We start from the raw sequence: 72,089 nt of genomic DNA, 5'->3' as shown, positions 1-72,089 counted from the left end.
AAAAACACAATTCACTCCCTAAGGCCAGCAAAAGTATGAGACTGAAAGAAATAATATCCCTTTCTCATTCAAAGTGGATTTACAAGCATGTAACTATGGTTTCCAGAGCTCTAATTTTCATTCCAAAAGTATAAGTTTTGTTTCAGATTGTAATTTTATTTAGAAAAGAGAGATGTAATAATTTTATCTATTTATGTAATTTTATTTTTATCATATGTAATAAGTCATTATCCCTAGATGTTTACTCAAACTCTATTGCCAATATAATCTAAGTAAATTCAAAAGTAAATATTTCCAAAACTCCAGCATCATCTACATGCAAAGGAAAAAGTCAGAAAGGAAATTAGCAAAGAGGTCAAAAATGTGGAATGAAACATTAGAAGGTGGTTTTTAAATTTAAAAGATCAAATTCACTCAGCTATAAAGGACTTCTTGGCTTCAAACTCAACTTCATTTCCCTCTTACCACTGATTAAGCAAACCCCAAGAGACCCTTTTCACAGTATAGGGCAAAAATTAGCAGAACAGATTAGGCATTGTGCTTCTCTTCTTGCGCTACTTGTTTACCCAACATTGTGTGTTTCCTTAAGGCATTGCGCATTCCCTTAAGGCATTGCACGCTTTGCTGAGGCGCTTAGCACTTTGCATTGGCGTTGCATGTTTTTCCAAGAAGGCTACAGTCACCTCCTCAACTCCTCCAAAGTGCATTCAACCTCCAAACAAGTAAGTAGCAGCGAAAGAATGTGTTTTTCTTCCTCCTCAAGTCACTCCAAAAGTGTTTTAAGGGTTTAATTAAAGATTTGTCTTTATTCCATATCTAAACCCTATATTTCCCCCAAAAACTACTTTGCACTCTCAATCCCTTTTATACACTCCCCTACACCTTCCTTCCCTTTCCATAAACCTATTTATCCCAGATACCATCTAACCCTTTGTCCCAAAACCCTAAGTCCTAGGTGATACAACTACCTAGGCTCCCAAACCCCCTATATTGCAAACAATTTCCCCCATCCCCAAGCTATCATACTACTACCCTATATCCCCCTCCATTACATATATATCCCTTCACCCATCATCTTCATATTTACTCTTCCCCTTTTCCTATTTCCAAAAAACTACATTCCCACTACCTTATACCTCCCTAAGGTTTGATATTAAACACCATGGCTGATGAGGAATAAAAACCACACAGTGAGGAAGAGGAAACATATAGAGAAGAACCAGAGGTCAAGAAAATACACAAAGGGGGAAAAATGCATAGATTTGAGCCCATAGATCTCAGGGAACTCTTGGCATCTCCTATGACTATGACATCCTTCAAATGGCTAGGTTGTTATGATTTCTGTGAGAAAGTTCAGGTAGTCCAACACCATCCTGAGTTGACTAGGCTCTTCATAGCTAAACTTCAAGACAACCAAGTCACTCTAGTGGGTATTACTTTTACTCTATCTACTGCCATTATATTAGATACCACTGGAATCCTAGATGTTGGGGAGAAATGGTTTAAACAAGTTGATTTGGAGAGACATTATTATGACCCTTACATGAAACCAAGGTACCGAAATGAAAGAAGGGGTTATTTTCCTTTTTCAGGCCTACTTGAGAGATATGCCCCAATGATGAAGATTATTATGAAATATTTTTCATGTGAAGGTAGATTTTCTATCCTCTATTCAAATCACATCCAGCTTTTATTGCATTTCACTAGGGTAAAAATGCTCAATAAACCCTACTATTGTTTCCGGAGTGTTGAGAAGATGGCCTACATTTCCCAAAAGAGGGAGTATAAAGATCAAATTAAGAGTCTCTTTCATCATTCTATCATTAAAATCATAGTCCTTTATCATCTCAAGGAACTCAACATTTCATGGAGTACCTTCATAACTAATCCCATATTCACTCCTTCATCTATTCAGAATGTTCAAAGCATCCCTTCATCATCTCATCCTTCCACCTCCATTCCTCTATCTCAACCCATAGATCATTCATCCTCATCTGATGAGTCAGCCTTACCATCACTTCCATCATCGCCATTCCATGAGAATTTTCATTCACCTAACAGAGATGAAATCAGAGAGCAAGAACACATTGAACAAGGTTAGGCCAAAAAACCTAAATGGGCTGATTTGGGCCCTTTGACACATACTTATCAGAGGGGACATAGGCAGGTGTTTTCCCCATACATTGTTGGAGGGGCCTTGCCTTCTTCATCAGTAAAGCATGTAAGAAGGGCAAGGAAAAGATGATAGAGATAGAGATCCAGCAACAAGAGGAGGACCTCCATGAGATAGAGCAGGATTTTGACTTAGTTTACCTAAGTGAGCATGATGACAGTGAGAGCACAAACATTGTCATCAAAGAAAAGGATGCACTCATTGGGGAGCTCCGGGTCAACTTGCAGAGGGAAAAATACATCATCTCCTATTATGAGCAGGAAAACAAGCAGTTTGAGACCAAACATGAGCTCATGGAGATACAGCTCATCAAGGTAAAGAGGGAGGTTGAAAAGGATAAGGCTTTACTTGATGAATAATATGGAGAGTATAGTGACCAGCTAGAGGAACAGGTGCCTAGAATAAGGCCAAGTACCAGAGGCCTAAAAAGAGCATTGGAGCTAGAAAAATAGAAAGTGATTGAACTAGCTAATGAGCTCACCCTAAATGAGCAATTTGTCAAAATGATCAATGAGAACTGGGAGCATTGGCTTGAGAGGGTGAACAACCATATTGAAAAGCTCCTAGAAAAAGCCAAAAGAGACATTGAAATTTAGAGAAAGATGGCAAAGTAATATTGCTGAAGAAATCAAATAGCAAGGGCAAAGCTCAAGGCTGCTAGGGCAAGAATTGAAGCCCTAACTCACCAAGAAGATAAGAAGACGCTTGATATACTTGCATAGGATCTACTCCATGCCTAGCCACACCAAACATTAGCTTCTTGACCAATTTTGAAGACACTTGGTTCAAATTTTGTAATATTGTATTTCCTATCTTTTTTGAGGCAATTTCATATCAGCTATTTGGTCAAACGTGTAGCACCCTAGGCACTGCGCACTTTTTTGAGGCATTTTTTGGAGGAATGGAAGCCACCAATGGATTCATAAGGACCAACACATCTAGGAAAACCATGTTTTTAGCCCTGGAATGTAAAACTGGCTGGTGATAAAGGCAAAAAACCACTGAAAAATCATGTTTCTTCCTCATTTCTAGACCAGGTGCCACGTGTTTAAGTAGTCCTAGGAGAATGGAGTTTTGGAGAGTTAAATCAAGCCCATTTTTAAAACCAAGGGATTTTTTGGAAACTAGATAGGATACAATTTCCAATGAGATATCCTGGGATAAATTTGGGCATCAGGAAGGTAGGAAAAAGTGAGCTAGAATATGACACTGTGTGTTTGACACTGGCGCTGCGCATTTGACAGTTGGCCCGGTTATTAACTATTCTTCTAGAAAATTGATTTGTACCTATGGGAAATCATTATTTTACTGATTTAATTGATGTGGTTGATGTAATTGTTATGTTTTTACTATTACCTAGGGTAAGTACATTAGGTAAACGTCCTCCATGACTTGTAATGAATCAGTGTACTAAAGTTAGGGATGAGTGACTTTGACCACCCTACACTCTAACTATCAATTCAATTTTTGTTGTAACTGCTCCTCCTCTCATGGATTCAACCCCTGAGACTAGGACGAGTTGTTTTGAGCCCTATATCATGTAATTTCTTAGTCATCCTATAGGTTGGACTATATTGGATGTTGTACTAGTGTTTCAGACATTGGCATGGAATATATTGGATGAGTTGCAGCAATTTTTGTGGGATTCCTATGGCATGATATTTTGATATTGTTTCTTCTTAAGTTACATGTGTATGAATGTTTTGTAACTTTCATGATCCATTTGTTAGAAAATTATATATTACATAGCAATGGAACACATAAAATATTGCAGAAATATAAACACAGAAAACACATAAAACAAGAGAGACACAGATATATACATGGTTCACCCAGTTTGGGCTACTTCCATGGAGAAACAACCAGTCCTTATTTTATTATATTATCCAGCAAACTGAAGAGATACAACCTACAACAGATCCATTGTAACTCCCTCTTTTCTCTCAATCTCCTCTCTCTTCCTCATTCAAAATACAGATCTACATAGACGCAATACAATTCCCTCATATATAGTGAGGGGTTGCCTTCTAGGGAAAAAAACCCTAAATTAAACATAACTTCTACCGTCAGATCTCTGCCTAATGAATGGCCTAGATTGACTATGAAATTACAACATTTTACAAGACAATTTTACATCTATTCTTAGCTTCGGACCTGTGGACCCCCCCTGCAGCAAATATTTTACGGGCGGCGTTACTGCCCCATTTCGAACTAGGGTCCAATGCGGCGATACCTTTGAATACAGAAGATAATCAGGCTCCACACCCAACACCATTTCACTTTAAATATGTTTGATTTTCAAGGTGTGATAAGAAGAATTCATCTTCTATGCTCTGTTTTGGGAAAATCATCATAAATTGTTTCATTTCTCCAGTTTAAAATAATTCATGGCTTTCATGCTCTTTTTAGTACCTCACCAGTCTAAACCATTTCATCACTATACTACAAAGTGTTAAAGTAACTTACCTACCTTGCCCCATTTATGTTTACAATTCTGATTTTCTTTTGCCCTGACCTAATTCACTCATCTAGTGACTACCCTAATCAAATCAAATCAAACAAACCCTGAGCTACTATATCTAGCCTAAAACCCTAATCTATTCAGCCCTCTTGGCTGTGATTATTTGGAGAGATTCCTCTCCAACTTGGTAGGGCTAGCTACCAAGTCAAAAGATTGGTATGTGGTTACCTCAGCTAGACTCTTCCTCAGCCTTGGAGATCCGGAGGAGTGATAACATATTGGCGCCATTGCCGGGGAATGAAAGGTTCATTTTCCATGGGTGTACGACTAGTTCTCATTCGAGTTTGGTCCTCTGGATGATGGGACTAAGCTTCATAAAGGATGATTTTGTAATTGCAGTGTTGAGATTGTAGAGCTCGCCTCAAGGAGACAAACAAGAAAAAATTTCGCATCCTGATCCAACTGATTCATTTGAAGACAATCAAAGTGTATTCAAAAAGTGAAGAAGGTTACAAGTCACAAGTTTAATTAGACTTCATTCCTTTGGTAAGCTCTCATTCATTACCAATTTAACATTTCTCTATTAAAGACTTTCCTTTGAAAAGATATTTGTTCAGCTCAAAGTCTTAGGTCTTTTTCCTCATATAGTCTGTGACCCTATTAAAATACTGGCTCTGAAAAGATATACCAAGTCAAACCCTAACCCAAATCCTCCTTCTCTTGTTGATGATCCTAAAATATTGTCAAGAAAGCCTAAATTCCCTTTCCTCAAGACTGAAAGCACAAAATTTGAAAGGACCACTTCCTTGCCAGATCAGCTACTTAGTGTTGAGGATATTCTGTTTGACATTAAATTTGAGTTATCCCTATTTCGTTCGAGATCAAAATCTTGTCTTATAGAAGAAGTTTTTTTATCCCATAAAGTTTGACTCATACCTTCCCATCTCAATGACTTTGTTTAATCAACCTTCCGCTGCTTCTGAGTCTTCAAACCTTGAGCACGAGGTTTGGTCTAATTTTTAGAAACTTCGAAGCCTAGCTGATCAATTACAAATCACTACAGAAAAGACCTATATTCAATATCATCTTGAAAACTTATCTTCTACCATATTCCCTACCGCACCTCTGAAAACATCCATACCGCCACCTTCATCTTCATCCCAACCAACACAACCTATAGTAGTTCCCATTCATCATTCCCCGACAGTCATGGTGATATTTCCACCCTTAGTATTACCTAGTCAGTTGGTAGCTTTACCTCAGACCTATGGCCAGAGACTTCATCTTTTTAATGGTAGCCCAAGAGTCACTAGACAACAACATATTGATAAGATTGCTGATTTCATTGACTTAGAGGACGTTGATGAAGATGATGTTGAAATGAGACTAATGACCCAAAAAAAAATTGGAGATGTGAAAAAATGGTTCCGTGGTTTGGCAGTTGGCTCCATTGATACTCCTTAGAGGTTAAATGAGTTGTTCTTAGCCAAGTGGCAGGAAAAGAAGAATCCATTGCAGATCTTGGAGGAATACAATACATTGAAAAGGAATCCTAACGAGATGATTTAGGAGTTCACTATAAGGTTTAATTAGATCTACAATTCCATTCTAAATAACAGGAAACCTCCACCCAATTTAGCACTTCAACATTATCCTGATTATTTTGATCCAGAGATGGCTTATTAACTAAGGGAAAGAGATACTCCAACTATGGAAGAAATGCAGAATAATGCAGTAAGTGTGGAAGTGAACTTGATGATTAAAAAGTCTCAGTTGAAACATGAGAAACTGGAAAAGAGAGTAACCATCAAAGAAGAACCTTCTTCTTCCACCAATCTTAAACTAGATGCACTGATTAGAACCATGGAGAGAATGGACAACCGGATGATAAATTCAGAAAGACCTTTGGAGCCACAAGTTAGAAATCCAAACTTCAAAAACCAGCAGCAACCTCAGTACAGGATAAAACAGAGAGAGCAGAAAGCTTCTGAAGCATCGACATCTCAGTAGCCAATTCGGACACCCTTGTAGCAGAATTATGCTCAAGGAGAGTTTGATGATGAAATAGATCTAATTGTTGAGGAAAATCACTTCTTCAGGGAAGATTACCATCCCATTTTCTTGACTGAAAATGAGAAGTATGTCAAGGAGATGCAGGATCCTAAGGATGAAGACTACATACTGGAAAATGACAATGCATTGGAAACTCAATCCTATGATATCAAAGAGGATACTTAAATGCACTTAGCTCTCAGCAGAAGCAATATTCCTTGATAAATAGAGAATTCTCAATCACTCCCATTTAGAAAAGGACATCACAACAAAAGGATGCTCAACCAAAAATAAATCCTCAAGGAAATCAAAGCAAAGGTAAAGAGTTTGCAGCAGCTAACCAAAGAAAAGTAAATAAAGCGTCTACAATCAATCCAAACAAATACCATGACAATCAGAAGAAGGATTAGACACCAAGAGATCTGCTCGAGAAAAGAGACATCATTCAAAAAGAGGTAGACAAATCCAACTCATTCAATTTAGAAACTGAAATTTCAACCTTGAAAGTGTCAATACCTCTTATTGAACTTGTCAAAAATAGCTAGTACAAGTTTGATATAGTTAAAATGCTGAAAGTGGATCCTATGTCTGACATGGTTAATATTGAAGATGACTAGTTTGAATTAATTTTTGGTCGAGCCATAGATGGTCAGTCAGGAGATAGTGATGATCCTCCATTTTACCTGAGCTTAAGAATCCATTAGTTCATTCTTCATAACTCCATGCTTGACTCCGAAGCCTCTCATAATCTAATGGCCAAAGCCATCATGGAAAGGTTGGGTCTAGATATAACTCGTGATTATCATGACTTGTACTCTTTTGATTCTGGTAAGGTCTGTTGTCTTGGTCTAATCAAAGATTTGGTAGTATCCCTAGAGAAAATCCCGGCAAAGAATGTTTTAATGGATGTGGTGGTAGCTGACATACCACCACGGTTTGGGATGTTATTGTCAAGTTCCCAGGGAGAGAAACTAAGAGACACACTGCAGTTAGGCTTCTCCTATGCCACCATCCTGGTTTTCGGCCAATTGAGGAAGTTGTACCAAGAAACCAAAATGAAATTCATGATAACTAGCAAGGAGAAGCCCAATAATCATCCTATAAATGTTGTACATACAGATTTAGAGTCATTTACTTTATATAATGATAGTGGACTAAACGATGTAGATAGTCAGCTTATGAAAATTAAAGATGTACCAGAGATTTTCAATTGTATAAGGACAGTTTCAGATCAGGAAAGAGAAAGGCCGCCGATTTTATCAGAACATCCATTAGACAAGAATGATAAAGGCTTAGAACAACCATCAGAGAAGGTAATGGAAAATTCAGAACAGTCTGAAGGGAAAGTTCAGAAAATTGACCCAAAATAGAAACAAGATATACAACCCTTGGAAGAGGAACATGGTCGTTGGGCCATGGAATTTGATGGTACACTTGGGAAAGATGGAGCAGGTATTGGAATTTGGATTCGAAGTCCACATCATTAGCAAGGTAAGCTCCCTTAGAATGTTAGATTATGCTCATACAAGTTAGCTTTTGATTGCACTAACAATGAGGTGGAGTATGAAGCACTTATAACATGTTTAAAGATCTTGAAAAGGTTAGGTGCACGAAAATTACTATGTATGGTGATTCAAAACTTGTGATCAAGAAAGTTAAAGGTGAATAACAAGCTCACGATCTATGAATGAAACAATATAGAAATGTGGTTTTGGATATTCTTAGGATGTTTCATGAATATACACTTTTAGTTGTACCAAGGAGTCAGAATCTTATGGCAAATTCATTAGCTACAGTTGCAAGCAATTTCAAAATCCCCATTTTTTCAAACAAGAAATTTGAGATTCATGTGAAGCATTGAACCTGTGTTCCTGACAACTTGCGAGATTGGCAAGTATTCTAGGATGACAAACAGGTGAATAACTTTCTTCAGAGTGAAGGAGATTTGGAGAATTGTTCCATGGATGAAGTTTATGACAAGGATGATCAAGTCATCGAGGCAACCCAAGCTGATATATTACAGGTGAAGGACAACAATATTTTGAAAGGTCTTGTACCTTTGGAAGACTTGTTTGACCAAGATGATGTATCAAGGAAGCCTGCATTGGTTCCTACAGAGAAGGGTGTTGAAGACGTGAACACCGGAACAATAGACAAACCAAAACTGATCAAGCTGTCCAAATAATTATCTCCTGAGGTAAAAGAGAAATACATTCATTTAATGTCTTAATTTTCTGATGTTTTTGCTTGGGATTATGTAGACTTGAAGGAGTATGATAAGAAAATAATCCAACACACCATCCCAATTTAGTCTAATCAAAATCCCTTTAGACAAAAGTTAAGATGGATTAACCCAAGGTTGCTTCCATCCATAGAGAAAGAAATTAACAGACTTTTCAAGGTGGGTATCATTATTCCCATCAGATTTTCTGAATGGATATCAAATCTAGTCCCAATGAGAAAGAAGACCAGATAAATTAGGCTCTACGTAGAGTTCAGAAATTTAAACAAAGTGTCTTTGAAAGATAATTATCCACTTCCCAAAATGGACCATATCCTTCATAGAGTTGTTGGCACTTCCCAACTGTCACTTTTGGATGGCTACTCTAGTTACAATCAAGTTTTAGTGCATGAAGATGATTAGGACAAGACAACATTCACCACACCATGGGGCACATTCAAATATGAAAAAATGCCATTTGGTCTTAAAAATGCAGGGGCCACTTTTCAACGTGTCATGGACATAACCTTTTCAGATGAAAAAGATGTTTTCTTAGTTGTATACTTAGATGATGTAACTGTATTTTCACATTTAGATGATGAACATTTGCATCCTTTAAGAGTCATTTTTCATAAATTTAGAAAGTTCGGGATCTATATCAATCCAAAGAAAAGTTTGTTTGTTATGGAGGAAGGAAAAATTCACGGTCACATCATTTCGAAGGATGACATCTGGATTTACCCTTCATGAGTAGAAGCCTTTCAGCAAATTGACTTCCCTCGCAACAAGAAAAAAATCCAAGCATTCAATCGTAAGATGAATTTCTTACAAAGATTTATTCCTAATTTGGTTGAACATCTTAGAGAAATGACCAATATGTTAAAAAAGGATAATGAGGTGAAGTGGTCCAAAGAAGCCCACAAGTACTTTCATGCAATAAAGCTGGCCTTAACCACTTCCCATGTTTTAATCATTCCTGATTACTTCGATGATTTTATGATATTTTCATTTGCTTCTACGAATACCATGGAAGTAGTACTAATGCAAAAAAGGGATAAAACCGAGCTGTCAATATCATTTTTCAGTTGCAACATCAGGGATGCATCCCTTAAGTACAACATCATTGAGAAACAGGCCTTGGCTTTTGTTGGCTCACTAATATGTCTTTTTACAGGCAATCTCAATCCCTACATTAGTTTTCAACCCGAGTTAAGTCTTTTTATTGCAAGAGTGTCAGCATAGTATATGCAGTGAATCTAGAGGTTATCTAATGATGAATCGTTGCAATCACTAATGACTAATTCTTCAATTCACTTCACACAATTCTGGAAAGAACTATCTATGGAAGAAATACTCTTAACACACTCTACAATTCTATGCAACTTGTTCCGAAATCAATTGAAGCTGAATGAAAATGAGAATCACACTTGGAATTATTCAAATAGACTTAAGGCTAACTTACTCACTCAAGGAAAGAAACTATAATTATTGAACAACACTGTTAATCTATAGCAACCCAATTTAACTTGCAATTCTCAATTGAATAGAAACAGTAATTGAACAACAATTGGTAATTGAATAGCAAACAACAATTGAACGACAATCGGTAATTGAATAGCAAACAACAATTGAACGGAAAATAGCAATAAAGGAATTCTAAATAGAAAATTATCTATATTGCAATATGTGGAAATCTAGTAGAATTATCTCTAAGATCTATGCTAACATCAATTTAAATGAACAACAATTTTCTATTAACACTAATTCTCTCATTCCAATCAAAGTACTACTTAAGTATGTCATGCGGCTTCACTCTAAATCTAATTGAACAGCAGTATGAATCGATATCACAAATTGTTACGATAAATGAAGTAATCAATGATTGAACATTAAATGAATAGAAAAGACTAAATATAAAGACTAAAACACAAGGGAGCAGTAGAAATTCTCGTGACCGGGCCCAGAGTCACCAAAAGCCTCCACTTAATAAGAACTCAGAATATGAATATGTATCAAATGCAACCTTCTTTCGTTAATGCAAGTAACAACTTACAGAGTCGTTGAGATAACAGTGTATATGTTCTCAAAAGGAATAATTACAGATTATCCAAGTTTGAACTATCTCTAATTGCCTTTCAGCCCTATATATAACATAAAAGAGTAACTAGATAAAAGTGAATCCTCGGGATCAGGGGATCCTAAGGATTTCACAATACATAATCTGATCATGTGATAAAATAGCATTGTGCGAGCTGTTCTCCCACTTCCTTGTTTGCCCAAGACGCTGTAGCTTTTCCCTTTTATGGCCTCGTGTTGTTCTGTCAACTGAACGGATTTTTCCCAATCTTCATCTCTACACACAAAGATAACAAAAAATCAGTTTCTTGTGCTAGATTTGCCTATTTTGTCACCAAATGCTTTCATCCAACTTTCGCTGATATTTTCCTCATCTTAATCTATAAATAGAGATAATCGTATAAGGATGAATGGTAAATAAATAATTTTACTAAGAGAAATCATACCTTTTTCTTGACCCAACATACTCCCCAACTTACCTTGTTGCATGTCCACATGCAAGCAAGTAGTTTAGATGAAACTGAGTTAGGGAATAAGCAGGATATACCTCCTCCTTGTAATTCCTAAAACCATTTTTCTGCTTAAGGACAACGAAAGCCTAGGTTACCTCTTGATCCTTCAAGTTATAGTCACTGTGGTATTGATCAGGAGGATACCATATGATTGGGGGTCTGTAACGACATCCTATCCAATCAAGCCCCATCGTTAAAATCATATTATTATATTTATAGAAATGATAAGAGGTGGATTTGAAGTTTCAATATCCAAATGGCTCTCAGTTCCTCATAGTGTTACCGTAGACTTCCCACCTATATCTTGATGCAGACAAGGCTTCTTCCTTAATGTCCTAGAAATATTCCTTTCCGGCCTAAATGATATCGGTATGGAGTGGCCCCAATTTGCCTACAACACCGGCTCACTGCATAAACTATTTATGCCTGACAGATAGGAGTAATGGTTGTGTAGGCTCCCCTTTGACCCATAGGTCAATGCCATACTCATGTTTTCTAAAAGTGTTGTGAGCCTTGGCCCACTTGAGTTGGTTGGTAGAAAATGAGAGGAATGCTTGAAATTGGATGTCACCTATAAAAGGGCCAGGGTGGTTGTCCCTGTCATCTTCTAAAATGAAATTATGCATATAGAGTTCATAGAGGAGGCACTGAACCTTCTCATCGTGCTCTTTGAAGCATTTGATAAATTCCAGAGTGGTTTTGATCTCTACTAGTTTACCAGCCTTAGTAGCCTTTACTTTTAGTAGGAGGTATATTTCCATGAGAAATAAGGCATAATTTTTGGCAGGGGCTCGGCATGATAGGGTGTCTGGATAAAGAGAGTAGATGGTCTCCACATGTTCTCTAGCTTTTTGCAATTGACCCTTTAATCTTTCAACCTTATTTTACTCAGCCTTATACTAAGCAAAGGTCTCATCTTCAGTCACAGTAAGTGCTTAAAACTTCCTCCTCAACACTTGATGTTCATGTAGAGGGACCACCTTTTCTTTGTGCTGAGCCAGTTGTGGGAAATCCTCATCTACTACAGACTTCACACTTTAGGGGGCAATCTGTTACACAAAAATATCGTCACCATGATTATTTGCAGTCAGTATGGGTCCATCATCACTTGTACTGTCCTCCTAAGCAAGTCTCAGACCTCAGCTCTTCAAGTCAAGCTTTGAAAATGAGAGAAAGACATTGAAAATCAATAAAAGCTCTGGTTCTGCACTTTCTCTCATTGGTACTTGCAGTCCCGCACCTCCTGTTCATAAAAGTTGCGGACCTGCCCGCTCTGTCCCTAAAGGAGTAGGTGCGGACCCCTGTGAAAGTCAAAAAGGCACAAGTTTATTCTAAAAAACTCACTTTGGGTTAATTCTAGATGATTCTAGAAGGAATTTTGACGTGGATTTGCCGCTCTTAGGTGGTTCATGCATCCCAAAAGAGAAGGAGCTAATCCCTTGATGAGAGGAGCTATCCCTTTGAAGGAGGGCTTTATCCCTTTGAAGGAGGACCTAGTAACTTCCCTCCATTGCACTATAAATTCAGGCATTGGGCTGGTTGCTAGGGAGGTTAGAAGCTGAACATTTTTGAGGGTAAATGCTGGTGGAATTAGGACTTCTTAGTTAAGCTTGAGAGGAGAGATCACATACCTCTTGACTTCATTAGGAAGTGAGTGAAACTTGTCAAAGTAGAGGAGACTTCTTGCTGGACCCTGGGAGGAGCTTGTACAGCGTCAAGGCACAGGTTGTAAAGTTCTTCTTCTTTTGAATTAATACAATAAAACTCATTTTTCTCAACAAATTGTCTCATGTTATTTGTTTCATGAAGTCATTGACTTTCATGTTAAATATGTTTTATGATATTGGCTTTTCAGGTGCTATTTAATTTGTTTGCTTGTTTGTGTTTGCAGGTGTGCAACAAGGGAGCTCATTTGGATCAAAGGAGCAAGGCTTCCACAAACTAGCATTGGACCCAAGGTAGGCCTAAACACTTGATTGCCTTTGTTTATAAATGCATATTTAGAGAAAGATAGTTTTTGATTGGCTTGCTTGTCATTAGACATCCTTAGATTTCTAGGAAGGTCTATCTTGTCCGCAAGATCGACTCATTCCGTGTGACAAAATGGCGACTCCATTGGGGACTTGATTTTTTCCTTGTTTGTTACTTTGACTTGAGAAACAGTGTTTTTGTTTCTATTTTTGGCTTGTTGTGTGTGGAATTGGGTAGGTTTAGTAGTTTTTGAATTGTTTTTTTGTTTTTTCAAGTTTTTGAGAGAGGACCGAACCTGCTGTGTGTAGCACAGTGCGGGCATACCCGCACTGTTTCTGTTCTGCACAATGTGGTACCGCACCTATTTCTACCACGGGCCTGCGGACCCTGTCAAATTTTTGAAAAACTTAAAATATTTTCATTTAGTTCAGTTTAGTTTTTGTTTAGATGTTATTATCCCCTACCCAGACTTGCATATAACCTATCATAAGCTTTTATTAGGTTAATTCCACTGGCATTCTTGTTCTAAGCTTTTATCAATTGGGTGTTTTGAGTCTCTTTTTTTAGAAATTCTTAATTTGATTTCCTTTGGTCATTACTTGGAGGTTTGTCTCAGTCTTTTCACAATTTTGCATCTTTTTGCTTTTGTTTTTGCAAAAAAATTTCCCCCTCATTCGCCGCGGGGGTGGGGGGGGGCTAAATTGTGTATGAGTGTTAATCGCCTTTGAGTGTTTTTTATTTTTTGATCTTTGGATCTCTCACCCGATTTTCTTGACTTGCACTTGATTGGTTCTTAGATTACATTAGAATCATCTTGTGTTTGAGAATTCTCTTGCATAGATCACATTTGCATAATTAGAATTCTCATTTTCAGAATATGAATGAAAAACGTGCATAGATTACATTTGCATACTTTTCAAATGAATTGTGCATAGATTACAATTGCATAGTTTACATTCTGAAAAAACAATTGTAGATTTAGATCAGCTTTCTTTGATTTGAATTTACATATTTTTATTCTTGTTTTTAACACACACAAAAAAAAAAAAAAAAAAAAAAAAAAAAAAAACTTTTTGGAATTGATTTGCATTAGTTTTTCTTGATGAAATTAGTGCATTAGAGAATTTGTTATATTTTCTCTTAGTGATCAATTTCTTGCATTGTTGGAAGTGAATGGAAACTCTCTCCTTACTTTAGTTAGGATTCATCGAATTGAAAGGATTACATTATCATATTCGATTGCATTCAGTTTTGAGTCGGGTCATAACACCATTGGTTTCGTATCCATTTACCATTTTGAGTAATAACAGCCTAAATAACACAGCGCTTAATTAAAATTTATCTAGTAATTTTTACATTTTTAGGGCTCTTTCCACTAATCTAGCTTAGGCTAGTGTCTTGGAATAGGTTTTAGTTAACTCTCCAAGACAGTAAAACAAACAAGTAGTTGTATCTTGCGGTAGGAGAAAAATCCAATTGTTGCATTTATGCTCTGGGAAAGCTCCTCTTAAAGGAGAAGCACGAGATCGTGTCTGAACCAGTGTGGGAATCAATCCTTCCTCATTGGGAACGATGCCAGATATTCACGTATTAAAAACGGTAAACCTCGGATTAACCATTGTTGAGGAGCCTGGGGTCACTTGTTGGTAAACCTTGGATTATGTCAAGGAGCCTTCAAGGGGATTGAGCTTGTTACTCTGCCCTTGCGTGCGTATCAGATCGTAGACTGTTCCCCCAGGTATATTTGTTTCCGTTGGTAACCTTAGTGACCATATTATATAGGATTCTTCCTAAGGTGACAGTGGTGGGAAGATCCCACTGTACCTGGAGCAGACGTCGGCTAGACTCACTTGGATTTTCTGGGGGGTTCTCTTCACTCGAGACGGTTTAGTGGAGGAACTTGTGCCAGTCTATTCATTAAGCAGGTTGCCGGGGTAACTGTTCCAACCGCCATTTCTGTATTGAATTCTGCGACGTTGGATTTCATCACCAACTAGTGTTTTCGGTACGGAAAGTTACTGTTTGTATGTGGTTTGACTCCTAGATTTGATTACGCGTGTTAATTTGTTTGTTTTTACTTTTAGAGACCATAGGTGTGAATTGTGAATTTTAATTGTTAGGTGTGAATTGCAAATTGTTAATTTTAGTTTTAAATTGTTAATAAAATTCACTGAAGTTGAATATATGGCAAATGTTCCGGAATTCACCAACCAAGGAACCCCTCTTAACGAGGATCCTAGTACTTTTCCTTTCTTTGGAAATGTTGGTCCTCCTTATATGGCTAATTTGTCATTACCTGGATTTACAATAGGATTACCGATATGGTTATTTTCAACTTCGTTGGCCCCAAATACTCCAATTGTTCCACCTCAACCGAATGCTTCACCTCAACAGAGTTCACCATCTCAACAACACCAACCTTCTATTGACTCTTTACCTTCTTTGCCTAATTTTTCTTCCTCCATTTCTTCCTCTTCGCTTGGTAAAAGCCTTGATGCTAGTAACCAGGTGGCTAAGAAGAAGAAGAAAGGGAAGAAGAAGAAGAAGAAGAAGAATCAAGATAAGAAAGAAGTCAACCAACCAACCATCCCAGTAAGTGTTAGTTGTGTTGAGGAAACCTCCAACATGCATCGTAAACCCAAATACCCTTGCAGGCTTTGTAAGGGTGACCACTTCCTTGTCAATTGTCCTGGTATTCCAAAGGTTTTGGAAGTATGGTCAGAAAAATCTCATCAACTTTCCATTGATCCATCAACCAGCGATAGTCAGGTTCTTGGGAAAAAGGGTAAAGTTAGGTTTCCTTGTAAGTTATGCAAAGGGAGTCATCAAACTCACATTTTCCCTCACATGGATGAAGCCTCAAAATTGTTGGAAAGCCTTACTGTTCCACAGCAAGAATTTCCAACTGGTTACCGTAAACTTTCTCCCAACCTACCGTCAACTGACGAAGTGATTGATCTAATTTCAAGTACAGTCGATCCCACTCTTCCATTGGAGAGTGAAACTCATATCACTCAGGTTGATGATCCATTAGTTGATCAAGTGGTTGATTCAATTTCACATTCGGTCGATCACACTCTCCCTTTCAAGAGTGAATTTCATACCGCTCATGTTCTTCTTGTTACATCAGATTCTTCTATGCCGGGGGGCATTTCACCTGTTTCTAAAGAACCCCCTCCAAGTACTGAGGTCTTTTCCTTTGATTGGAATAGACTGACAGAACCTCGTCTTCCTTCCTCCATCCCTTTCCAAATCATGGTCAAGGTTGGTGGTAGGGACATGCATCGCACATAGGTAGATGAAGGTGCTTTTGTTAGTATTTTATCCTCAACTGCTTGGAAAGCTTTGGGTTCCCCTCAACTTGTGCCTATTACGCAGAATTTGAAAGCTTTTAACAGAACCATTAGTGAACCTTTAGGGATCCTTCCTAAGTTTGTTATTACCTTGGAAGGTAAAACTGTCTATATTGATCTTATGGTAGTTCGAGGTCCCTTGGATTTCAATTTACTCCTTGGGCAAGACTATCTTTATGCAATGAAAGTTGTCGTATCGACACTCTTTCGTGTGATGTCTTTCCCTCACAATGGAAATATTGTGACTGTAGACCAGCTTGCGTTCCCTAGTCTTGTTTCAACTACCAATAATATGACAGCCCTAAATGTTCCTGATTCTCAAGTGGTATCTACCCCGCCACGGGTTAATTATGTGGCAACTGGTCCCATGCTTTCAGTTACTGATGTAAGTGAGCCTCTCACTGTTCACTCATCTTCCTTTGATTTAGATCCGGTAATTGCATGGAAAACTCTATGGGATTACTTGAACGCGATGTTCTTATCCCTTTTGAGTCCCTTGACATGTGTTCCTTCCAGAGAACTATTCTTCCTTCTGATGAAGACCTCTTAGAAGCCATGATCAAGGTGTGTCCATTGACATGTCTTTCTTCCAGTTAGAAGCCATGATCAGTGAGCGCGAGGATAGTTTTTTCCTGTATCAACCTCGTTAAAAAATGAGACAGGCTGTCATGAGGACAGTTCTTTTCCTGTGTCAACCTCATTAAAAAATGAAACAAGGTGCTGCAAGGATAGTTTTTTCCTGTATCAACCTCGTTAAAAAATGAAACAGGATGTCGCGAGGATAGTTTTTTCCTGTATCAACCTCGTTAAAAAATGAAATAGGCTGTCATGAGGACAGTTCTTTTCCTGTGTCAACCTTGTTAAAAAATGAATCAGTTGGTTAGAGGATAGTTCCTGTTACTGAGTCAACCTCGTTAAAAAATGAATCAGGTGCGAGGACAGTTCTTTTCCTGTGTCAACCTCGTTAAAAATGAATCAATTAGTCTCGAGGAAAGTTCTTGTTATTGAGTCAACCTCGTTAAAAAATGAATCAGGTTCGAGGATAGTTCCTTGTCTTGTGTCAACCTCGTTAAAAAATGAAACAAGGATAGGTTATATAGGTAGATTGTAGAGAGTAGTTATGAGCATAGTTCCTTATCTTGTGTCAAGCTCGTTTAAAAAATGAAACAAGGGTTTTGAGGATAGTTCTTTTCCTGTGTCAACCTCACTAAAAAATGAAACAACTCCCACGAGTCTTTCCAAGATTTCGAAAGTAAACCTTCATTTCATCCACCTGGTTGAATGAAATGAAGCTGGGGGGCATGCGCTCTAGCAGTTATGCTTAGGGGGCATCAAGCACAGTTTTCTCTCTGTTTCAAGCTTGTGTAAAAATGAAACTACTTTGAAGCATAGTTTTTCTCTGTTTCAAGCTTTTGTAAAAATGAAACCTATCTCGAGTCAATTTCGGTTATTTTCAAGACTCGTTAAACTCATGAAAATCCCGAGATTATTTTTCTATCTTTCATTCTCGTAAAACAAATGAAAATGCCGAGTTCTTTCCGTCTTTTCCTGCTCGTAAATTACATTGAAAGTCAGCCATATGAGTACATTTTATCATTTTTTCGAACTCATTAAAACTTACGAAAAAGTGAAAAGAGTACATTTTTATCATTTTTTTCGAACTCGTTAAAACTTATGAAAAATTGAAACCTTGGAGTTCTCTTTTAAGCCCTTTTCAGACTCTCAAAATATGAAAAGATTGCTGAGTTTTTCTTTTTAAACATGTTAAAACAGAACTAAAAAGACGGTCCACTTAGAACTCTTTTCTGACCATAAAAGCATGAAAAGATTGCCGGATTTTTGTCGTTTCAAATTTGATATTGGTTATAAAACGACGTGTCGTTGATCACTTTTTTACTTTTTCGGATCAGAGGCACTAATTATGAAAAGTACTCCTTGGTCGTAATGATCAAGCGGTTCTCTCAAGTATTATTTTATACTTTTTCGGGCTTGGGAGACACAAATTTACGAAAAAGGTCAGCCCTGGAGTCTTCTTAAGTTTTTTCAGACTCTCTAAAATTGAAAAACGCCGAGTTTCTCCTATACTGGACTCGTTAAAATTTCATAGTAAAGGCCCTGTTCAATTACAAACAGGAATGAACCACTCCTTCTTAGGGTTCAAATTTAAACTAAGTCGGACTCATCCGAAGGATGAGCTTATAATCAAGCAAATGTTATCCTCCTCAAGTTTGTCAAAACTAAAGAGGTACTTGCCAGAAATGGTGGGGGAAAAGAGAGAAAAATGAGCCTGTTTGTCATACTTTGTAATCACTCTTGAAAACAACACTTTTATTCACCTGGGTTGGGAAATCCTTTGCCTAATAGTTTATCAAACCACATTGAAAGTCTTCAGCCAGTTTCTGGGTATTAACTTTGGGTCAATTGTCACCAAGCCATCTGTCGTGTCGTTATGTGTTCAAGAGGTCACTACCAATAAGCCATTCATCTGCAAAATATTTGTCATCCATCTTGACCATCCCTGAGTCAGTCCTTGCAACAAAATTTCTTCAACTTGATCTATGATTTCGTGTTGTGGGCTTGCCTGCGACGGATCGCTTTCTATCGACTTCAGCTCATTATCTAGAAAGATGATCTAGAAATCATCAGTACCTTGGGATCTACATGCCTCAATGGCAGGTTTCTCGCCTTTGACGACAGGTTGCATCATTGACCTTCGATCAAAGGATTCCGTGACATGTTTGACATCAGCACATCTATTCACATCTCATGGATTGTACTGGGTACTTTGAGAGCCATTGACATCACTGGTGGTTTCTCTCACACTTGTTAATAGTTTACATCATCGACTGGTAATCAAGTGGTTTCTACCATGTTCGACTCCAACACATTCATTCGCATGGATAGAATCGTACTGTTTTGGGAAGTAGAAATGAAGACCCTGGATCTAGTTTCCACAATCCAGGCTGCGAGGAATTTTGTATTCATTATATAATGGACTATTCATAAACAGATGGCTGCGTCCATACTGTGTCCACATGAGTCTATACTTGTGATGTTTTACAAGATCATTCCTGTATCATAGCAGTAGTTAGTTTTCTAAGTTAGTTTTGATCTGAGTATGGGAATGCCTACCTCAGCGATGATATGATCTCATATATATATCTTGCATTGAATGTTTTTACAGGTTCCAACCGGGCTCTCCACAAGATGATCCTCGAAATGATAAAGTACTTCACTCTTCCTAAATGATAAATGAAATCCTCATCTACTACAGACTTCGCACTTTAGGGGGCAATCTATTACACAAAAATATCGTCACCATGATTATTTGCAGTCAGTATGGGTCCATCATCACTTGTACTGTCCTCCTAAGCAAGTCTCAGACCTCAGCTCCTCAAGTCAAGCTTTGAAAATGAGAGAAAGACATTGAAAATCAATAAAAGCTCTGGTTCCGCACTTTCTCTCATTAGTACCTGCGGTCCCGCACCTCCTGTTCATAAAAGCTATGGACTTGCCCGCTCTGTCCCTAAAGGAGTAGGTGCGGACCCCTGTGAAAGTCAAAAAGGCGCAAGTTTATTCTAAAAAACTCACTTTGGGTTAATTCTAGATGATTCTAGAAGGAATTTTGACGTGGATTTGCCGCTCTTAGGTGGTTCATGCATCCCAAAAGAGAAGGAGCTAATCCCTTGATGAGAGTAGCTATCCCTTTGAAGGAGGGCTTTATCCCTTTGAAGGAGGAACTAGTAACTTCCCTCCATTTCACTATAAATTCAGGCATTGGGCTGGTTGCTAGGGAGGTTAGAAGTTGAACATTTTTTAGGGTAAATGCTGGTGGAATTAGGACTTCTTAGTTAAGTTTGAGAGGAGAGATCACATACCTCTTGACTTCATTAGGAAGTGAGTGAAACTTGTCAAAGTAGAGGAGACTTCTTGCTAGACCATGGGAGGAGCTTGTACAACGTCAAGGCACAGGTTGTAAAGTTCTTCTTCTTTTGAATTAATACAATCAAACTCATTTTTCTCAACAAATTGTCTCATGTTATTTGTTTCATGAACTCCTTGACTTTCATGTTAAATATGTTTTATGATATTGGCTTTTCAGGTGTTATTTAATTTGTTTGCTTGTTTGTGTTTGCAGGTGTGCAACAAGGGAGCTCATTTGGATCAAAGGAGCAAGGCTTCCACAAACTAGCATTGGACCTAAGGTAGGCCTAAACACTTGATTGCCTTTGTTTATAAATGCATATTTAGAGAAAGATAGTTTTTGATTGGCTTTCTTGTCATTAGACATCCTTAGATTTCTAGGAAGGTCTATCTTGTCCGCAAGATCGACTCATTCCGTGTGACAACAATGAAAAACAAAAGGAAGAAAAAGTGTTGTTCAATCAATTGAATGGAAGACGTTCAATTGTTTGAACAATGAAAAACAAAAAGAGGAAAATGTGATGTTCAATCAATTGAACGACAGATGTTCAATTGTTTGAACAACGAAAAACAAAAAGAAGAAAATGTGATGTTCAATCAATTGAACGACAGACGTTCAATTGTTTGAATAATGAAAAACAAAAAGAAGAAAATGTGTTGTTCAATCAATTGAATGACAGACATTCAATTGTTTGAACAACAAAAAAAAACTTCCAAACTTTGTGAAACTTCCTAAAAAATTCATATTTACATGGTAATGCCTAAAAAGGGTATGTAAATTATTTACAATTTCTCAAAAAATTTCATATTTTTGAAGGAAAAGTTGTTGGGTCCTTATTCCCTACAACTAGAATTTGCATGGAGGGATTCTCGCATACCTTCTCGTAGAAATACTGCTTGGTAAGTGGTTGACGATAAAGGCACACTCGATGCCCATTTACCTTAAATGAATGGCTGGATCCGTTGATGGTAGTCAAGGTAAGAGTACCAATATTATGCACATGTTGAATCTCATAAGGGCCGATCCATCTTGTTTGCAACTTCCCTGGGAAGTCCTGGAATTTGGAATCATACAGAAGTGCCCAATCCCCTATTTGGAACATTTTCTTCTTGATAAGGATGTCATGCCATTTTGCCCTTTGCTGCTGAATTATTGTAGTTCATTGAAAAGAAAATAGTCAAGCCTCATCTAGTTCGTTGATCTGCTGAAGACACTTGGTTTGGGCTTCTGTTCAATCTAGCCCCACTTCCTCGGCCGTTATTAGAGTCTTTATTTTGAATTCGATTAGAAAAATTGGTTCCTTACTGAACACAAGCTAGTATGGGGAGCATCGAGTAGTATTCCTCCAAGTCATATGATAGGCCCACAAGGCCTTTGGCAGTCTAGAAGCCCAATATCGCCAGTGTGTTGAGACTGTCTTGGTTAGAATCACTTCTATAACCTTATTGGTGCTTTTGACTTGCCCATTCACCTACAGGTGATACGGAGAAGTGATCTTGTGCATAATATGATGGTTTATAAGAGTGGAAATAATATTATGCCCTATGAATTGCTTTCCCCCATCTGTGATCACTTCTTGTGGTAATCCTTACCACACAAATAGCCCAAAAAGGAAGTTAATCATTGCTTCCTCTGTGGCTCTTGGTAAATCTATTGTTTCCACCCATTTTGTCGCATAATCTATGGCTACCAGTATGTAGGACTTCTGATTGGATGGATAACGGAATGGACCTATGAAGTCCAATGCCCAACGCTCGAAGGGCTCTATGACTAATTGGGGCTGTAGAGGCATTTCATTAGATTGGCCAGGTCGGCCCATCCTTTGGCAACTATCGTAGGCCTGGGCATATTTTTTGCATCTTTAAAAACAATGGGCCAATAATAATCCATTTGTAATACCTTATGTCATGCCCTTCGATCTGTGAAATGTCCCCTGTAGGGTTCGTCATGGAAATCCTTCAGAATGTCATGGATCTCATCCTCGCGGATACATCTATGTATACACATGTCAGCCCCTATATGAAAAAGATATCTGCCTATCCAAGAGAACTAGGCACTGCGCTGAACGATCAGTTTTCTTTCTCTTGTCGTCAAATGTTTAGGTAGCTTCCCTACTGCCAGATAATTTGCCACATCTGTGTACCATGGTGTCTTGACTACCACGGAAAACAGGTGTTCATCTAGAAATTGGTCATCTACTGCCAGTGGATCATTCACCTTCGGGATTCGAGATAGAAAATCAGCAACTGGGTTTTCCTTCCCTGGATGATTTTTAATGGTAATGTCGAACTCCTACAAAAGCAATAGCCACCATGTTACTTGACCATTTGTGATCAGTTTATTAGCTAAATACTGAATGACAGAGTGATCAATGTATAAAAATACTTGGTAGCCGGTTATATAGTGTCTAAATTTGTTTATTGCATAAATAACAGCTAAGAATTCTTTTTCTATCACTGTATAATTAAGTTCTACAGAAGTGAGATTTTTTCTAATATAATATATAGCATAAGGTTTCTTGTCCTCCTCTTGGCTGAGGACAACACCTATAGCTACATCTGATCCGTCCATGGAGATGTGGAAGGGCAGGTCCCAATTTGGTCCACATAATACCGGTGCTGTTGAGACTAGTTTATTTAAACCTACAAAAGTTGTCAAACTTGTTAGACTAACTGAAATCAACATTTCCAGTTAGAGCATATAAGGGTGCAACAATCTGTGATTTTTTTTTAATAAACCTACGATAATAACCTGCATATCCCAAGAAGCTACGTACCTCTGTTTGAGTGCAGGGGTAGGTAGTAAAAGAATTACTTGTATTTTTTCTAGATCTACCTGTATTCCTGCTACAAAGATATAATGTCCCAGGATCACACCCTCGGTCATCATCCTATGACACTTAACATTGCTTAAACATAACTTGGTAGCAATGCATCGTTCTAAGACCTTTTCTAGCATTTGTAATGCTTGATCAAAGTCATCCCCATATGGAGTAAAGTCATCCATATACACCTCAAGTCCTTCATTTCTAAGATCAGCAAAGATGCTGAGTATAGCTCTCTGGAACATGTCTAGGGCATTACACAAGCCGAATGGCAATACCCTATATGCAAATGTGCCCTAGGGATAGGTGAAGGTTATTTTATCCTGGTCTTCAAGGGAAATCTGAATTTGATTGTAGCCACTAAAACCGTCTAAAAAGGAGAATAACTGCTTCCCTACCAACGTATCGAGGACCTGAACAATGAATGGGAGGGGGAAGTGATGTTTCTGTGTTGCCTGGTTCAGCTCCCGATAGTCTACACAAATATGCCACTTCCCATTTTTCTTAGGGATAACCACCAATGGAGAGACCCATTTACTGTCTGAGATAGGATAAATAAAATTTACATCCAACAGCCTCTGCAATTCCTCTTTCATGATGTCCTTGAGGTGTGCATTCAACCTTCGTTTAGGCTACCAGATGGGTCGAGTGTCCTTCTCTATACAGATATGGTGTGTACATAGCTATGGGTCTATCCCTTTCATATCAGGATAATCCTAGGAAAAAACCCCTTTGTTTTTCTGTAAGACCTGGATAAGCTTTTGTTGTTTTTTGCTATCCAAATTGTCATTGATATTTAGAACTTTGCCTGGCTCAATCTCAACGGGTTTGCTGTTATGAACAATAGTCGTCTAAATATGCTGGTTGTCTGTATCCTTTAAGGGATCTTCCATGGCTTCATTATCAAGGATTTCTTTCAACATCTAACACTGTACATTACGCACATTAGCTGACTAATTTATAAAATTATTGATAACGTCATCTTTAGTCTGATCTTTAAATTCCAGTGCCACTGCTACTATGAGTGGTGAACAGATGCACTCTTCTAGGTATGCTAGTGGCTGCTTACATATTTTTACAATGGGAAAACTTGGCTTGGCAGGAGGATATAACACTAGGTTTTTTTACAGCATCCCCATTCTTCCTTCTCAACAGCCAATATATGCATAAGCTATTGCCAGCCACGGTTGGCCCAGAATCAGAGGATTCCCATCCAACTGACTCCTTGGGTTTATAACCAAGAAATCTACTAGATATTCCCATGAGTCAACAAAAATTGTGATATCTTGTAAAGTCCCTTCTAGTCTTACCACTGATCGGTCAACAAGTTCTAATAACGTGGTGGTTGGTTCCAGGGCTATAATACCAAGTGCTTGACAAGTTTTTGTTGTTAATATGTTAATGGCGGCTCCTAGATCAACTAGTGTATTTGGAAAAGAGTGGCCATATATCTGAACTGTTACTATGGGGTTTCCAGAATCTTCGTACTTTATTGGAATTTCCTCTCCCAAGAGTAAATTAGATAAGGTTCCTACAACATGGATAGTGGGTAAGGTTTTGACCTTCCTCATAGGCTTCCTTACACACAGTTCTTTAATTGTTTTGGCATATATGGGAATGTATTGAATGGCCTAGAGGAGAGGGATCTTAATAAAAATTTTTTTTAGTTCCCGTACAAGATTGAAATCAGGGTAGGCGATCAGTTTAGGTATCGTTAGTCTTTCAGGGAACGGAGGAGAAGTGACTATAAGTTTTTCAAGGTCATCATGCTAATATATTTCTTCCCCTTGCTTTGGTTCAGTATTATTTATAGGTGGTGGAATATGTACAGGTGGAGTTACATTTTCAATTGAAGGTTGGTCCCTATTTTCCTCAGGGGTGATGACACGCCCTGACCTCAATCTGAGCTCATTACATTCTTTCTACTCAATCTCATACTCTGGGTTTTCAATAATCTGTACCAACTGGATTGGTCTGTTATTAGGATTCAGGTTCAGCTGAGCTAGTAATTGTGGCCACAGAAGAGGTTGAGAATTTTGTTGTAATGTATACGAAGCTGACAGTGCGGGTTGAGGCTAAGGGCCCATCCCCATAGGTACATTGGATATCCCCAGAGGTTGCTGCCAATTTTTAGACCAGTTTGGATTTTGAGAGGTGGAGGTAGGCCACTAGGATTGATAGGGATTGCCTTGCCAAACAGGAGTAAAAGGAGAATTTGGCCAGCCATTTCTTGGAAAAGATTGTGTTGGCCAAGATGTCATAGGGAATGGTAGGCTCTGCCAAATTGGGTAGGACGATTGGCCTTGCTAGGTTGCCCCAAGGTTCTATTGTTGATTAAACTGCGAGGAAGGAAATAATTAGGGTGTGTCTTTTGAGATGCCTATAGGTTTAGCTTGCCATTGTCGACATTGGTTTGTCAGATATACCGGTTCCATTTCTTCCTCTGCTTCTTTGAATACTACTTTCAGCGCTGGTAATGATGGACATTGTTCAGTGTTGTGATATTTAGTATAGATAACGCAAGTTCGAATCATGTCTAATGGTAATTCCTGTTGGTTGTGCTTCTTTCAAAAAAGTGGGCAGAAGATGGCCAAATTTTGTTTTGCTAAAGCCTATTTTTGTTTAGCCTGTAGGACGTCCAGCTGTCTTGTAAGACTATCCAAGATGTCCATCTTAAAATCTTCCAGGAGGTTACCGATATCCATCTGTGTTACACCTCCACTATGTGGTTTGCTTCCTGTACTCATGGGATCTTGGCTTCCTGCTCCTGTGCATGTGCTTCGCTGAGAACACCTGATACACAAATGAATAATTTCATCATAATATTCATGAGAAATATCTCCTTTTCCCATTAAGCTTAGAGTTTCTAGCCATTCCTATTTCATTCCTTTAATTAAGATAGCTCTTATGACTTCTTTTGGTAGGGCAGTGTGTGGAGACCTCTGCAATTTATAATTAAATCATTCTACATATTCTTCTAGTGTTTCATTATCTTTTGCAATCATCTTAAAAATCTCATCTTTCAGTTCCCTAGTTTTACAAAATTCTTGGTATCTTTTGAGGAAGGAGGTTTTAATTTCATCCCAAGAATTGATAGTTCACCCACGTAAACCCATAAACCATCTTAGAGCTTCCCCTTTCAGAGTGGAAGGGAATAGTTTTAGCTTTTGGGGGTTGGTGGTATAGTCATACCCTGTTAGGTCCCTATAATACTAGTGATGCCCCCATTAATATTGTAGTTGTATCCTTTATTAATATTGTTGTGCCCCTATTGTCCCCATATTGTTATTACTATGCCCCATAGAATCCCTCTATTGTTATTGTTGTGCCTTTATATTATTATTGTTAGGTCGGCTTGGTTATATTGTGACCCCTTAGACTCCTATATATAGAAAGGAGGTTTTGTCATTTCAATCATCCAAGAATTGTTCATTTATGTAATGTAAAGAAGGTTGCCCCCTCGAAGAGGCTGAATTCTAAGGCGTTGATCTATCTTTTCTATCGTTTTGTGAGCTGGTTTCATAACATTTGGTATCAGAGCTTTGGATTCTGGGGTTTCGTTGCTCCAAATAGGTCATTGTGGAATTTTCACTATAACTTTTTTTCTGCGACGTTTCAGAAGCGAAAAAAAAAACCCATTTGAGACAAAATCACATTGAACCTTGGGTTTGAATTTTAGAGCTTTTCATGCTATATTTGCGGAGATATGATCTGAGGAAGTTGGTCTTTTTGTAGACTCCTGAATTACATTCCAAACAAGTGACCTGGGGAAAATTGTCATAACTTTCTCTCTGAGCATCGGATTGAAATTTTGTAAGAAGGTACAGAAAGAGGATGGACTTTAGTTTCTTGTATATATTTTTTAGAGCCAAAGGTCGAAACAATGACATGTGGCACTTCATACAAGTTCACTCTTCTGGAAAGGTCTATAATCAGGTCATCTTGGGAGATTGTGTATAACTCATCCTTGGAGAATCCAATTTGGATCAGACTGGTGGCATTGAAAAGAGGACGCAGAGGGCTACTATAGGTTGCAATTTCAGAACTGGATGATCCGAAATTACAGAGATACATCAGATTCAATATCAAGCACCTACAAAGTGAAAAAAGGTGTGTAGTTTTTTTTTTTTTTAATTTTTGCATAAGCTTGGTTTGAAAAATTAGTTTGAAGGAATTCAAAGGGCATAGTAAAGCATTATTATCGGTAATTGATGCCCCGAGGAAAGAAAATGCAAACACCTAGTAAGCAACCTGAAAGCTCTAGCATGACTCATGAAGAAGAGGAAGAAATGCAACATGATATATCAAAATTACGAGGCCAAGTGCAACAAGTGTCACTTGCACAAAAAGTAATAGAATCTAAGATGGATGGTTTAAAAAAAGATGTAGAAGCTAAGATGGATGGTTTAAAGAAAGGTGTAGAAGCTAAGATGGATTGTTTAAAGAAAGGCATAGAAGCTAAGATGGATGGCATGGAAGCTAAGATGAATGGCATGGATGCTAAGATGAATGGCATGGATGCTAAAGTGGATGGCATGCATGATAAGATGGAAGAATTGAAGATAAATTTGAATAAGTTGCTACAAAAAATGGTCACTAATGGTGAAAGTGTAGTAAAGGAAGCTCATGATGAGAACAAAATAAATGTTAATCATGATTCCATAGACTCTAATGTTGGATCGAAGACCCACCATATTCCAAAAATCAATATGAGGAAGTTTGATGGCAAGGATCCCGCAACATGGATATTATAGATGGAGCAATTTTTCGATCTCAATAATGTGCAAAACACACAAAAGGTACATATTGCAACTTTATATTTGGAACCAAATCAGTTTGTATGGTATCAATGGCTTTGCTCTCGTAAACAAATTATCACTTGGGAAATTTTTATGGAAGAATTGACAGCACATTATGAGGATACAAAAAGAAACACTTTTTTTAGCCATTTGATAAGTCTCAAACAAAAGGGTTCAATAATGGAGCACATTGAGGAGTTCCAAAAATTGAACATAAGGGTAAAAAATATTCCAGAGGAGCATAGGATTGATGTTTTGATAGGGACTTTAAAGGATAATATCCAACATGATGTTTGCCTTTGGGAACATGATTCATTAGAGAAGGCATTCAGGTTACCAAGAAAAATGGAAAGAAAAATTATGGCAACCAAGAAGCATACCACTCACAACTATAAATATGGAAGTGTTGTTGCCCCTAGCCTTCCACAACCTATAAGGTTGACACCACAACAATTGGAAGAAAAAAGAGCAAAAGGGTTTTGTTACAGTTGTGATAGAAAATACACTAAAGGTCATAAGTGTGCTGAGAAGAAATTATTCTACATAGATTGTGAAGAGGAAGAAGAAAAGGAGAAAGAAAGGTCAAAAGAAGAGGATATACTCCAGGAACAAAGCCTAGATAAAGAAGAAATGAATCCGACCATATCTTGTAATGCATTGGCTGGAATTACCACTCCTCAAATCATCTACATAGAAGGACAAATCAAGAAGAAAAAGGTAATAGTGTTGATTGATTCAGGAAGTACCCACAATTTTATTCATTGTAAGATAGCAAAAGAATTGAATTGCTTCGTATATCCAGCACCAGAGTGTCAAGTGATGGTTGCAAATGGAGGAACAATAAATTGCTTTGGAAAGTGCCATAATATCAAGATATCCATGGGAGAATATGTATTGAAAAGTCCAATGCTTTCCATTCCAATGGGAGTTGCTGATGTTGTACTAGGAGTCTAATGGCTACAATCCTTGGGTACAATAGCTTTTAACTTTCAAGAAATTTTCATGAAATTTTATGCGAAAGGAAAGGAAGTTGAATTAAGGGGTATTGCAGGGAAACCGGGAAAGATAATAAGCTCTAACGGTATGACAAAGCTTCTAAAAAAGGAACAATGAGGTGTAATTGCACAATTATGTTTGCTAGATGCTTCCACATCGAAATCATCTATTTCTCTAGATCTCCAAAAAGTCTTAGACAATCATTCCAAGGTATTTGAGACTCCCAAAGGTCTCCCACCTATTCGTGATCATGATCATGCTATTCATTTGATTCTAGGAAGTGTTCCTCCAAACATCAGGCCATACAGATATCCCTATGCCCAAAAGAGTGAAATTGAACGTATGGTTGCATAAATGCTTGAGGCTGGTATAATTCAACCTAGCTAAAGTTCTTTCTCTGCTCCAGTAGTATTGGTGCACAAGAAGGATGGATCATGGCACATGTGTCCGGATAATAGGGGGCTCAACAAGCTCACTATTAAAGATAAGTTTCCCATTCCTATCATTGATGAATTATTGGATGAATCACATGGATCAATTTACTTCACCAAGTTAGATCTTCGTTCAGTATATCATCAAATCAGAATGAAGACTCAGGACATTCCGAAAACAGCATTTAGAACTCATGAGGGTCACTATGAGTTTTTGGTCATGCCTTTTGGCCTTACCAATGCACCTTCTACATTTCAAGGTTTGATGAATTCCATTTTCAAACCCTTCCTTAGAAAATTTGTGTTAGTATTTTTTGATGATATACTAATCTACAACAAGCCTTGGAAGGATCATGTTGAACATGTTGACAGGGTGCTAAAACTATTGGAGGAGAAACAATTATATGCAAAAAGATCTAAATGTTTATTTGGAGTACAAGAGGTGGAATTTCTGGGTCATATTGTATCTCATGAAGGAGTTAAGGTAGACCCTAGAAACATTAAAGCCATTAAGGAATGGAAAATCCCCACATCCATAAAGCATTTGCGAGGATTTCTCGGGTTGACAGGGTATTATCGCAAGTTTGTTAAGAATTATGGTAAAATAGTAGCACCTCTAACAACATTGTTGAAGAAAGATGCATTTTCATGGACTCCAGAAGCAACAAAGGCCTTCGAATATCTTAAAGAGGCAATGTGCCAAGCACCAGTCTTAGCTACACCAGACTTCACAAAAACCTTTACTGTGGAATGTGATGCTTCCGAAAATGGAATTGGTGTTGTTTTAATGCAAGATGAAAGACCCATTTCTTTAGAAATTCGTCCAATCAAGGGAAAGTATTTACACAAAGCTATTTATGAGAAGGAAATGTTGGCAATACTACATGCACTTAAGAAATGGCGACCCTACCTAATGGGAAGACACTTCAAGGTAAAAATGGATCATGATAGCCTTAAATACTTTTTAGAACAAAGATTATCCTCTGAAGAACAACAAAAATGGGTCACAAAGATGTTGGGTTATGACTTTGTAATCATATACAAAAAAGGGAAGCAAAATGTTGTGGCAGATGCACTCTCAAGAAAGGATGACGATGTGGAAGCATTGTTGTGTGCCATTTCTATTATCCAACCAGATTGGATAAACGAAGCAAGGGAGGAATGGAAGAATGACAAAGAAGTGTGGGCTCTTATTCGAAAGTTACAACAAGATTCCAGTACTTTTGATACATTTAGCTGGAAAAATAATTTCTTATGGTACAAATATCGCTTATACCTCTATAAGAATTCCCAACTCAAACAAAAGATTCTTCTGGAATTGCACACTTCTCCCTTAGGAGGGCACTCAAGATTTTTAAAAACTTACCACAGGGTTAAGAAGGAATTTTTTTGAGATGGCCTTAAATCGGATATTCAAAAGTTTGTGGCGGAACGTTTGGTATGACAACAAAATAAAGTTGAAAAAATTAAGACACCAGGTCTATTACAACCTTTATCCATTCCAAGCCAAAGTTGGGAGGAGGTTTCAATGGATTTTATCACAGGTTTACCCAAGTCTGAGGGAAAGAGTGTCATCATGGTGGTAGTTGACAGACTTACCAAGTATGGACACTTTTGTGCATTATCACATCCATTTAAAGCTAGTACAGTTTCTATGGCATTTATGGAAACAATTCAAAAGTACATGGAAACCCAAAGATTATTGTAAGTGACAGAGATCCCATTTTTATAGGAAATTTTTGGACATAATTATTTTCTTGTCTTGGTACTCAGTTAGCTCATAGATCATCTTATCATCCTCAATCTGATGGGCAAACGGAGATAGTAAACAAATGTTTGGAAGGATATCTTCATTGCTTTGTATCTGATAAACAGACACAATGGGTCAAATGGTTACCTCTGGCTGAATGGTGGTATAACACTTCCTTCCATACTATAACAAAAATGACCCCATTTATGGCACTTTATGGATATCAGCGACCATCCATCACATCATATTTAAGAGAAAATTCTAAGGTTCAAGTAGTGAAACATCACATCGAGCATCAACAACAAGTTCTCCAACTCTTAAAGGATAACCTCGTGTTGGTGCAGAATAGAATGAAACAATAAGAAGATCAACATCACAGTGAAAGAAGTTTTGATGTAGGTGATTGGGTATTCCTATGTGTTATAGACATTTTTGTGCCTTACAGCATTAAGCATGAAATGTCCCTAATCCAAGGGATCCAAAGTCCCTAAATGAGTTGTTCCTACCCCCAAAGGAACAAGGTCAACAAAAGACAGCTTCTCCCAGAAGTTCTCCACCAAAAACAACTCAGGAATGGTCAAATCAGGATCAATTCAGTAGCTCCACTAGCTGTCTGCGCTGAAATGCAAAGTCTGCACTGTCTACTTACACTGCAACGCAGGTAGAAGCACTACCAGGGTGTGCTGAGCGGGAATTGACAAATGGCAAGTTCATTCAACGAGGTGGAAAGACCCTGGAAGCTTCCAGAATCTTCCTCAATGACACTTGCCTCAATGAATTCGACCAAGTGATGAGTAAGAGGTTCTCAACCTCCAAGTGGAAACAAGAACTGACAGTGAGAAGCCACAAGTCAAAACATGAGCTGACTCATCCTCTCTGCTCACATCTATATATGGATCTCTCACCCAGAGGTTCAGGAGGCTGGAATTTTATACTTTGCAGAGAATTTCTGTTGGTTTGAGATTGAGATTAGTACATTGGGTGATTTATGCTTTGTTGGAGGAGAGGAAGGGATTCTTTTGCTGGGAGGTAGATGCTGGATCGGGCCTCACTTGGTTGTATCTCCTCTTGGACTTTATTACTCTATCAATAAACTATTTGAGTTTCTCCTACATGTTGTGTACCAATGATGTTTTGTTATGCTTACATGTTTAGCTTAATCTGATCTTGAGCTTTTTATGAATGTATATCTGTATCTTCTCGTAGTTTCTCTCTCTTGTGATCTTGCAGGAATTCGGTGAAGCTGGGCCGGTGAGGGAGCTGGGAGGTAGGAGCTACAGAAGAGAGGAGCAATTGGATCAACAAACTAGCGAAAGACACAGGTTAGTTAGATCCTTTCTCCTCATTTACATTTCATAAAGAAGAATACTCAATTAGTTTACCTTGTTTGTTGCTAAGGCACTATCACCTCTTAGAGTGGGATAGGGGCATTCCGAATTGGATACTTTTCCCAACAACAAATTGGCGACTCCGCTAGGGAAAGTATCTTGTTAGTTTATTTGTGTTTCTATTGCTATTCATTTCATAAACTCAAGAGTGCCGAATCGAACTGCATTTTCCATTTACAAATGCAAAGTAGAGATCAGCTACTCTAGCCCACTCACTGGGCCTGTTTATGATCTGAACAGCTGATCCACAAGTGCTCTAACGGCCCTTTGTGATAGATCTTAGTCCTCCTATAAATCATCCTCCTAATTGTACCTAATTGATAGCTTTTATCCGGCCAAAAAATGTAGATCAAACTGCAAACCGTAACCCAGAACCCAGAAACAACTCTCGTTTCTGCTTCAGCGCAGACTCTGTGAAGAGATTCTGCATTTCAACGCAGGTCCCGTGAAGGCTACCTGCGCTGAATTTCAAATCCTCTGTGTTGGGAGTGCGCTGATCAGTCTTTGCCTTGTGCAGCTGTGGTTCCCTGTTTCCTTTTGCTCAGTTTTCTCTCTGTTTTTGCAGCCTGTTATCAGTCAGTGTACCTATCTAAAACCCCTTTCCTTTGCCTCAATTCCGCCTCGGTTGTATAAAGAAACTGTATTTGTTCTTTGTGTATTTGTTACATCATTTGCAGTTTCCCATTACAAAAGTAAACTAGTCATACTGTCGCCCTTAGATCTAGACCTGTCGTAAGTGTCGTTTTGATCTTAGGAGTGAGTTTGTTTGCTGATTCACAGTTGATTTAGCTTTTAATTTTGTCTTTTGGTTTGAATTTATGCATTTCAAGTGTCGAAACAAGTAAATCATAAAGTGTCGTAATCGTCTTTTTGATTTCCAAAAAGGAACTTGTTTGTGTTTTCACTTGAAATCGAATTCAAATTTATATAACAGCTTTCTTTTTAGGCATCAATATTAAGAAAGTGAAAACAAATACATGCATATGTGCATTTGCATTTTGACAGTTTGTATGTTGATTTAGGGAAAAGTGCATTACTATGTGCTCTATGCTCTTTGAGAAAAGATGGTGTCTTTCTTTTCCCCTTGTAGCTAGGATTTTCATTGTTGAAAAGATATAAAAGCTTGCTTATCATCTTTAGACTGCATTTAGGAATTGTATCATACATCTCGTGGTGATCCAAAAAGGCAAACTTCTAAGAAAGATCAACCTAAAATAAATTGAATGAACTTAACAACGCTTTGTAACATAACGCACAACATAGAGGTCTAGGCTAGAGACGTGTTCCGGCGTCGTAAAACCTGGTCACTGGTCGCCTCGCTGATGGTTGGGTGATTCCTCCTGAGAGACGATAAGTGCCAGTACGGATTGTGCTCCCACGTACCGTCGCGTATATATTGGGAGACCCCTATAGGAATAAAACCTTTATCCATAGGAAGCCATGTCGGCCGCCCTACTGATCGCAATGCACTGAACACAGCATTCAGGAAGATTGACCGCCCGTACCCTAAAAAGTATTCTACGGTTTTGCGAAAATTTTGGCACACCCTCTACCTAGAACTCCAGAGCAGTTCCTTTTGGCCTTTTTCAGACTCTATAACGGAAAAAGTCCATCCGAGCATTTGTCACTTCGGGCTCGTTAAAACATCGAAGGAGACTAGAGTCATCTTTAGCTTTTTCTCGACTCTTTAAAATTGAAAAAGCAAGTTGTGTCTAAAGCGTCTAAAAATTCATTTAATTCGGAAACACACTTTCCCCTTTTGTATTTTGGTTGATCGATTAATCCGCAATCATGGAAGAAAGTCAATTGAAACCCCGTCGTTCGCGGAGGCTTACGAGTCAACCGTCTTTGTCTCCGGAATTGAAAACAGTACGGACAAAGCGGACTCGTTTAACCGGTTCAAAATCTCTTATCAAAGTTAGAACAAGTGTTCCAACAACATCCGAGATTCCGATTACTCCAAACATTTCTGGAAACCCTGCCACTATAGAGGAAGTTCAACAGCCACATAGGGATAGTGATACTGATCCTAGTCTGAGAGAAAACACTTGCGTTACTGAACCAGTTCCATCTGCAACCGGTTCAGAGAGTCTTGCTCCTCAAACATCTATCGCTGTCGATTCAACCCCTTCTTCAGCACCAGAAATATTTTAGGGACCTGACGGTCTTCCCCTTCCACCTGGTTTGATTGCGATAGAGGAAATTGTAGAAGATCCACAAGCAAGTACTCCAACACATTTTGGAGTCGGGGTCACTCTATTTCCTGCGACATCAGAAGTTAGTCTACCACCAGTGGAAGTTCCTGTAGAATCGCTAGGTAATCTTTTGGATAGACTCAAAATGTCTGAACAACCGTCAACATCTAGGACTGTGTCAAATGACATAGCGATGGCAGAACTCCCTGTCGTCACTCCAACAATGTTTGTCGGCATACCATCTGTCCCGACTAGCTCACAACCGCTAGAAGGAGTCCATCCAGGGACTATTTCGACAGTGTGGTCAGTTCCTGTTTGTTCCTCCGGAATAATATCCGGCAACTCTTATGTTGAGACTCGACAAATTGATCCATTTGGAAGTCAATTTGGGCCATCCAATCCCCAAGGGCAAACAATTCCCTTGAGTTCCGGATTACCACCGTATGGGGGGCAGTATGCCCTTTCATTACCCCCTCCGGGAGGATATCCGTACGGGAGTTCTCAATAGTATTCAGGTTATACTGGAGTTACGACAAGTGGTTGGGTACCTACGCTACCCCAACAACCAAGAGTTGTGTATTCTATGCAACAATGTGTACCTATGTCGAACATCCCGACAACACCAGCTATTGTAACAGTGTCACAAGTTCAAACGATGCCTGTTGTATGTCAACCTCAGATTTCTCAGGTTGTAATGCAACAGCCCCTTGACCCTGTGACTCAACCACAATCGCCAACTGGTGGGATGACACAGGTCCAAATGGGTACAATTACCCCACATCTTGGTCCGACGGTTAGTATAGCACAACAGAGCATGGCTTCACAACCATGGCTGGTGCAATACCAACAACCACAATTCCAACAAGTGTACCAAGGTTCTGAGCAGCAAATCTTTGCGGACAGTGGACAACCGTACATTCAAAACGGTCAAAATCAACCACTTTATAGTGGTCAAGTCCACCAACCGTATCAGTGATAGCAACATCAATTACATTATGCTAGTATGCAAAGGCCAACTGCTCAGGCAATTCCATCGTACCCTGGGTATGCTTCACCTAACCTGAATCAACAGTTACCATTCGTGGAAACTTTAGAGTTACCCGATTTACACCGGTTAACAAACGATCCAATTGCTTACGCCCCTTGGTGGCCAGCGATTCCTCACAAACTTCCTTCAGACATTCCTAAATTTAATGGAAATCCAGGTGAGGACCCATCGAATCACGTGATGACATTTCATCTATGGTGTTCATCAAACACCCTAAACGATGATTCGATAAGGCTTCGCCTTTTTCAGAGGACGTTAACGGGTCCGGCGGAAAAATGGTATATTGAATTGCCTAGAGCTTCGTTCGACAATTTCAGCACCTTAGCCACGACTTTCTTAACCCATTTTCAATTACCGATAAGGTATGAGACAGGAACGGAAATCTTAACCAACTTCAAACAGACAACGGCCACTCACATATCTGATCATATACATGAGTGGCGACGTCGTCGTAGGATGGTAAAAACGTACGTTCCCGATCAGCTATTAGCTGAATGGTTTATCAAGTCGTTACTTCCTACCATAACGGAAGATGTGGCGAAGGGGGGAGTCGTAACGGAAGAGCAAGTTATCGCTCGTGCTCAATATCTAGACTTGGTCTATACTCAGTCTGGCACGCTCTACGACAAAATACCTGACGCCCCTAGACCGGAATTCTCAATTCCTCCTCCTCCTAAATCAAATAATGACTCTCATGCCGGTGATGGCGTGATTGGCACGACAAATGCGAAATCGACAAAGGCTTCGTCCAAGAAAGCCCGTAAGATTTCATATCAAAATGCAAAAGACGAAATTCTTGCTTCGGAAGTAAATGCCGTATCAGCAGATAAGGGCAAAGAAACCAAACAACCAGGAAGCAAGAAGAAACAAAGCAAAGGGAAGAAGAAGAAACAGGGTGAGTCATCTCCTGAAAAAACTTCTTCAAACCCTCCTGGAGATAGGAAACCCCCTTTTGGGTGTCAGATATGTGATGAGAATCACTGGACGAGAGAATGTCCATACAAAGCTGAGCTTAAAAGATTCTTTAAGAGTTCACAAACCTCAGCTGTGTTAACTGACCCGTTTCCGAATCCAGGCACAAATCTGGTTGATAGTGGAAATGCTTCCCCATCGCAAGTGCTAATGTTGTCGATTTCCAAGCAACAAAATGATGCTTTGATTTCGACAAGGAACAAAGATTACGGGAATCCACAGCTGTCGAATAACAAGGCTAATGAACAACCTAGTAGTTCGACGACAACTTTGATCGAAGTTGTGCCACCCATCATTCCTGAACAAATGATAAAGTCGCCAAAGGGAGTAGTACACAAATCGACATTTAATCCTCGTGCAAAAATAGGACAAAATTATAATATAATAGAGGACTTGGCCCAATCGTCGTCCGCTATGTCGACACTTGAGGTACCACAAAATTGCCCCTCCCAAGAGCAAGCTTTATTATCAGTGATAGGTGGGATTGGCCCAATGGATTCCAATCTTGTGGCCTTTGATCATAAAGGATATGACCCTCAGTTACCAGCTCAACTAGCTTTCCTTATTCAAGTGAAAGCCCTCAACAAAACTGTTCATCGAACAATTATTGATGAGGGGGCATCTACATGTATTATGTCAATGAGTTGCTGGAAAAATTTAGGCTCACCACCCTTGTCGAGATCGTCAACGACGTTAAAAGCATTTGATGGACGATCATACACTCCATACGGGATTTTAAGTAACTTGCAAGTTGAACTAGGGGGCAAAACAATAGGAATTGATGTTGAAGTAATTGATGGAAACCTCGATTACAACATCCTACTAGGAAGGCCCTGGATATATGCCATGGCCGCAGTTGTGTCGACCTACTTCAGGAAGATTGCATTTCCCTTTCAAGGAGGAATTAGAGTCCTCGACCAACAAAATTTCCTCCCCGACAGTTCACAAGTTACGGGAAGCATTCCAATGATCCATGGAAGCAATCATTCGCTTCAAAATATTGGAGTAGGTCTCCTAAAAGACCCTGCCTTAATGGGTACTTTTGCCCTACCGCCTCCGAGTAATCTGGCGGAAGTGGCCACAGTGGAAACCTACAATATGAAATCTTCTATATCTAATGGATTCCAAAGATTCCTGAACATTTTGTCAACATGGATCATCGCCATTTTAGAAATATTGTAGCAATCAATTTTCTTGGCTTGGGGGGCAACCCGAAATCAACGCTCATCAAGCGTTTGGATAGATAGATCTAGAGAATATGGTACCCCTTCAGATCCTTGGTCGCGAGTGCATAGAACCGACGAAGGAATTGTCCAATCAATGGTAATTGACGGGGCACCATGAAATGATTCCCACCATCGTTCCCTTCTCCCGGATTGTGGAGAAGATACTCAAGATGACCTTTATCATCCTTCAGTTTTCGATTTTCTATCGAATACTGTAAATACAGTGGGCTCCGAGGACAGTTCTTATCTCGTGTCAACCTCGTTAAAAAATCAAACAAGGAGTCATGAGGATAGTTCTTTTACTGTGTCAACCTCATTAAAAAATGAAACAACTCCCCTATACAAATCTCAAAGGTAAACCTTCATTCCAACCACCAAGTTGAATGCAATGAAGCTTGGGGGGCATGTACCTTGATTTGCGTTATTATGCTGGGGGCATACAAACTTATCGAGCAGTTTTAACACATAGTTCATGCTCGTTAACAAATAAACATAAGATCGAGCAGTTTTAGCACATAGTTCATGCTCGTTAAAAAATAAACATAAGATCGAGCAAGTGTTTCAATCCGCGTTTAAGCTCGTTAAAAAATGAACTACCCTCCGGTAAATAACCTCTGCGGATGTAAATTATCAGCCATTAAAGCCTTGGTCGTGTTTGCACCGTCACCTCCACTTTTCCATTGGCCGATCATTCACCTCCATTTAATTGTTTACCCATTTTGAGGAACAGCTGCGAAGAGTGATTTCACTAGCCATCCTTGTGACACTGCCGTGATTGGAAAATTCCAAAGCTTACCTGGAATCAGCTGCTAACCCGTTTCATCACTCGTTCCTCAAAAGACGAGTCTTCTTTAAGCTCTTTTCATCTGACTCGTAAAATATGAAAAGATTGCCGAGTTTTGGCCTTCCAGCTCGTTAAAGCGACCGGAAGTGCTATCCCTCCTCTAGATTTTAATCTTTTTGGACCTGAGGGATTATTGCACAAAAAGATCGAGCGCTTGTTTTGTTCGTCTCGTTAAAACTATCGAAAAATCATCCCTTCTGTATTGTTTTATACTTTTTCAGACTTAAGGGATTAGATGACAAAAAAGGAAATTTGGAGTTATCTTTACGTACCTTTTTAGACTCTCTAAAAATGAAAAGGGACCGAGTTATCTTTGTCGTTAAACTCGTTAAAAAACATTAATAGCGACAAACTTGTCTTTATACGAGAACGAGTTTCACTATCGCTAGGCTCGTTAAGACATAGCGACGGGTTTGCCCGAAGGGCAAATTATAGAACAAGCATATGTTATCCTCCTCAAGCTTGACAAAAATAAAGAGGTATTGGTCAGAAATGACTGGGGAAAAATTGGGAGAAACTCAAAGAACTTTTATTGGTAGCAAGTCAGTCTTGAACATGACACTTCCACTCCGTGCCTGAGTCGGGTTGGGTTGTTTCATTCACCGGTCACATCGCCATGGTCTCGCCATACCATCCACCTTTGGGGTAAATGCTACCAATCCATCACACAAGTGTCGCCGATATGTTCAAGAGAAGTCATCTAGAGAAGTCAACCGTGTCCCATCCACTACCATACATTATCCTTCATCCTTTCATGATCGCCACCCTAAACCATATATCATCAGATCGTTTTCACCTCCATTAAAATCATTTGCTCCGTTCCGTGTCACTGATGTGGGATACATTAAGGCCCTCCTTTGACGGATCGCTTCTTGTCGACATCAGCTCATTATCCAAGAAGTTGATCTAGGAACACCCCCTTCAGTACTTTGAAGCTTGCATGCCTCAATGGCAAGTTTCTCACTTCCAGCGACAGGTATACATCAATGACCTTCGACCGAAAAATTTTGCGTGGTGTTCGATGCCAAGTCCTTTATTCACACCACGTGAATTGTACTGCAGTACCTTGAGGGTCATTATCATTATCGGTGATTCCTCTCGCGCTTGTTAACAGTTTACATCATTGACTGGTAATCAAGCGATGTCTTTCCATGTTCGACTTCAGAACATTTCTCACATGGATCGACTTGTACTTAGAGTGAAGATCGAACGAGATTGAAGACCCTGGATCTAGTTTCATCCATCTGGGCTGCGATATATATTCAGGAAAAATAAAGACATTGACATGTACAACATTGCAGCAGATAATCATCCTACCAAAAGGATGATGATTTCATCAAAATCATCAGTCTACCATCAGACGATTGTCTGTTCTATGTACAGAAAAATGAATTTATAAAGCTGAGCATGGGAATGCCCGCCTTAGCTAGATTATGAAAGCAGTATGAAAAATAATGTATTGTATTGTATCTTATTACAGGTCTCCTCCCAGCATTAGAAGAACTTCGGATCCTCCTAATAAAGCATTTCACCCGATAAATGGCCTCATACTTTAGGGCGAAACTGTTATAGACATTTTTGTGCCTTACAGCATTAAGCATGAAATGTCCCTAATCCAAGGGATCCAAAGTCCCTAAATGAGTTGTTCCTACCCCCAAAGGAACAAGGTCAACAAAAGACAGCTTCTCCCAGAAGTTCTCCACCAAAAACAACTCAGAAATGGTCAAATCAGGATCAATTCAGTAGCTCCACTAGCTGTCTGCACTGAAATGCAAAGTTTGCACTGGCTACTTGCACTGCAACGTAGGTAGAAGCACTACCAGGGTGCGCTGAGTGGGAATTGACAAATGACAAGTTCATTCAACGAGGTGGAAAGACCCTGGAAGCTTCCAGAATCTTCCTCAATGACACTTGCCTCAATGAATTCGACCAAGCGATGAGTAAGAGGTTCTCAACCTCCAAGTGGAAACAAGAACTGACAGTGAGAAGCCACAAGTCAAAACATGAGCTGACTCATCCTCTCTGCTCACATCTATATATGGATCTCTCACCCAGAGGTTCAGGAAGCTGGAATTTTATACTTTGCAGAGAATTGCTGTTGGTTTGAGATTGAGATTAGTACATTGGGTGATTTATGCTTTGTTGGAGGAGAGGAAGGGATTCTTTTGCTGGGAGGTAGATGCTGGATCGGGCCTCACTTGGTTGTATCTCGTCTTGGAATTTATTACTCTATCAATAAACTATTTTAGTTTCTCCTACATGTTGTGTACCAATGATGTTTTGTTATGCTTACATGTTTAGCTTAATCTGATCTTGAGCTTTTTATGAATGTATATCTGTATCTTCTCGTAGTTTCTCTCTCTTGTGATCTTGCAGGAATTCGGTGAAGCTGGGCCAGTGAGGGAGCTGGGAGCTGGGAGCTAGGAGCTACAGAAGAGAGGAGCAATTGGATCAACAAACTAGCGAAAGACACGGGTTAGTTAGATCCTTTCTCCTCATTTACATTTCATAAAGAAGAATACTCAATTAGTTTACCTTGTTTGTTGCTAAGGCACTATCACCTCTTAGAGTGGGATAGGGGCATTCCGAATTGGATACTTTTCCCAACAACACTATGGCTAAAACCATATAAACAAATGTCCCTCAAGCAAGCTAAGAAGGATAACAAATTGTCACCAAAGTATTATGGTCTGTACAAGGTGTTGCAAAAGATTGGTACTATGGCATACAAATTGGAGCTTCCTGCAGCTAATCGAGTGCACCCAGTTTTCCATGTTTCATGTTTAAAGAAGGTTATAGTTGACAAGCTCCCAGTTCAAACAATATTTCCAGAACTTGACGAGGAAGGAAAAATTATATTGGAACCAGAAGTAGTCATAGAAACAAGAACTCGACAACTACGAAATTGATCCATTTCAGAGTATCTCATCAAGTGGAAGAACTTATCCGTTGAAGATTCCACATGGGAGGATGAGAATTTTATATAGAAGCATCCAGAACTACTCAAGCATTGAGGACAACACATTTTTGAAGGAGAGGGGCATGTTAGGTCCCTATAATACTAGTGATGCCCCCATTAATATTTTAGTTGTATCCCTTATTAATATTGTTGTGCCCCTATTGTCCCCATATTGTTATTATTGTGCCTCATAGAATCCCTCTATTGTTATTTTTGTGCCTTTATATTATTATTGTTAGGTCGGCTTGGTTATATTGTCACCCCTTAGACTCCTATATATAGAAAGGAGGTTTTGTCATTTGAATCATCCAAGAATTTTTCATTTATGTAATGTAAAGGAGGTTGGCCCCTCGAAGAGGCTGAATTCTAAGGCATTGATCTATCTTTTCTATCTTTTTGTGAGCTGGTTTCATAACATACCCTCTACAAAGGACATGAAACTCAAACAGGAAAGTGTCAGGATCCTCTTTGATCATTCCATGGAAAGTTGGGATGCTCTACAAAGGAATAGCCTTCATAGGAGCATTAGCCACCTGGTCGACTATGGGGTACTCTAATGTCGAGGTTTTACCTTGGGGTGGTTGATCTTCCATTTGGTCGAAGATGTGCCAATAATATTCGGGGACTTCAAGGGGTGCTTCTGGAGTAAGCAGAGAGTTAGAAACCCGAGATGGCTTTGTAGCACTACCTAGGTCTGGGATCTTAGGAGATCCTTGTTCAAACAGTTGTGATTCTACCTAAGTAGCCCCACTCATTTCTCCTTTTCCTTCTCTTAAGTTACAAGATTTTCCCTCTTGTAGAGGATCAGAGTGTAAATTTATTGTAGCTTGAAGACTCTCTTCCAATCCTCCTACTTGGCTTTGAATCTCAGCATAAGCTACAAATAGTGAGCCTGCTACTTGAGGGATAATAGTAGAACTTTTTCCAGGTATAGCCTGGAATCCTACTGATGCTTGAGACTCTGCTCTTCTTATGATTTCATCTATAAAGGTCGTTTTACCAAGGTTCACCGATCCTTTGTGTTTTGTGGGTTTTGGTGGAGGATTTTTCTCTTTTTCTATTTTTCTATTCCTAGTCATTCATAAAAACAAATCCCTATTTAACCTCTAAGGTTTTGCTATAAAGCGGGTAGGTAAGAAAGCATTTTACTTGCTAGGTACGCAGGTTCTTACCTTCCTTTTTTAAAACCCAATTCTTTAATAGCAAAAATAAAAACAGTCACTTGAAACACTCTCCCTAGCAATGACGCCAAAATGTTGGCTCACTAAGATGTGATTTTACAGGCAATCTCAATCCCTATATTAGTTTTCAACCCAAGGTAAGTCTTTTTATCTCAAGAGTGTCAGCATAGTATATGCAGTGAATCTAGAGGTTATCTAATGATGAATCGTTGCAATCACTAATGACTAATTCTTCAATTCACTTCACACAATTCTGGAAAGAACTATCTATGGAAGAAATACTCTTAACACACTCTGCAATTCTATGCAACTTGTTCCGAAATCAATTGAAACTGAATGCAAATAAGAATCACACTTGGAATTATTCAAATAGACTTAAGGCTAACTTACTCAATCAAGGAAAGAAACTATAACTATTGAACAACACTGTTAATCTATAGCAACCCAATTTAACTTGAAATTTTCAATTGAATAGCAACAGTAATTGAACAACAATTGGAAATTGAACAGCAAACAACAATTGAACGACAATCGGTAATTGAACAACAAACAACAATTTAACGACAAATAGAAATAAAGGATTTCTAAATAGAAAATGATCTATATTTCAATCTATGGAAATTAAGTAGAATTATCTCTAAGATCTATGGTAAGATCAATTGAAATGAACAACAATATGCTATTAACACCAATTCACTCATTCCAATCAAAGCACTACTTAAGTATGTCACACGGCTTCACTCTGAATCTAATTGAACAGCAGTATGAATTGATATCACAAATCATTATGATAAATGAAGTAACCAATGAATGAACATTAAATGAATAGAAAAGACTAAATATAAAGACTATAACATAAGGGAGCAGTAGAACTTCTCGTGACCGGGCCCAGAGTTGCCAGAAGCCTCCACTTAATAAGAACTCAGCATATGAATATGTATCAAACGCAACCTTCTTTCATTAATGCAAGTGACATCTTACAGAGTCACCGAGATAATAGTGTATATGTTCTCAAAAAGAATAATTACAGCTTATCCAAGTCTAAACAGTCTCTAATTACCTTTCGGCCCTATATATAACATAAAAGAGTAACTATATAAAAGTGAATCCTCAGGATCAGGGGATCCTGAGCATTTCACAATATATAATCTGATCCTATGATAAAATAGCATTGTGGGAGCTGATCTCCCACTTCCTTGTCTGCCCAAGACGTTGTAGCTGTTCCCTTTTATGGCCTTGTGTTGTTCTATCAACTGAATGGATTTTTCCCAGTCCACATCTCTGCACACAAAGATAACAAAAAATTAGTTTCTTGTGCTATATTTGCCTATTTTGTCACCAAATTCTTTCATCCAACTTTAGCCAATATTTTCCTCATTTTAATCTATAAACAGAGATATTCGTATAAGGATGAATGGTAAATAAAGCATTTTATGAAGAGAAATCATACCTTTTTCCTGACCCAACAGCTTTGGTAAAGGTGATCAAAGATTTCATAATTTACATTTTACATTCGCATACTCTTTCTTATGTGCCTAATGTTGCAGTAAAAGAAGTTCTTGTGTAGAATGACCCGGAAGGTAGAAGAGGTAGATGGATAGCAACATTATTATAATATGGTCTTGAGATCAATCCTACCAAGTTGATCAAGGGTCAAGGCTTATCCAAACTCATGGCTGAGTCAAACCTTCATGCTCTAGATATCAACCTTGTAGCAGCATTGTCAGACAATGAAGAACAAGTGGAAGTCATTCAGGTATCTGAAATCTTTCTATCATCCCCACGATACTTTGATATTATTTATGTGCTTCAACATCTAAATCCCCCTCCAGACATGTCTAAGGCTAAGAGCAGGTCATTGAAGTTGAAGGCTTCCAAATATTGTATCATGGACAACACACTTTATTGGAAACATCCTAGAGGTGCGTTGCTAAATTGTTTGACCAAAGATGACACCAAGAAGTAATAAATGACTTCCACAAAGGAGATTATGGGGGCCACTTGTACTGTAATACCATAGCCAACAAAGTACTGAGAGTGGGTTACTATTGGCCTACACTTTTTGCAGATATCTACAAGGCAGTGATGAGTTGTCACGATTGTCAAGTTTTCTAAGGTAAAAGAAAGCTTCTTCCTCTACCTCTGCAACCTATATCAGTTAGTGCACCTTTTCAGCAGTGGGGCCTAGATTTCATAGGTGAGATCAATCCATCATCATCTGTACAACATAAGTGGATATTGACAGCTACATATTATTTTACTAGGTGGATCGAAGCAATCCCAACCAGGCAAGCAAAAGATTCAGTTATCATTAAGTTTTTAGAAAATAATATCTTGTCCCATTTTGGTTTTCCTAATAAGATTATCACAGACAACGCGGCAGCATTCAAGTCCAAAAAGATGACTGACTTTTGTGACAAATACAACATTAAGTTGGGACATTCTACAACATACTATCCGCAAGGAAATGGTCTGAATAAGTCCTCCAATAAATTCTTAATCAACATCATCAAGAAAATTTTGGAGGCCAAAAAAAAGAATTGGCACAAAAATCTAATCAATGCATTATGGGAAGATCGAGTGAGTAGTAAGAAATCTCTTGGGCTTTCTCCTTTTTAGATTGTGTATGGAGTAGATACTATTTTTCCTTCATCATTAGCAGTATCGGTCATGAAATTGTTACAAGAAGCGGGAAGTGAAGAGAATGATATTCAATGTCAGATCAATCAAATGATTCACCTACAGTAGACATGGGATGAGGTATTTCAGAACACCTCTAAGCTTCATGAGAGGATAAAGAGAATCTATTACTGGAAAACAAAGGAACATGACTTCAAAATTGGAGATGTGGTGCTTTGTTGGGATGCCAAAAATGGAGACAAGGGTAAGCATGGTGAATTTGAAAACCTATGGAAAGGCCCTTATCAGATTTTAGCTTTCCAAGGACAAAATTCTTTCTTTTTGGCTGAGATGAATGGAGAACCATTCCTAGGAGGACCAGTCAATAGTAGGCTCCTGAAGCACTATCTTTTCTGAATTATCCTAGTTTTATTCTACATACAGTTTAATTTTTTACAAGTGTGAAGTAGAATATCACTGAAGTTCGGAGCCCGAAGTGAAGGCCATGGAGCTTCACAGATTTTCTGCCATTTTTAGTATTCAATCGTCAATTCATTAAGTCAGTTTTGAGTCAGTTTGAGTTATTTGAGTTGTCAACATTTACTCATGATTTTCAGTTTAAGTTTTTGACTGTATTGGCCGATATGGTTAGGCACTTGGTCTATGGTGTTCTTGACACCTCCAAGGAGATGCCATCCCCAATTAAGGTCGATGTTAGAGTCAGTATTTGCATACTACAATCAGTGATCAAAACTCCTCTTTTATATCATATTAGTTTCCCATGTTGAAATTTTTTATCATTCCACCTAGGTCCTCATGCAAAACTTTACTCACTAATGGTAGCCCAAGTCAAAATCCCACTCTCCTTCAAAAGATAAATATTTGTTGGCCCACCTTCCTATGTCTTACTTAGCGTACATTCATTTAAAAATGCTCATTTCATCATGTCTTGTGTTAGTCAATTCTACATCAAGTCTGGTTATTCAAGGTCCCATTAGGTCACTAGGTTTCATTCCTCCAAGGTCCAATAAAAACACCATTCACTGCCTAAGGCCAGCAAAAGTATGAGAGTGAAAGAAATAATATCCCCTTCTCATTCAAAGAGGATTTGCAAGCATGTAACTATGGTTACGAGAGCTCTAATTTTCATTCCAAAAGTATAAGTTTTGTTTCAGATTGTAATTTTATTTCAAAAAGAGAGATGTAATAATTTTATTTATTTATGTAATTTTATGTTTATCATATGTAATAACTCACTATTCCTAGTTGTTTACTCAAAATCTATTGCCAATATCATCCAAGTAAATTCAAAAGTAAAGATTGCCAAAACTCCAACATCATCCACCTGCAAAGGAAAAAGTGAGAAAGGAAATTAGCAAAGAGGTCAAAAAGGTGAAATGAAACATTAGAAAGTGGGTTTTAAATTTAAAAGATCAAATTCACTTAGCTATAAAAGACTTCTTGGCTTAAAACTCAACTTCATTTGCCTCTTACCACTGATTGAGCAAACCCCAAGAGACCCTTTTCACAGTCCAAGGCGAAAATCAACAGTATAGAGCAGGCATTGTGCGTTCTCTTCTGGCACTGTGCATTTCCTTAAGGCGTTGTGCATTCCCTTAAGGCATTGTATGCTTGCATGAGGCACTGTGTGCTTGCCTTCACATTGTACGTTTGTCCAGGAAGTCTACAGTCACCTCCTCAACTCTTCCAGAGTGCATTCAACCTCCAAACAAGTAAGTAGTAGCTAAGGAATTTGTTTTTCTTCCTCCTCAAGTCCCTCCCAAAGTGTTTTAAAGGTTTAATTGAATATTTTGTGTTTATTTCATATCTAAACCCTCAATTTCCCCCAAAAACTACCTTGCACTCTTAATCCCTTTTATACACACCCCTACACCTCCCTTCCCTTTCCCTAAACTTGTTTATCACAGATACCATCTAACCCTTTGTCCCAAAACCCTAAGTCCTAAGTGATACAACTACCTAGTCTCCTAAACCCACAATATTGCAAACAATTTCCACCATCCCCAAGCAATCATACTACTACCCTATATCCCCCTCCATTAGATATATATCCCTTCACCCATCATCTTCATATTTACTCTTCCCCTTTTCTTATTTCCAAAAAATTACATTCCCACTACCTTATACCTTCCTAGGGTTTGATATTAAACACCATGGTCAATGAGGAATACAAACCACATAGTAAGGAAGAGGAAATAGATAGATAAGAAATAGAGGTTAAGAAAATACACAAAGGGGGAAAAATACATAGATTTGAACCCACAGATCTCAGGGAACTCTTGGCATCTCCTATGACTATGACATTCTTCAAATGGCTAGGATGTTATGATTTATGTGAGAAAGTTTAGGCAGTCCAACACCATCCAGAGTTGACTAGGCTCTTCATAGCTAAACTTCAAGACAACCAAGTCACTCTCATGGGTATTACTTTTACTCTATCTATTTTCGTTATATCAGCTGCCATCGAAATCCTAGATGTTGGGGAGAAATGGTTTAAAAATGGTGATTTTGAGAGACATTATTATGAGCCTTACATGAAACCAAGGTATTGAAATGAAAGAAGGGGCTATTTTCCTTTTTCACGCCTCCTTGATAGATATGCCCCAATGATGAAGATTATTATGAAATATTTTTCATGTGACGATAGATTTTCTAGGCTCTAATGCATTTCACAAGGGTAAAAATGCTCAATATACCCTACTATCTTTTTCGGAGTGTTGAGAAGATTGCCTACATTACCCAAAAGGGGGAGTATAAAGATCAAATGAAGAGTCTCTTTCATCATTCCCTCATTAAAATCATAGTCCTTTATCATCTCAAGGAACTCAACATTGCATGGAGTACCTTCATAGCTAATCCCATATTCACTCCTTCATCTACTCAGAATGTTCAAAGCATCCCTTCATCATCTCATCCTTCCACCTCCATTCCTCCATCTCAGCCCATAGATCATTCATCCTCATCTAATGAGTCAGCCTCACCCTCACTTCCATCATCACCATTCCATCAACATTTTCATTCACCTAACAGAGATGAAATCAGAGAGCAAGAACACATTGAACAGGGTGAGGCCAACAAACCTAAAAGGGATGATTTGAGAACTTTGACACATACTTATTAGAGGGGACATAGGTGGGTGTTTTCCCCACAGATTGTGGGAAGGTCCTTTCCTTCTTCATCAACAAAGCAGGTACAAAAGGGTAAGGAAAAGATGATAGAGACAGAGATCCAGCAGTAGCAGGAGGAACTCCATGAGACAGAGCAGGATTTTGACTTGGTTGACCTAAGTGAGAATGATGACAGTGAGAGAAAAAGCATTGTCATCAAAGAAAAGGATGCACTCATCGAGGAGCTCCAGGTCAACTTGCAGAGGGAAAAATACATCATCTCCTATTATGAGTAGGAAAACAAGTAGTTTGAGACCAAACATGAGCTCATGGAGATATAGCTCATCAAGGTAAAGAGGGAGGCTGAAAAGGCTAAGGCTTTACTTGATGAAGCATATGGAGAGTATAGTGACCATTTGGAGGAACAGGTGCCTAGAATAAGGCCAAGGACCAGAGGCCTAAAAATAGCATTGGAGCTAGAAAAACAGAAAGAGGTGGAACTAGCTAATGAGCTCACCCTAAATGAGAAATTTGCGAAAATGATCAATGGGAACCAGGAACATTGGCTTGAGAGGGTGAACAACCATCATGTAAAGCTCCTAGAAAAGGCCAAAAGGGACACTGACATTCAGAGAAAGATGGCAAAGTATTATTGCCAAAGAAATCAAATAGAAAGGGCAAAGCTCAAGGTTGCTAGGGCAAGAATTGAAGCCCTAACTCACCAAGAAGAATTGAAGAAGCTTGATATACTTGCAAAGGCTTCACTCCATGCCTAGACACACTAAACATCAGCTTCTTGACCAATTTTGAAGACTCTTGGTTCAATTTTTGTAATATTGTCTTTCATGTCTTTTTTTAGGCAATTTCATATGAATTGTTTTGTCAAACGCACAATGCCCTAGGGGCTACACACTCTTTTGAGGCATATTTTGGAGGAATGGAAGCCACAGTGGATTCAGAAGGACCAAGACATCCAGGAAAACCGTGTTTCCAACCCTGGAATGCAAAACTGGCAGGTGAGAAAGGCAAAAAAACCACCTAAAAATCATGTTTCTGCCTCATTTCTGGACCAAGCACTGTGCATTTGAGTAGTATTGGGAGAATGGAGTTTTGGAGGGTTAAATCAAGCCCATTTTGAAAACAAAGGGTAGTTTTGGAAACTAGATGAGGTAATATTTCAAATGAGATATCTTGGGCTAAATTTGGGCATCATGAAGGTAGGTAAAAGTGAGCTGGAAGATGGCACTGCACGTTTGACAGTTGGCCCAGTTATTCATTGTTCTTCTACAAAATTGATTTTTACCTATGGGAAATCATTGTTTTACTGATGTAATTGATGTAATTATTGTGTTTTTACTATTACCTAGGGTAAGTACATTAGGTAAATAGGCTCCATGACTTGTAATGAATTAGTTTATTGAAGTTAGGGATGAGTTACTTTGACCACCCTACACTCTAGCTATTAGTTCAGTTTTTGTTGTATCTGCTCCTCCTCTCATGGATTCAACCCCTGAGGCTAGGATGAGTTGGTGTGAGGCCTATATCATGTAATTTATTACTCATTCTATAGGTTGGAATCGATTGGATGTCATACTAGTGTTTCAGCCTTTGGCATGGAATATAATGGACGAGTTGCAACTATTTTGGTGGGATTCCTGTGGCATGGTATTTTGATATTGTTTTTTCTTTAGTTACATGTGTATGAATGTTTTGTACCTTTCATCATCCATTTCACTTTAAATATATTTGATTTTCAAGGTGTGATAAGAAGAATTCATATTCTATGACTTTTTTTGGGAAAATCATCATAAATTGTTTCATATCTTTAGTTTAGAAAGAATTCATGGTTTTCATGCTCTTTTTAGCACCTCACCAGTCTAAACCATTTCATCACTATACTAGAAAGTGTTAAAGTAACTTTCCTACCTTTCTCCATCAGATGTCTATAATTCTGATTTTCTTTTGCCCTAGCCTATTTCACTGTCTGACCTAATTCACTCATCGAGTGACTGCCCCAATCAAATCAAATAAAACAAACCCTGAGATATTATATCTAGCCTAAAACCCTAATCTATCTAGCCCTCTTCGCTATGATTCTTTGGAGAGAGCCCTCTCTGGCTCGGCAGGGCTAGCTACCAAGTCAAAATATTGGTTTGTGGTTACCTTAGCTAGACTTTTCCTCAACCTTGGAGATCCGGAGGAGTGATAACACCTCTTCAAAAACCATTACATTGTCTTTGTGCCACACCCAGCAGTTAGATCACTGCTTTTTCAGAAATAGTTGGGTGAAAGGTGGGTGAACTAGATGACAGGACTAGAAGAGTATGATCTTTACATCAAGCCAATTCACACCATAAAGGGTCACAATATTTGCATATTAGCAGCGCAAGAAGTACATGCGCAAGAGGAAGAATAAGAGCTCACCGACTGGGAGCAAGAAATTGAAATGTATAATATTGATCGAGCCCCCCCCCCCCCCCCCACTTCACATGGAAACTCTTTCTATGCAAACGTGTGCCAGTACCTCGAGCATGACATCATTCCCTCTCACTTCTCTATGAGGCAGAAGAGGGCACTCTGATTGAAATATTTATCTTACCAGTTGATGCATGGAGTGCTTTATAGAAAATATCACAACAACATTTTTCTCAGGTGTCTAGAGGCACAGGATTCAAAAAGGGTGTTACGTGATCTCCATGACAGACCAGCCAGGGGTCACTTCGTGGGAAGCATAACAGAACACAAGGTCATGCAGGTTGGTTTCTACTGGCCTACCTTATTCAAAGATGCACATGCTTATGCCCACAAGTGTTCGATCTGCCAGAGATGTGTCGACAGAAAATGAAGGTCAGTAGCCCCATTGTAGCTTGTTGCAGTGGTCAAACCATTCCAACAGTGGGGCTTGGACATTATTTGGGATATTTTCCCACATTCATCAAAGTAGCACTGCTACATATTAACTACTACATATTACTTCACGTGGTGGACAGAATCAGTTTCGTTGAAACAAGTGAATGAGTAGGAAGTCATCAACTTCCTAAGATAGAACATCATTTCAATGTTTGGCATTCCTGTATCACTTATTTTTGACAATACAACATATTTATCTTTGTTAAATATTTATGACTTTGCATTGAAAAATGGTATTGTGTTAAATCATTTAGCTAACTACTATCCACAGGGAAATTGTCTTTCTGATTCTAAAAACAAAAATCTTATCCGCATCATGAAAAATACCATTTACTATGAACAATGAAACTGGCATTCCACTTTGGTTAATTCTCTATGGGTTGATTGAGTCACACCCAAACCCTCTCTGAATACCTCCCCCTACTTCCTCGTTTACAGAAAATAAATAAATAAATAAATAAAATAAAAATAATAAAAAAATCCATCCTCCCACCAAATATCTACTTTCTTGCTCTCCAGTTATCCCAAGAATCCTAAAGCAAGTCATGTCTATTGGTTCAACATAGGATGGACACATTACACAAGCTACAAGAAGAAAGGGTGAAAGCAAAAGAAAAGTTCACACTTCACCAGAACTATATCAAGAGATGGTTTGACAAGAAGTCTACAGGGAACACTAGCTTCGATGTGGGTGACTCAGTCTTGAAGTAAGATAAACCCCACGAAGACAAAGGAAAACATATGAAGTTTCAATCCCTATGGATTGGCCCATTCATAGTTCATGAGAAGCTTTGCCAACACACGTATCATTTACAATCACTCGATGGGAAGATTGACACTCTCCCTGTCAATGGCCAAGACATAAAATGTTATTTTCAATGATCTAGGGCAGCACCCTGCACCGTGTGCATACTTATTTCATTGTTGTTCTGTTATTTGTTTGCTTTTTCTGCTTTGATTTATTCTATTGTTTTTTGCTTTTTTGATTTTCTCTGCTTTGTTGTTCAACTATTTGTTTTGTAAATAAGTGTTGTCTCATACCACGTTCTATCTTTTGAATGTGCATGTGGCTAAAGTTCAAAGAGTCTTGTGACACTGCAACACTTGGCCAATCCTGTGTTCGCCTTCTTTGTGCTTGGTTGTAAATTTTGGCCAATGAATTATTTCTAGAAAATACGATCTGTCTATGAGGAATGTTTTGATCAAACCATGAACTCGTGTCCACTATGGGGAACCTCATACCTATACTCAGTTTTCTGCTCTACGTGTTCAAGCTTATCCAACTAGTAGAAGCAGAGAAGAGGAAAATATAAACAAGAAAATATAAATCATAGGTATTACATGCTTCTTTGAAGGAACAACCTCTTCTGATCTCAATAAGTCGGGATCCCTCTTCTACCCCAAAAATAAATAAGTGCCTATGCACAATCCTCTTTCAAAAAATAACAAAGGCAAAATAAGAGAAAGGGTTCCTGCCCAGAGAGGTGAAGCAAGCAAGTCCACCGGGGTACTATCTAGGCTCACTGGAAGTGGATCAATGTTTGTGTCCCAGCGTGACTTTGTTATGGTACTATCTAGGCCCGATGGCAGCAGAGCAACACTAGAGATGAAAACTTATACTTTGAAAATCTTAAACTCACAAGCCAAATTAACCTTCCCACTTTGAAACATTATGATCTGGCTGAATTTTTGTGTTGTGTTCTACTAAGTCGGTACAAGGTGACATTGTTTGTCTTCGGGGTAAGTGGGGAAGCCAAAGGGATCTGCACAATGAATCAATACTTCCCAAAAGGCCAAGGCCTTACGCTGAAAATGAACCGAAATAGAGAAGATGGTATTCATCCAATGTGTCACCAAGTGTAGTAGTAGCTGCAACACCCTCAAAAATTTTGGCTTGCATCCAAATTTTGGAGCCTTCCTTGTTTTTTCCTTTGTTGGTTACAAACACTCAAGCTCACCCCATGAGCTCTTGTGAACTCTTTTCACTTTTTGCTTGTTTGACCAATGGTTGTCTTTCGACATGTTGATTACTTTTTCATGATTTTGATCTAGTTCTGGTGAATTTGAAGGACTATCTTTGTGTCTTTGGGTTGTCTTCACTATTTGAACACCCATTGTATTCACACATAAAGTTGTAAGCACTGTCACGCAAGTGTCATCACAGTCGTCTGAAGGTCTATCACAAGTGTCGCACTTGTCGCTCTCAACTCCAAGACAATCTCCCTGAGGGCATGTTTTTCCTTGTTGTCATGGTGGTCTATGTTTTCTCGTCATCGATTATGCTAAGTGTATGTACACAATCTCAGTCTTCACAAGTTTTCTTTCTTTCGATACTTAGCCATTTTCCTGAAAATGTTCTTGATTGAACAATCCTCTTCCACCAGACCCCAACTGAGCTACTCTACACAATCTCAGCCCTCATTGACCCTAATCTACTACCTGGAATTGTGTGGTGCTTGAGGTGTCCTCTAGGTCAGTTGCACTATGCAATCCTAGGGGTGAGCAGCCTGTCTCCCTCCCAGAATTGCGTAGAAATTGCCTCTATGTCTAACTGAACTGCACATTTTTCAAGCACAATCATCAGCCCTCCTCCTTTCCTACAAGGATCCTGCACTACTTTGAGACCTGGGTCTACATTGTTCCCCAAAAGTGTGCAAACATGCCCAGCTACTCATCTAATGCCTTTCTTTGCATTGTTCCCCAAAATTGTGTAGAGATGCCTAGATGACCCTTACGACCTTGCTCTGCCCTGCCTCCAGAAATTGTGCAGAAATGTCTAGAATTTTGCCTTTTGATTGTCCTATACTATTCCCATAGAGTGCATAGTCATGTCCAATAGGTCCCTCTATAGCCCTTCTTTGCCTTCCCTCTAGAAATTGTGCAGAACTAACCAACAGTCCCTCTATAGCCCGCTCTATCTTCCCTCTGAAAAACTACACAGAAGCTACCTCCCTCAGGGTCCCACCTTATAGCTGACACTAGTGACTCTCACTATGCAATCCTACCTCCCAATGATCACTATCTAGTTTTTCCAACCATAATGCTTCATTTCAGCCTGAGCTGCACTCTACGACATCCCAGTGAGTTTTCCTCGTTCCCTGTCACCCGAAACACGAGAACAATGCATCATGCTAGACTAGGAGGTTTTGGATTTGATGTCATCCTGTCATGAGTGAATAGAAGCAACATGTACACTAGTAGATCATGGCAAGACGATGAAGATGATGAAGAAGGAGCGCACATGCTAGAAGACTTTCTTTCAGCTACATAGACATACCAAGCATATCAAGAAACAAGCAAAAGGAACACATGTATTGAACCATCAAGCAAGACCAAGACCATTCAAGACCCCCCAACACTATGCCATGCAGAGGAGAAGGCAAAGCACACCAAGAGTACATCCATCAGTCAGTAGCGCAACATCTTGACATGGAGACCACACTCAGCCAGTACATGTCAGTAGTGTCATGTTGAGTTGTGTCATGAGTTGTCTCGGCCACATCACCATTATGGGCCATATCCATTGTAATTGAATGTAATGTAATTTGAAGTCCAATGGATGCACACAGAAGTGGAAGAGTCATGTCACTTGAAAAGTCATGGGAAGTTGAATAGTCACAAGGGTATGCCAAGAATCACAAGGGTCCAGCATCACCCTTGGCTATATATACCCCTCACATTGTATGAGAAAGGGGCTTTTCACCTTGGATCCTCCCACATAGACTTGAGAGTCTGTAGTCTATTCTTTGAGGAGCAAGGAGTGGCTCCAATGTCCCACTACTATGACTAGTTATGTATGGTGTATAGATATGTCTTGGGACATTTTCTTAATTCAGAAGCCTGTTTGAGGCCATCACATTTTCACGCATGCTTCGTAGATGTTTGTAAGAATACTCTTTAAATATTTGTAATGCATGTTTTCTTAACCTGTACTAAGATAGCTAAACTACTTTGGTTATTTTACTACTTAAATTGATGAAGATGTGTTGTATTGTTTATCAAAGTTGTCTCCTTTGTGTGGACTAATCCGTAGGACATTAGACAAACCATACTTTTTTTTCTTGGTTATAACAACCATCACCCCCGTGTGGACTACTCCGTTGGATCATGTATGTGTTTTCCCTTGCACTTTGGTTTTAAAGATTGTTTCATCCACTGTGGACTACTCCGCTCGATGCTGGACATACCCTTATTGTTTTCGCATGTGTCTCTCCCTAGGTGGTACTACTACTTCTCATCTATAGGTTCACTTCTACCCTCTCCCTTATAGTAAAAGAACTAGGACACAAGTTACATTACACACTCACCAGGGATACTCACCTCGCTTTTTGAAGATACAAGAGTAACACTCTCATGTGTTGAACAACAAGAGCTAAGAAAAGTCTCTAAGATAATGGCAAACAGACCATCGTATAGGATGGGCCTCCTGCACCAAACCATGCGAGGTCTATTTGGGACTTCATACCAGGGAGATCCCCTGAATGTTGGCGGGTCCAACACCATCAACACATTCTTATATGCAAATAAATAGTATATCTAATCTTCCTTGAGTAGAACAAGTTAGATCTAAGAGTAGTTAGAATCCCCATTTTTTGAAAGGGTTTTATTTTGGTATTCTTGTCCTCTTTTAGTAGGGAGTATGTATCAAGAGCTAGAGTTATATTTCTATAGCTACACTACCTAAGATTATATAAGAAAAACCATCACATAAAAGACATGGCCATATTCTCCATTCTCTTAACATGAATTATGATTTTGCTACAATAGGTATAGTGAAAAGTTGTGTTGTAGTCTATCCCATAATCTATATCTAATAAAGGGAATATCCAAGGGAGTGATGCCCTATCGACATGAGAGTTTTCTATATCACAATTGTGTGATAGAATTAATTTCAACAAGAAAATAAAAATTACTAAATAATGGAGATATAACCATATAGAATATACATAAATTTCTAATATGATTTATTACCACAACCTATATCAAATATTACATATTCCTCCCTTACTCATGGCAGGAAATAAATATGAGATTTCTTCACCCTTGTCTCCTTTTTTACACTTTCAGCTCTTATCAGAAGAATAGGGGTTTAAGAAAAAACTTACACTCTTTCCTCAACCATTCCCTAAATCCAAAATATACATTACCCAAGAGAGGTGGATAATAAATTTGGTATGCTCTATCCATTTACAACAAAAAGCAATTTCACACTTAAAATCCATATTTTTCCACTAATTCATCACAACCCATAATCCCACTAACCAATTTCTAACCCATAATAATGATGAAAAACCTATGTGTGTATTCAAATTCAACTATAGGCTAATTCCATCCCATGTTCACCCTATCTCTATGTCATCACATGTCACATTCATTATCACAATGACATGAGAACAATGTATGTTGACTCTTGTTCTTGCAATATTCAAATTACCATATGTCACATCAAGCTCATACTATGGCCTTGAATAGTGTATGGCATGTCAATTATAGTGGTAATCTTATATTAATGTATGAAAGATCTCATTATCATATTATTTCTAGGGTATCATATTTATCGTTCATGCTCATGATGACTCTAGATTAATGCATGCCACCTCTCTTAGTATTACTATCTCTAAGCAAACATGTTCCAACCCATGCCTTCTCTAAGACCATGGTAGAATTGTTTCCTTCATACTTTTTCCTTTATTACATTCTTTCTAACATCAATGCCTCCCACCTTTCCCTTTCTATTGATCCTTCATCGTTCCCCTAATACTTTGTGTTTCTATAGATACCAAGATGGAAGAAATTATGTTGACACATAATCTTTGGTATTAGGAAATTATTCTAAATATTATAAATATAAAAATGAGAAGAAGAAGAGACATTGGAATACGAATTATAGTAGTCTCCCTCGCCTTGTATATATTCATGATTTCTCTTAATGAAAAATACAATTTGTGGAGTTACTCAAACCTATCTTGACAATGTGCCATAGCTACACATCCTATTTACCAATTCATCTACTATATAACTCCTATTCCCTACCATATTCGCTATCATTTTTCCTCTGTCCCTCTACATCAATCTAGTTGAAGCATTGGAAAGGTGATCTTGAGCTTTGGTTGAAGTAGTTGCACATTATTTTTTGAAAGAGTTGTTGAATGAATTACTAGCTCAATTATTTACCTTGAATTGAACATTGTGTTGTTCATTTTTATTTCCTGTCCTATGTGATGTATGGAGTAGCCAAAATGGTGATGTGATGACTTGAAGATTGTGTAAACTATGTTTTCTGCTCTGTGCATTGGTTGTTTCTGAAAATTGTATGTTGTGTGTTGAATTATTTGTGAAGGATGTGTTGTTTATGTATCTCGGTCTGATATGCATTGGAGTGGTATGTTATTTATTATATGTTGCATTGATGAAGCAAGAGTTCCATGCGTTGACTATGCTACATTGAAACCTAGACCATGAGCATTGTAAATTTAGAGTCGTGGTATTTTATTTGGTTCATTGGTATCAATGCTTTGTGTGTTGGAATTTTTATATGGTCACTATCATGCAATGGTTTATATATTAAATGTGAATTAGTTCATATGTCATGCATTAGTTTGTGATTTGATTGAGTTTGGGAGTTAATTTAGTTAATCAGTAATGGTATCACATATATAATGTATATGCACTTCTGCCATATATATTATGGTTATGTGTTGAAATTTATATGTGTGCTCCCTAAGTTGTTAGTATGCTTGTTGGTGTTGATAAATCTAGGGCATCAAGATTAGGTGATTTCTCTTAGATAGATAAATTCTTGTGATTTTTTTTTAGTTATTGATTAGGATCTTATTTTACTTATGTTATTATAATGTTATTCTTCATCAAAAAGTTACCAATCATAAACCATAAAGAGACAATAGACACAGAATATAGGATATCGACTAGGGCCAAAAGCTCTCACACTTTAGAGGAAAACCCGAAAAAATTCTTATTCGTATAGAGATTCCAATTGACTGATACCAAGACCAAGATCCTTGACCTATTTCCACTCCAAGACCAAGACACAAAGCTTCCTTGATAAATTCATTCCTCAAGTCAACCATAGTCAACCTTCTGCTTATTCCTTCTTCTCAGCTTCTCTTCAACTTTGACTGCTTTAAGTGTTCACTAGTTTCTGCCTCCTTGACTTAGGCCTTATTTTCATGGTGACTCCTCCTATCCTGCCTCGACTTCATGTTAACCTTTCCCTACTTCCGACTCAACTACTCAAGAGTACTGTAATTCTTATCGATTCCTTCTACTGCAATTGAACTCTTACTTCCTCACATGTGTAGAGGAAATCAACCCAAAAATAGACCTAAAAAGGAGCTCGGTTGATACCCTTCTTTCCTTCGCTTGATAATAGGCTCCCTTAATGAACTTTACACCTCTTTATGTTTCATACCTTCACTAAGATCATCACAGAAATTCACTATCTAAAATGATGTCGAGCTTACCTATAAGTAGTTGTTTTCCATTATAATAAGCTGACTTGTCATACAACTAGGATGACATGTCATTTGGAGAGATATTATTATTCCTTTTGAAGCAGAATTGAAGGGAGATGCTTGTGCTTATCTTGGAAGGCTAATTACCTTATCTAATGACTCATAAAAAATGTAACATGCCCAAGAAGTATCCTTCATACATGACATTGAGTCAATTTGAATTTTATGAATAGATGAAAAAACCTGAAGGCTCAGAATGAGAGCCATTGCTAAAAATAAAATTCCTTGCTCATGAAACCCATGAGACAAGCATTACAATAATAATTTTATTTTTCTTCTTTTCATAAATTACATAAAATCACAATTTCACATGTCATTATCAAGATTGAACCTAGTTACACTTTTCAACACTCCCTCCTAGCTAGGGAGGTCTTCATAATGGTACTTGGTCATTCCCAATCTAAAGAATTTCTCATAAGAAGAGTCGGATTGGTAACCCATTTGTATAACATCATATCAACCAACATTTTCACATAGAAAGGCCTTGACTAATAGCTCTATCTCTCCATGAGATCTTAGCATAATTTTAGTGAGACCAATGATGTATAGACACCCTCATCATTGTCTCTCTCGGAACATACCCCACCTAGTTTCTCAAGGTGTGTTCCACCAAGACTATCCTTATCTTGGATTCCAAATCCTCAAAGAATATCAGTCCTCAAGAAATAATATTATCTTGAATTCCCTAATATATCCTCAAAGAGCATCAAATGCCATATGTTTATCTAATTGTCCATTTGGTCTTCCCAAGTGAAGACAAGAATGACGTGTCTATCTCTCCCTCTTAATTAGTGAGGACATATATATTCCAATAAAGCAATGTACTCATTCCTATGAAAGGAATGTGCCTAAGCTCCCTCTTAGCTTAGGAATTTTAATTCCAAGTTTCTACAAAGTACGAAACTTGTTTCTAGGCTCCCTCTTAATTAGGTACCTACAGCAGCTCCTCAGGCGGAGATGATGGGAAAACCAACTGCTTGAATAACTCCTCCTCATGATGTCATGAACTTCTTTTCATTATCTAGGAGTCTTCATGTTTGGGACTTCTTCATAGGGAATAAACCATTCATCACTTTCATCAGTCAGTCAATGATGTCATCATCAGAAAGTGATCCATTTGTTCATATCTGGTCTTCCTTCATGCCATGTTTCCATAGGGATATTTCATCCTACTACATGGGAATTGATGGTGGAACATATTCATAGATATTCCCCTTATAGCTCTATATAAACCCATCCAGATATTTGTTCAAAAATAAGAAATGAAGTCTTAAATCAAAGCTACCTTTGTGATGGTATTTCATCATGCCATCTTCTAGTTTGCATCAACATCCTGCATACATATCGACACATCTCCCAAAGATATTTATGGTCAAGGGTCTCTTTCTTTTTTAGACTCCATCAAAGTCTTCATATTTTCAATGGAGATATCCTAGTCAAATATTCTTAGTCTTTCATATGTTGATTTCCTTTACAATGGTTTCATATTCCATGATCTCTTCCTTCCTTTCTTCATAGATTTCATTCCTAGGAATCTCCAATCAGAATTCCTCAATTATAGTCAACCACCTCAAATTACATATGAGGACATATTATGCTTATTTTAGTGAATGTGTGGCCCATGCATTTCTGCATTCCTTCGAAGGAGGAGATCCTTAATTTGATTATGCTCTCAAGATAGAGCATTGATCCATGTTACCTGCAACCATATGACATGACTTTTTAATATAGACTGTAAGCATGCATACCTCATTTTCCTTTGGGTCATCCAGACTTCTTGTAGTAGCTTCCTTGATTGAAAGAGATTCAATCCCTTGATCTACTTCTCCTTTTATGTCATCATACCATAATCCCATGAATTCCATAAGTTTGGATTTCTTGATGAAACACTTGCTTACCCTCATGAACGATGAACCTTTCAATGGATATTTCATCAGAGAATCTTGATAATCTAAAGTATCACCATCAAAAGATGTTTCCTTTTGATAGATGTATGTTGAAACTTGTACTAGATGACCTTTCCACTTATTTTTTCAATGACATTCCCAGGAGTTATATCCTTTACTTCCATAGATTCTAACCATCTCTCATGCTTCTCTATGATGATGTCGTGAGAACTTGATTTCAATGCTTCTATGATGCCTTGATGCATCCCATTATTTTACTTAGTCAATAATGATAGCCATATCTTACAACATATGACTTAGGAACTTGAAAAGAACTTATGTGAGGAAGACTATCTTAATAGTGGATATCTATTACTTCCTCCTTCTTGGATTTCTTCTTTTCAACTTCCTCCACTTCCTCGGTGATGTGGGCTTCTTCTTGTCCTCTTTTCTATTGTCCTTATTAAGCATAGGACAATCTCTCCTATAGTTCCCATATTCTTGACACCCATAGCATTGTATTTTAGCCATGTTCTTCTTATTTTTCTGAGGACCAAACTTTCCAAATTTTCCCTTTATTTTTGTCATTGCAGCGTATGCTTAATTTTGCTCACCTGCTCCCACATTAGATTTTGCCTTTAGTCTATATTATTCAATCTTGTAGAGTTACCATAGATACTGGAATGGAGTAGCTTCTTTCTTCCCATAAATACTTTAATTAAAGTTACCCCACTCTTTTGATAGTTCATTTAATACCACAATAGTCATTTCTCTATTAGACATGACTTCTCCTACTTCTTGTAGTTGATCTTGGATTTCAAATATCCTTATAAAGTATGAGGCTATTCCATCTTCCCTTGACGTGTTCAGATTGTAGAGTTCTTACCTAAATGATATGAGTTCTCGAGCAATGCTTATGGAATACAACTCTACCAGTTTTTCATAGATTTCTTTTGAAGTTTCAAGTTTAGATACATATGGGATTAGGGCATCCTTGATGGATTCTATGAGAATCCTTTGATCCCTAACTTCCCTTTTCATATACTTTAAAATATCTTGAGCATATTCCTTTCTTGGTTTAGCGACAGATCCTTTGGCATGTTCCATAACCACATTTTCAATGAGATATAGATCTGTCATTTTCTTCCATGCAAGATAGTTTGAAGCCCCAATTAATTTGTTGCTTTCCTTGCAAAAAGACTTTTTGACATATTCAGATATGGACATAAATATACTTACTTTATAGTATGTTATTTCTACTTGATGCTTCCTTGATGTTGATGATGATATAGATAATAGAAAAATTCTCTTTGATGAAAATAGTTTTCTTCAATAATGATCCTTGATCTCACAGAGAGGGACATCCCTTTTGATGGTGAAGCATTTTTGATGAAGACCAATGATGACTTCTTGATGATTTTTTCTTTGTAGATATTGGCTTTAGGATGATATTCAATTTGTTTCCTTCCTTGATATTTGATCCTTGAGTGTCCCTTGATAAGATTCCATTCCTTGACTTGGTCACCTTAGCTCTGATACCATATTGAGAAATCTAGGGCATCGAGATTAGGTGGTTTATCTTAGATAGATAACTACTTGTGAATGATTTTTACTTATTGATTAGGATATTATTTTACTTATGTTATTATAATGTTATTCTACATCAAAAATTTACCAAGCATAAACCATAAAGAGACAAGAGACATAAAATATAGGCTATCATCCAGGGCCAAAACCTCTCACACTTGAGAGGAAATCCCAAACAAATTATTCTTCTTATAGAGATTTCAATTGATGAGTACCAAGACCAAGACCCTTGCACTATTTCCCACTCCATGTCCAAGAAACAAAGCTTCCATGATGACGTCCTTATTCCTTGAGTCAACGATAGTCAACCTTTTACTTCTTCCTTCTTTTCAGCTTCTCTTCAACTTCAGCTACTTTAGACCTTCACTAGTTTCGAACTCCTTGAATTAGGCCTTCTTTTCATGCTAATTCCTTCTTGCTTGCCTCGACTTCCTCTTAACCTTTCCCTAGTTTCAACTCGGTTGTTCAAGAGGACTGGAATTCTTCTCGGTTCCTTTTGTTGTAACTAAACTCTTACTTCCTCACAAGTGTAAAGGTAATCGACCCAAAAATAGGCCTAAAAAGGAACTCGATTGATGCTCCTCTTTCCTTTGCCTGATAATAGGATTCCTTAACGACTGTCGACCTTTTCTATTTCATACCTTCACCGAAATCATCACCGAAATTCACCATATGAAATTATGTTGAGCTTCCCTATAAATAGTTGTTTTCCATGATAATAAGTCTACTTTTCATCCAGCTAAGTTGGCATGTCATTTGGAGAGATATTATTATTCAATTTGAAGCCGACTTGAAGGGAGATGCTTGTGCTTGCATTGGAGGGATATTTATTCTTATCTAATGACTCATACAAAATGTAACATGCCCAAGAAGCATCCTTCATACATGACATTGACTCAATTTGACTTTTATGACTAGATGACAAAACCTAAATGCTCACATTGGGAGCCATTACTAAAAATAAAATCCCTTTCTCATGAAACCCATGAGACAATTATTACAATAATAATTTTATTTTTCTTCTTTTCATCAATTAAATTAAATCACAATTACACATACCATTACAAAGTTTGAACCTAGTTACACTTTTCAATAGTTGGGTCCTTCATTTTGGAAATAAAGTTTTGTCATTATTTGACAGTTGACCACATTTTGACCAAAGTTGATATGTGGGGAGTTGCAGAGAAAGAAACTAAGGAAGGAGATAGACTTTGGGGAAGTCTAGAAGTTGCATAAGATTGGCCAGAGAAATCAGGGCACATGCAATCACAACCAAGATAGAATGTTCATTGATAGACAAGGAAGAAGGCACAACCAAGCAACAAAGGCAACCAAAAAGGAAAGGGCGGGGCATCCGAGTGAGAAGCACTAGTCCAAGTGAGAGAAGTGTTTAAAAAGGCTGATGTAAAATCCAAACGTGAGGAGGAAATATATCAAAATTTTGTCGCGGATCCTCTTGAGCCTGCATAATTTTTTGGTCTCTTTCTCATGTATTATCTTATCTTTCTAGTCTTTTTTCTATCAATGAGGCATCTGAGATGAATGTACAGATGTAATGATGCCGAAGTTAATGAAAGAGGAAGTTACAGGGAATGTCTAAGTTTCTTCTTGTGTAATTTTATGTGTCTCCTTCTAAATTTTTTATTATGAATGCATATGTGTATTACATGTTCTTTTGAATGCTTAAGTTGTTACCATTGTATATCTAATGTCTTGGTTCTACATTTAATGAGCGTTAGTAGCCTTCATATGATTCCTCCTAATGCTTGGTTCCAACCCCATAACTAAGTAAGGTCATGAAACACTTCGGGTGAGATGGCTTACTCTTCCTAAGTAATGTGAAAATGTTGGCATTATGATAGACTATGATGGACCCTTTTTTGGCCCCTGTGCCTGAACCTAGGGTCTTAGCCTATTCACCATTTTACGCCAACAAATGGTTCCATTTTCGAGAACTGAAAAATTATAAAGGGGTATGGAATATGGTGTCGAGGATCTTTAGGAAGGATCTACAAGATTGGTTGCATGAGTTAGTAGAGAGGTTTTCCCCTTAACAAGCAAAAATCCATCACCAAAGTGCGAAGCAGATGAAGGAAGAAATTTTGCATGTGGAGCTTGCAAATAATCAATACAATATCTTATGGTGCAAGGCCCCAAAGGAGCTCTATAATTGGTTGGGAATACTACAAATAAAAAATAATATCGGTAACCATAACTGATCTACTTTTACCTAGACATAATCTAATCTTGCTGGATTACAACAACTCGACACGGACTTGCCCCAAGCTATTGACTTCTAGGTGTAGACCACTCTAGAGGGGCAGATTATCAAGTTCTCTACATAGGGCCATCAATCCTTCTCTAAGTTTGAGGTCATATTCAAATTAGGGCTATGAGGGAGATTGTTGAAGGAAATGTCATTGTGGATTAAATTTCTAAAGGTGGAAGAAATATTTTTGGTGTTCCAGAAGTCATCTATGGTAGCTTGAATCCATAGTACTGGGGGAACGACCAAAAGGGGGGAAATGCTAATTGGCTGGAAGCTATGAAGGTATTATAGAAATGGATGCGGATGAATTTTGAAAGGTTAGATATCTGAGAGTGAAAAGGAGATCACAAATAGATAAAGAATGGTGAGAGAAATGTTTGCAAGAGATCCATATACGCTAAAATGAGCTAGACCAAGCAGGAGCGATGTTAATCAGTACATATGTATATGAAAGAAAAATAAGTTGGATGAAGTTGTAGAGAAATGGGGATGATGATAGAGAAAACCCTAGTCTAGTATGAGAGACCAATATTACCAAAGTAACAAAGGTTTGATGAAGCAGTAGATATTCCAACCCACCAACAGAGATGAGAACGCCAGATGGATCGGATCCTACAGGTTCTGAGGAAAGCCCAAATGATGACATGCAATTGACTATGAGAATATTGTTTTCTGAGAATGATGTGTACCCTATGTGTAGTGATTCATTCCCCAACATCTCAAGAAGTACCTCCCACCAGCCTTCCCTAGTATTTTATAACAACCCTAGTCAATTTTTTTCTAAGCCAGTTAAAGTTATTAAGGTCCACAGTGTGCACACTGCCTACAAGGTTGGTCTCTCTATTGGTAGAAGTAGTAATTTCAATTTGGGTTCCCAAGGATCATCACAATCGGGCTCCCAAAGATTCATACTCGTTCCTTTAGTCCAACCATGTATGTTTGGTAACATGGTGGGATCCTTTACTAGATACCCTGAATTCTCTACGAAAGGAAATGAAGATTTTGAACAACATTGGTATATGTGTGAGGTCATATGGAGAGATTTCCATACTTGAGATGCCATAAAGATTATTGAATTCTAGACCACTCTTTGAGACAAAGCCTTGAGATGGTTCATCAAGTGGTCCACACTACAACAAAACCTGATGATAGATGAAGTCCGACAAGAGTTTGTCAAGAGTTTAAACTCCTTTAGACTAATCATCAAGGGCTATCATAACTATGGTAAATTAAGCAGAGAGAGGGTGAAACTACCTGGGAGATGATGTAAATATTTAAGGACTCCATTGGAAAGCTAAGCTACCCTAATGAACCCAATCATCAGCGAGATTGGTTTATCAGGGTGCTATTGCTACTCACTCATACACCATTGACTTAACAAAAGATTGATACTCTATAGGACACCCTAGAACACAAAACAAAAATCGAGGCCATGGAAGTATGTTATAGCTCCAAACCTCACTCTTGATGTTTGTGATGCTGCACTCATGGCCTAGGGCAACCCCTCCTTCCAGACCTGGTCCAAATATTCAAAAAATAGTGTTTTACTCCCTATACGCGACATTTCCCTGAGCTAAACGCGTGTGTACGCGGGTCTGTGTATACCCAACCCACGTATATGTCTTAAAACACTTAAAAAAAAATAAAACTCCTTAATTTCAAGCAGAGATCACAAGTTTTACCTGTTGATTACCTATTAGTTCCCGTGGCCCAACTGTTCCCAATGAATTCCCAACTAAAAAACTACTTTGGGAGAAGTATAAAAAGGCTTCAATGGGAAGGCCTAAGGGAGGAGAGAATAGAGAGAAAGATCACTCTGCTGAGATTTTCCCTGACCAAGTCTGAAGATCCTTGTGCTTCCAGCACTTCCCCCATTTATAGGAAACCCTTGTTTCTTTGTGTGATGATGCCTTTCTACTTGAGAGATCATGGAGTATGTCATGGAAGGAGTTTGTTGAAGGCTTGAGACTGGATGAATCCAGACGACGGTTCTGCTTGGAGCCTGTGAAAGGACGAATCAGGAGAAATCATTCCTTTTTGTACTTTAGTTATTTATAATAAAAGAAACACTTGTCTTGTTCCTGATATAAATCTTCCTCATGTTCATGATGTCAATGTTATAATTCATATGTGAATGGTTGTTTTTAATTGTATAACTAAATACCTTTCCTTATGTTATGAAGATGATTTCTTTATGATGCTTGGTCAATATACTGTTGTACTTTCTGGAATTGTTTGTTTTGCAGGTTGAAGGACTAAAAGGAACTCCAAGAGGGTTTGGACCCTGACTAGATCTTCTCAAATGAAGGACCCTCAAGTGCACCATTTTTTCGTATAGTTTGTTTATAATTAGAATCATGGCTATATGGAATGTGTGTTTCTCTCTGTAAATAACCTCTGATCTGCTAGGGTATCAGCCCAAGACCCTAGGGGAATTTATCCCTTAACAGAATTAGTGACTCCACTGGGGACAATAGTATTGTTGTTCCTAGTTTGGGTTTATTCAAGCCAATCAGGGCTCAGTTATCTGTTTGCTTGTTGTTACTGTGTAGTCTATTCCTGTAGGAACTTGAATTGTAAGTTTGATTAGTTTATTCAGACTTTTTTTTGTTTTTTCTTGAAATCTTTTATATACGTTGTTTTTCCAGTTTACAGAAGCGTATATACGCATGTTTCCTTAGGCTGAGTCACATATACATGCAACTGTGCATTAACACAATCGCGTATATCTTGTAATTTTCAAGATTTTTCAAATCTTTTTGTTGTTGAAGGTCTGTCTGTTGGTTTGATTCAGTCCTGAACAATTACTTTTCTGTTTTAGTCTTTAGTTTTACAACAAGTATCTGATTTCAAATTCTCTCTGATTGTGGAAAATGTTCGTCTTATTTGTTTTTGCAAGCGTCATCGTTTTTGTTTAAACACGCAAGATTTCTTGTTGGGAATCTTGGTTGCTCTGATTCCTCAAGGTAGGAAGATTGATCTCAATCTTTGTGTCAAATCTTGTTTTGGTGACCTTTTTTTTTGCTTGTCGAAACTACATTTTTGTGACCATCTACTTTTCTTGCTTTCCGAAAGTTGTTGATTGACACTTTCTTGAAAATTGTCTTTTTGATCTTTTGGTCTTTGTTGCCAAGCTCTTATTGCTACTTTTGATTGTTAAGAGCATCTCGAAACACATTTTTTTGTTGAGTTTTCATCCATTTTGTGTTGTCATCTTGCAAAGTGTTTTTTTGCCGATTTTTCAATCGTAAAGTTTCAGTCTTGTTGAGAGCACTTTTGAAAAGACGTTTTTGTTTTTGCTTTTGAAGAAAACTTCTTGAAAAACTTGGTTTTGCTTTCTTGAACTTTGTTTTGATTTAGTTTCTTTTAGTGAATGAAAGTGCATTTTTGTTTGTCTTGAAACTTTCTTTTAGTGTAGAGACGAAAATGAGCATTAGCAACTCATATTCCATCTAAACATTTTAAGTGGCAAATCATATTGATAAACAAGTTACTTTCATTTCTTGATTTAGAGTAGTCTTAAGTCTTGCATCAGCATGTACTCATTGCATTAGGATAAATTTGCACATATTTTTAGGACATCCATAGTTTTGTTAACTTTTGTGAGTGTGAAGCTTGAGTAAAAGAAAAGAAAAGAAAAATTTGTTGCTTTCTTTGAAGTTCCTCTGAACCTAGTAGAAATTTCTTTCATTGAAGAACAAAACAAGTGCATTTGCATATAGTTTGGTTTTTATTAATTTCTTTTGCGTCAAAACACCACAAGTTTCATTTCCGCTTATCCCTTGACTTAAGAATAGCCCATTTAAAAACAAGCACTAATTAAAATATACTAGAACTTTTCATAATTGTCAAATTAGACACACCAACAAGTTTTAGGATATTTTAGGGCCTTCGATTAGGCGAGTGGAGAGAAAACTCTCCAAAGCCATTTAAACTGTCAAACATAGGAGTCCGAATAGTGAGTGAAAATCCATTAGCATTAGGGAGACCAGGAAAGCTCCAGATCTGGGAGTTAAGCACGAGGGTTTTTGAAGATAAGGAAGAGAGATACCCCCTCTCCTACTTGTCGGATCTAACCTCAAGACTATTCCACCTGGCTTCTGATACAAGTTGGTAACCTTAGTTGCTACTCCTAGGGATCTACATAGGTGGCTGCGGAGGGAACCCTTGCGAAGCTTGGGGGTTTGCACCGGCGCATGCTGTTGTTAGGAGGTCAGTGTAACTTCCTCTGTTACCTTCGCCGGTAGGACTGGGCCGTCATTATCCCAAACTATCTTCGGAAGGCCCCTTACTTCACTTTCTTGTATTTTGGTGTCCAGTCCTCATCACTCGGAGTGGAGATACTCGAAAGTTGTTTGACTGGCTAATATCTTTCAGGGACTTTTTTAGTGTGTGCTCTATGCTCTTAGTTGGCCTAGCTTTCATTTTTTCTTGAGTCTTTAGTTAGAACTTAATAAAAAATTAAAAGTGGGTAACCGATCACCCAGATGGTCTCGAAGACTTCATGGTCTTTCACCACCAAGTTTAGAGCCTTCTCCTAGAAGGCGCAGAGGTAATACTACCGGTGGGTTTCAGCCCGTGGTAGCTGACACATCGGGGATTGATCCTCCTCACAGGGACATTAGTGTTCAAAACAGGCCTAGTACTTCCACAGAACAAGAGAGGAACACTCCAGTTCTTTCTCGAGTTCTCTTTCAATCGGAAGATAACATAGAAGTCGAAGAATTTCAAGAGTCGTTAGCAGCTCTGAATTCTCCCTTAACTTCTAGCTATCCAGAAGTATTATAATGCGTGTTACACTAAAAAATGTCACCTTGACTACTTACAGTTAGTATGGCTCAAATCAACAGTCATGCTACCCTCTTAGGCAAGTCTCATGCCTCTGTTATCCATCTCAAACTCAAAGAAGAGAGAAAGTCTTGTAAAAACTATGTTTATCTCTGGGGTCGCAGGTTCTCTCTAGCCTTACCTGCGGGGACGCTGACCTTGTTCACAAAATATGCGTCCATGGACGCTCTGTATGTTAAGGGACAGGTGCGTCCCTCTATAAAAGGCAAAATGCGCGAGTTTTATCTTGAAAAAGTTACTTGTGGTTACTTCTAGAACATTCTAGAGGTCGGTTTGATGAAATGGATGCGCCTCCAGTTGGTTCATGTATCTCTATTAAGGGGGAACTAATCCCATCAATAAGGGAGCTATCCCACCCAAAGAGGGGGATGATCCCATTGATAGTGGACCTGAATAACCTCTTTACAGCACTATAAATAAAGGCATTGAGCCAGAAGGAGAAGAGGTTGGAGCTATACATTTTCTTTGGGTAAATGCTGCAGGATTTAGGTCTTCCATTAGAGCCTTTGTGAGGAGAGATTGTCTTCACTTGATTCTACTTGGGAGAGGGTGAGCTTTGTCAAAGTAGAGGAAAACCCTTGATGGACCCTGGGAGGAACTTGCACAACACCAAGGCCAGGTTGTAAGAGTTTCTTTGTTTCGTTATTAATACAAACTGGTTTATTTTTCTCAATAGCTTGTGTTAATGAGTTATTTCATGTGTTCCTTGGTCTGCATGTTGAATATATGTTTTATTATATGAAATGCAAGTGCTTGGTAATTGTTTGATTGTTTGTGGTTGCAGGAATTGACTTGAAGGAGGAGCTCATCCGGATCGTCAAGAATGGACCTCAACAACAGCGTTTTGGAATAAGGTAAGCCTAAACACTTGTAGTTTTCATGTTGTAAAAGGTGTATTTAGAGAAAGATCACTCCATTTTGTCTTGTTTGTCATTAGAACGTCTTAGACTTCTAGGAAGGTCAGTCGTGTCCGCACCCTTGACCAATTCCGTGTGACAAATTGGCGACTCCGCTGGGGATAGATTCCATTGATGAGAAAAGTCTTTTCCTTTATGTGAACTTTGCTTTGAGAAAATTGGTTTATTTTTCTGGTTTTGGCTCTGTGATTCTGTCTCTGGGTGGGTTAGCTTAGGATTAGTTTTATTTTGGTTTTTCTTGAGTTTTTCAGACGGACGCACCCTCTGAGTGCTGCACAGTGCGTCCCTGGACGCACTTTTGCTGTGTGCACAGAGCGGGCCCGCACCTGTGCTAACGGGTTGCCTGCGTCCCCTGCCAAAATTTGAGAAAATTCCATTTTTTGCCTTTTTTGCTCTTAGATTTTGTTTTTTCTTAGTTTTTTCTACCCAAATTCATTAGTCCCTTGCCCAGAATCTTCACCTAAGCTTGTTCCTGCTCTTAGCTTTCATCAATTGGGTGTTTTGAGTCTCTTTCTTGAGAAATTCTTGATTTGATTTCCTTTGATCATTACTTAGAGGTTTCTCTCAGTCTTTTCACAATTTTGCATCTTTTTGCTTGTGTTTTTGCAAAAAAAATTCCCCCTCATTCGCCGGGGGGGGCTAAATTGTGTATGAGTGTTAATCGCCTTTGAGTGTTTTTATTTTTTGATCTTTGGAACTCTCACCCAATTTTCTCGACTTGCACTTGATTGGTTCTTAGATCACATTAGAATCATCTTGTGTTTGAGAATTCTCTTGCATAGATCACATTTGCATAATTAGAATTCTCATTTTCAGAATATTAATGAAAAGTGTGCATAGATTACATTTGCATACTTTTCAAGTGAATTGTGCATAGATTACAATTGCATAGTTTACATTCTGAAAAAATCCATTGTAGATTTAGATCAGCTTTCTTTGATTTGAATTTACACAGAAATAAAAAAAAATGGTTTGGAATTGATTTGCATTAGTTCTTCTTGATGAAATTAGTGCATTAGAGAATTTGTTATATTTT

The sequence above is a fragment of the Pinus tabuliformis genome, chromosome J (assembly GCF_031772625.1).
Source record: "Pinus tabuliformis cultivar Carrire ecotype Pingquan chromosome J, CPIR1, whole genome shotgun sequence".
Classification (NCBI taxonomy): Eukaryota; Viridiplantae; Streptophyta; class Pinopsida; order Pinales; family Pinaceae; genus Pinus; species Pinus tabuliformis.
This window is presented reverse-complemented; position numbering follows the sequence as displayed.